Here is a 70,888-nt window from a genome sequence, read left to right on the forward strand (position 1 = left end):
CTATAACACAAATCTATAACTATTATTTTTTTTTCACAGTATCTTCTAAGTTCTAGTCCAACAGGACTAATTTATCACGAATTAAATTTTATTTAAGAATTTGTTGCTAACTAATAGATTGTTGCATGCATGAGGCGAAATTTAAATCCCATTTATTTAAGCGGACTAATAAACTAATCATTTGACCAACTCAACTTAATTATTTTAACTATCATTATCACATCAACTAGAAAACCAATTCAAGCAATTAATATTTTTCATGAAATACCATAAATAGAAACACATAATTAAGAATTTATAAATAAAAGCAAACTAAAGATCAATAATTTAATTTAACATCATGATACGTTTATAAAAATAAATGAGTTATTTGTATAAAATACACGCATAAAGATATAATAACTAATTTTTAGTGTATAAATTAATAATTTATTATACAATTTTGTAATTTTATCCTTTATTTGAATATTAGAAATAAAAAAACAGAAGATGATATAATAATTTATTAGGAATAAAAATATAATTTAAATCTCATAAAATTGGAGAAACTTAAAAATAAAAGAGTTTGAAGGTTAAAAAAAAAACTCAAAAACTCTTTCCTTTCCAATAATTAAACTTTTAAACAAGGTTTGATGATCCAAAACCTTTTCCTTCTTTCTAGTCAATATAAAAAAAACCTTTTCCTTCTCCCTACAAGCTTTCAAAACCAAACTTGCAAACACAGTTGAGTCCTTTAAAAATCATTCAATTCTCACTGCAATTATCTTAAAAATTTTCCAATTTTATAATTTATATATTAAAATAGGTAAAGTATATTTTTTTTTGAAATTTGCTAAAAATTTAAAACATATTTCTAAGGTTTATTTTATTTCAATTCTATTTCAAAAATTTTCGATTTGTATCAAATACACCCTGATGGGTAATTTTTAAAAAAATTTAGGATCAATTCAATAACAATTTTCCAAAACAACTATCAATACAAACAAATAAGAAATAGTTGTCATATATTATTGTTAGATTAATCCTAAATTTTTTAAAAATTTAACTGAAAATATATTGATATAAATAATTTTTTTTGAGACAAAATTAAAACAAAATAAACTAACTTCAAAAATAAAATATATATATTTGTTAGTATTAAAAAAAACCTGGGCATAAAATTGGGCTTTATGGGCTTCCATAATCCCTTCCAAAAAACCTAAATAATTTAATTAATAACATTAAATAATAAATGTACAAATTTTATTAAGAAAAAAAAAACAGAGAGACGGAGAGAGCAAACACAACTCAAATTCTCAAAAACAGAAACAAACAAACAGTATACACGAAGAAAGGGAAAAGCACTTCACCCCCCTTTGATTCTTGGCGACAACTGAAAAAAAAAATTTGTTCTTTTTATTTTTGTTTCTTCAAAAAAAAAAATAATAATAATAATAAACTGAAGAAGAACAGAGTGTGAGTGAGTGAGACTGAAGCGGTTTTCAATTTTTGTAACCAGCTATTATTCGGATTATTGATCATCTTGTTGCTGCGATGAGCAACGCAGGACAACAGCAACAGCAACAAGGGATTGATGAAGCAATTCTTGACGACATAATCCGCCGCCTTACGGAGGTCCGATTGGCCAGACCTGGAAAGCAGGTTCAGCTCTCTGAAGCCGAGATCAAGCAGCTTTGTGTTGCTTCCAGAGACATCTTCCTTCAACAGCCTAATTTGTTAGAACTCGAAGCCCCCATCAAGATTTGTGGTATTTTGTTCCCCCATTCCCTTTTAATTTTCATTATTTGTTGTTATTATTAGTTTTTTTTTTTCTTGTCTAGGGTTTAAAGCTGCTACCTTTTTACGGTATCCTTGGTTGGTTTGAAAGGGTGAATAAAATGTGGGCAACCCTTTTTGTATTGGGAGATATAAAATTGTGGGGTGGTGTCAAAATATGATTTTTTTAATTTTTATTTTTATTTTTCTCTCTAGGTTTTCTTGTTATTTCAGTGTTTCAGCATTCTCATTCTCCAGTTCGAGATATTCATTTGCAGTTGTTTAGAACACTACTAATTTGTTGTTGAGAATTGAGAGAAGTTGTGTTGAACTTTGCATCTTTCAGGTGATATTCATGGGCAGTACAGTGATTTGTTGAGGCTCTTTGAGTATGGAGGTTTACCTCCCAGTGCTAATTATCTCTTTTTAGGAGACTATGTCGATCGCGGGAAGCAGAGCTTGGAAACTATATGCCTTTTGCTTGCATATAAAATCAAGTATCCGGAAAACTTTTTCTTGTTGAGGGGAAATCATGAGTGTGCTTCCATTAATAGGATATATGGATTCTACGACGAATGTAAGCGGAGGTTCAATGTGCGGCTCTGGAAAGCCTTTACGGATTCTTTTAACTGTCTGCCTGTGGCAGCCCTTATAGATGATAAAATACTGTGCATGCATGGTGGCCTTTCCCCTGAACTCACAAACTTGGATCAAATTAGGAATTTGCCGCGTCCTACTGCTATTCCAGACACTGGCTTGCTTTGTGATCTGCTTTGGTCTGATCCGGGTAGAGATGTGAAGGGTTGGGGTATGAATGACAGAGGAGTTTCTTACACATTTGGCCCGGATAAGGTTGCGGAGTTTTTGACAAAGCATGACTTGGACCTTATTTGTCGTGCTCATCAGGTCATGATGTATACCTTTTTCCCCGTGTCGCCCTCTGTGTCCTTCTTTTTAGTTAATCCCATTTATCTTCTCTATAAAAATGCTAAAACATTTGGTGGTTTATTGGAAGTTGACATTATATGACTTTTTCTATAGGTTGTAGAGGATGGATATGAATTTTTTGCTGAAAGGCAACTTGTTACAATATTTTCGGCTCCAAACTACTGTGGCGAGTTTGACAATGCTGGTGCCATGATGAGTGTAGATGAAAATTTGATGTGTTCCTTTCAAATTCTCAAGCCTGCAGAGAAAAAGATAAAGTTCGGAATGGCAAACAAGATTTGATGGTTGGCACAAAAGTATTGCTTAATTAAGGTACAACTATTGCTTATTTGAGATTTTTTAGAAAACATGGGTGATCTAGTTGGTTTATCTCAATATAGTTTTCTCGAATAACAGAACACCATAAGGAGAAACTCTTGCTACAAACTGTTACTCTCTCTCTCACATTGTCAATATCAAATCTTTTATCTTATGGTTTTTATTGCAAATCTTTATGTAGCAAATCCAGTTAAATGACACAATTCTTATAGCTCCATAGCTCATTAGGGTTGGCTAGTTAGAGAGTTAATTGTTAACTTTTAGAACCTAAACATAGAGTGAGAATAATGACTATACATTCAACTTGCCAAACCACTCTTAATCAAGGTCCTTCGAGCAAGAAAGGGGTTTATATAGAACAAAAAAGCGGCTTAATAGTGACATGCATTAAAGTCAGACTATTTTACCCTAGAAAGATAATAATCTGAGATAATGTCATCAATTAAGTCTAAATCTTCTAAATGCATAGTATTGGTTTGATTTCTTTTGCCTGATGGTTTGAAGGCACAAGTAAGATTTTGTTATTTTGATTAAAGGGATCACCTATTATTTTACTTTTTAAGATGTTCCCACATGAGGTCTTTTTGTCAATTAGGGATTTCATCATTTTTTTTATGTTCTTCAAAACAAACAAATAAACTTGTTTGAAGATTTTACAAGAGCATTTGTATTCTAAAATGATAGACATTAATTTTGGATCTCTCGTTAATTTGTTATTAAAATGTTTAGATGGTGATCCTTGGTCACCAACACTTTTTGCTAAGCATTGTGACTTGGAGGTAAGTGTTCAAATTCTACACAACAGATACAACCCCTCTGTTTTCATGGTAAAGACATACTTCTCCTCGTGTCAGATCCTACCAAGTAGGAATATAGGAGTCTCGTACAACGTAATGAGGCCCTCTTTTTTGGTTGGTTTGGTGAGCATTGCATGGGAATTAACAGTCTTGATTAGCCTTGACATTTGCTTAGATCATCACAGTTAGGAACATTGTTATGTGTTTTACAGGACACGTCTCATTGGTATTCCTTTATCTTTGCTTTTTTTGTTTCTATTCTTTTAGCTTTGTTCTTGAATGTCATGTGGCACTAGTTTTCTTGGTCATTCTATTATGAGTTTTTGATGGATCACTATGACACAACTTGTAGTTCAATATTTGTTATTAACAAGCAAAAACTTTGTTCTGTTCTGAATTTTTGCTTCTTTAATATATTTATTTATTATTATGATTATCCATCAACTTTTACATTATGAATTCTCCTAATGGTTAGGTTAAGTTAAAATCAGAAGATGGTGTAGATTGCCTGGTCTTCAGTTCTATCCGATTTTAAGACGATGATGGAGTTTAATGCTACATTCAATCCATGGAGGCGGGGACCATAAAGAGCAAATTGTAGGATTTTAATCACAGTTGGATTTGGATGGTCACAAGCAAAAGCTTTGTTTTATTTTTTTATTTTTTATTTTTCTCTTTCATTTTCTGCCTAATTATTCTGCAACCCATTATGTACATGTATGTGTTGTAGATGGGTCAGGGAAATAGCCTCCTTTGTTCCGAAGATAGAGCTGAATGTGGTAACTTTTTTACCCAATTTTATTGACACACTAAAGATGCCATTGTCGGATTTAGTTTAATGATTTTAATGTTTTTATATTGTTTTGTAATTTCGTGTGGTGTTCATTGAAGATCTTATGCTAGTTAAGGAAATTTAGAACTTTTTCCTTGTTAGAAACATGTGTGTTCCCTTCTTTGCATGGACTCAAAGCTTCTCTATTTTTTGAGCCTCAACTTTGAGACTTAAAAGTTAGATGTTACATTTTCACTCTGCCAAAGAAATACCAGATTAACCAACAATAATATTCACTCAGATATCATGTATCTGTGTATTATTTGTATATAAATATAGGTGAATTTTAATTTATTTTAAATATATATTTTATATGAGTGACTAATTTGATAATTGATGGTTGGAATACAAAATTGTTATGTGCATATTGTTTAAATTTCATGATGGATATGACATTTTTAAAATTTGGTAAAAGACGGATATTATAAATTAGAGCATATAAATTTGTTAAAGGAATGAAAAATAGTTTCCAACCGTAATGAATATATATATCATGATGTTTTCATGTGTAATCTCATGCGTTTACTCTATTCGTTTCTTACCTATTTGATGAAAATATTCATGCACGAATGAATTTCACTTGTAAATATTAAATAAAACAAAAATCAATATGTTTGAAAACTTATAAAAATTTAAAAAATACTATACCTTATTCAATAGCTACAAGGAGAGGTGTGTTGTTAATTCTTTTAGTTGTTCACGATAATAACAAAAATAGATAAATAAATTTGTTTATATTTTTTTAGTTTTATTGTTTCTAGACTTCATTTATATATTTTTGAGTGAAAAAAGTATTTTTTAAAATAAAATATTTTTATTCAATTTAAAATCTATTTAGATACGTTTTGTTTTTTAAAAAATATTTTTATTAAAAAATAAATTATTTGTTTTTTCTAAAAGCTAATAATACCTTCTTTAAAAAAAATAAAAACAAAAGACGTTTTTAATATTTAAAAATACCACAAGGCTGGATCTCGAGTACTTCAGGAGATCAATGTTACAACACCTTTTGCTTATCCCTATCAATCACCTTATCAAGTGAGATTTTAAGGGTCCGAGTAGAATTTGGTATTATAAGATCGAGTCTTTTTTCTATTATGAGAAATTTTCGTGAATCCTATCCGTGCCATATTCTGATGAGCAGGATCCTCTAGAAACAGAGGCAAGTCCAGAGCATACTTAATGACACTGAATAAGGAAGAAGGAAATAACACTAGCTAAGCTTTCAGAGAGAGAAGGGAGATTTAGAATATTTTGTAAGAAAAAAATGGATATATTACAATGTTCGGTGAGATCTGAATACAACTGAAGTAAGCTCTTCTTTTTATAGAGGTCTTTGAAGGACAACAATATCTTACAGAATTTAAGAAAACCTATTAAACAATGTCAGCTGGAAGATAAGGAAATGCCTTATCTCTTTCTGATTTTACCTAGACAAATGATAGAGATCACTTTATTTTAGTGCACTTAATAATTATACATAGTGGGGCATTTGTTTTAAAAAATGGACGGCTTAAAATAGTCTTCTAGAAGGGTGCCATCACCATCTGAGAAGGATGATGTGTCATCACAAGCCAAGTTGACTGCTCTAAAGTCTATATCCGAGTCTTGTAAATAGGTAAATGGATCCTCAGTGTTTGCTTCATTAGGATTTTAGGCATCTTGTAAATATAGGTCATATATGTCTGAATTTGGGCCTTTAGCATCATTTGGTATCCTTGGATCAATTCTGGTTGGGTTTGGTGGCAAGACATATACTCTAGCATTTAGATTTTCAGAATTTAGATCTTCATTATTTGGGAGATGTCTAGATGTGCTAGGTTGATCAGGAAAGTTTTGCCTTGATCTTGGAGTGTAAAAAGAGTACTGTCCAAATTGATTAATTATCCCTGAGGTTATGAATCTGGACTAAAATTCTTGGAGTGTAATTGGCAGAACATCAGATCTAAATGAGAGTCCTTCGATTACATCTTATCTCCATATATTCCAGGTTGTCAGAGTTGACAAAGGTATTTGGCCAAGGCATTCAAGATTGACTTTTCATCTGTAGGCCATATGGTAGAGTATCCAACAATATCAATCCTGTTCATGGTGTGTAGGTTACCACCAGTGAAGTAACTTCTCTGTAAGGTGACAAAACAACAAAATTTTCGTTTTGCCTGGGAAGGTTTGTCCCACAGTTGATGGCGGTCAAGCATGTTGTATAACATTCCTCTCCATGCGTCAAGTGGAGCATACATGGAGAATAATCGAACCAAATGGGAATGTGCTTGAGTGCTATTACACAAGATATGGTATATGGGGAAGATTGGCACTATGATGGCACATGTATATATGAAAGACAGAGCCCAGATATACCACATCATTTCTTATGGTATAGGTCCTTGGATTATTGGGATAGTACAGAAAGGAGTGTCCATGTTGAAGTACCTGGGGTTCGGATGGATTTGGGTTATGACAAGAAGCTGGTGTAGCCAGTAGAACAGTATTTGTCTGGCTAAGCAGTCTATTTAAAACTCCGTCTGGGGTCTTGCTTTGAGGGAAAAAGGGCCAATCTTTCTTATGTATGGGCTTCTGTGAAGCGAACAATCAGAAATTTGAATGGTGTATGGAGAATTGTGTATACTCATGGTGCAAATGTAAAGGACTGATTTTGGGATTGGTTCTTTGGTAGGCCTAGATAGGAAATCATCAAGTGTGTTTTGGTTTCCCTTTATGTGTTTTACCTCAAATTTATAACGAAAAAACCAGTCTTTCCATCGCAAAAGTTGAGTGTTTGGCAGGATCTTTTTCTTGATTTTCAGCATTGATGGGAAAGAGGTGTTATCCATCTCCACAGTGAAATGATAAGAATTGAGGTGGAAATTGAATTTTTCTATCTTGCATTTAACAGCAAGGATTTCTTTGTAAGTGGCATAGTAGTGTTTTTCTGATTCTTTGAACTGTTCGCTAGCATGCACAGAGTAGTGTCTTGTCCCATCAATTTCTTCAAGCAACACAGCTCCCCAAAATTTATCACTAACATCTGTTTGTAATATCTTTTTTCCTGTGCTAGGAATCTTTAGAGGAGGGGGATCTTGTGTTATCTTCTTCAGAGTTTTGACAGCTGTGGTTTGTTCAAGTCCTCATGGCAGGATTTTCTTTTTTAAGAGTTTTGATAGCTGGCAGGTGTGTCTGGTCACATCTAGAATAAAGTCTCTGATGTAGTTTGTAATTCCCAATAATTGTTGGACTTGTTTGACTGTCATATTTTCATCAGGAAAATGAATTAATTCTTTGGTAATATGATTTTCTGGTTGAAAAAATTCGTTTTTGAAGACCATCCCAAGGAACTCAATTTTTGTTTAAGCAAGGGAGCTCTTTTTTTATGATAGCATGATTCTCCGATCTTAATGATTTGAGTGAATTGGGTCAGGAGTGCCTTATGGGCTTCATTGTTTTTTGAGAACAGTAGGATGTCATCAATGTAAATGAGTGTGGAATGTAAAATAGGCTCAAAGATTTTGATCATTATTTTTTGGAAGAGAGATGGGGCCACTTTGAGTCCGAATGGCATTACTGTCCATTGATATTGGGCTTCAGGAAGACTAAAACCCCAAAGTGGTCCCTGAAATTGGGCGAGTTACTCATAGTCGTCATTGACTTTCAAAATTATCTAAAAATGTCCCTCACATTAAGCTCCGAGACCCATAGTTGCCCTGCAACCCTTTCCGGCGCACAGTCAGCAAACGGAGGGATGATCTGACACCTCCCTTGCCATGCTGGACCCAACTGAAACGACGCAGTATGAATTTGGTGCCCAATGAAGAAGTAAACGACGTCGTTCATACAGAAGGAGCCCTTGAAAACGGTTTGCCTTCACCATATTTGTTTGAACACTCTCACACTTTGTCTCCTCTCCTCCACGCTCAGTCTTCATCTTCCCATTCCTTCATTAATGGCAGCGAGTTAGCCTCGTCCTCACCGTCTCCTCCACTATCACACTTCGTTTGAAGAGTTTGGTGTTCCTTTAGAGGCAAGTGGTTTCTCTGTCTTCTTGGTCGTTGAAGGTATGTGTTGGTTGAAATAATTTTTGAATTTATTTCATGAATCAATATATGATGAAGGTGTATGATTGCGTTGTTACTGTGTTGGGTTGTCCTAGAATTTCATGGCTGCATTACCTTAAAGGATTGTATTTAAGGATTTTTGTTAGGGCAAAGGGTTTGGTGTGTATATGCTCTGTTTTTTGGCAATGAAACAGAGATTTTTTCAATATTGGGTTTATGCATGGTGGTGACTGTGATATTAATTTATAGGATTTTAATATGTTGTTGAAGTCCTCTGTTACGATTGTGTGTGATTCAATGGTTTTGATTTGTTGGTGCAGATGGATGTGTTATTGGATATCATGTTTCATCATGGAGGAAACTTTGAGAAAGATGATGAAGGAAATTTGAGGTATACCCCTGATAACTTAACTTGCCTAGGTGATCTGGATGAGGATACCTTGGACGTTTTCTTCATAAGGAATTATTACAAGGAGTTAAGGTATGACAAGATCCTTCATTGTTGGTGGCTAGTCCCCGGGAGGACATTAGAAACTGGATTAAGGAATCTAAACAGTGATGACGAGCTTAGGGAGATGTGTTTCCTTGCTCACAAGAATAATGGATTGGTGGATGTGTATTTCGAACATGGGGTTTCATCTCTAGATTATTTAGAAGATCAGTAGGAAAAGGCAAGCATGAACAATACAGGAGTGGTTCTTGCAGAAGAAGAAGGTGCTGTGGCTAATGACAAAATGAGGAACCCCAGCAGTGAATCCCCCCAAAAGAAGCCAACACCTGCCAACACAATTGACATTCCGAACCCTCCGATTAATCCAACTCCTCCTATTAATCCAACAACTCCAACTATGCCAGAATCTCTCACGAATCCAAAATCTCCAAGTCAGGAGATACCTCTTGCCAACCCGAATGATCAATCTCAGACAAAGCCTCCTACTAATGAAAAGTCAAAACCTCCCACTAATCCACAGCCGAAGCCTCACATTAATGAAAAGCCAAAACCCCCCACTAATCCACAGCGGAAGCCTCCCACTAATCAAAAGCCAAAACCTCCCACTAATCCACAGCCGAAGGATCCTACTAATCAAAAGTCAAAACTCCCTAGTAATTCAAAGTCGAAGCCTCCTACCAAGCCTATTATCCTTAAAAGTGTGTCAACAGCAACATCCAAGTCCACACTCAAATCCACCTTCAAGAAGAAAACGACAACAACCACCCATAATTTTAGGCCTTGTACGAGGAGTGTTGCAAGCACGACAAGAGGGAGGTGATGCACTATCCTCTGATTCACATGATAGTGATGAAGATAGTTTGTATAAGCCAAGGGCCGAAGATAGTTCTTCTGATGATGATGATGATTATGATAATGATGTTTGTAAGGCTAATCCTGTTAAAAAAGACATCAGATTTAAACATGCTCCTGCTGCTGCATTTGCTAAGCATAAAGACCAAGTTATTATTGAGGATGATGCATTTGTTGAGGAGGTCTCAGATGGGGATGTGGACCTATGCTTTGTGGGAGGAACAGGGGATGATGCATATAATGCGTATGAACCAAGGGCTGACTCAGACGGGGCAAATTCATGGCATTCTGAAGAAATGAAGTTATATGCTATTTATTCATCAAGGAATTGTATGCATTGTTATTCACCATCAGGGACTGTTATGTGTAAATTGTCAGAAGTCAGGGACTATTATGTGTAAATTATCAGAAGTCAGGGACTATTATGTGTAAATTTTCAGAACTCAGGGGCAATTATGTCTAAATTATTAGAGTCAGTTACTATTATGCTGATATGGTATATGGTTTTGTACTCAGGGTTTGTTGCCGGCAATGGAAGAGGTTATGCCACGTGTTCATCATCGCTTTTGTGTTTGGCACTTATAGCAGAATTTTAACAAGCAATGGAAGGATTTACAACTAAGATCCTTGCTATGGGAGTGTGCATGAGCCACCACGTATCAAGAGTTCAGAGACAACATGGACAAGATCAAGCACATCAACGTGGATGCTTAGGCATATCTATCGAAGTGGGGAGGAGAACACTCGACCAGGAGTCAATTTAGTCACATGCCTAAATTGGATAGCATATGTAATAATGTGTGTGAGGTATTCAACTCAAAAATTAAAGAGGCCAGGGCCAAGCCTATTATTGCTTTACTTGAAGGCGTGAGAATGTTTGTCATGAGAACAATAGCGAAGAACAAGGTAAAATTAGCTAATCATGTGGGTAAGTTGCCGCCAGTAATTCACAGTCGTTTGGAGAAAGTGAGAAAAGAATCAAAACATTGGCACCCAATATGGACAGGTGATACAGGTTATGAGAAATTTGAGGTGCATGGTTACCCAGCCAACCATGTTGTTAATCTAGGAAAGTACCTTTGCACATGTCAATTTTGGATGCTGACAGGTAAATTTTATTATCTAGAAAGTAACATTTATTCATACATTACTACCATACACTAAGTACTAACTTGATTCTTTGATGTTTCGGATGTAGGAATACCCTGTGTGCATGCCTGTGCTGCACTAGCTAGGGTAAACAAAAATCCAGAGGATTTTTGCCACAAACTAGTTACTATGGAATCATTAGGGAGACATATCAGCATCATATCAATCCCATTCCTGGCCAGACCTTCTGCGAGTTTCAAAATCTCTTAAGTCCCAACCTCTAAAGATTAAAAGGGGGCCAGGTAAGTTACAACAAAAAGGCAGATGGACACAGATGAAGCTAAAGGTGGCCACAAGAAATTCAAACCCACTTCCACCAAGGACAGCACAAACCTAAAGAGGCAGCTTGCACCATTCACATGCAGCTACTGTGGGGAGAAAGGCCACACAAAAAGGGATTGTAAAAAGAAGAAACTAGCAGATGATGCTGCTGCTGCTAAGAATACAGGTGGAGCTGAAGTCAATGTTGTTGAAGATGGTCCGAATGTTGCTGAACCTGACCCCACTCCTCAACCTGATCGGGATGCTACTGATGTCGCCAATGTTGGTAAAGATGCTCCAGCTGACTCTATAAACACTAATGTCCAACCAGTTGAAGTTGAGCTTTCTCAACCAATTTACTCTGAACCAGAGGAGCCTCAGTAGGTAATCAATTTATCTTTCATAATGACAACTAGTAAACTGTTTAGTGTTATGTAATTATAAGGTATCCTCTCATATACTACAATTCTTGTAGGCTGCTGAAGTATGTACCATCACTAACTCAAGACCGGATAAGCTGCCACCAAAGAGAAAATCATCTATCTCACTAACTTCTGCCCATGCACCAATAAATCCCATGCAAGGTGCTAGCTCAGGAACAGCTGCAAGACTTGGCAGTATCCTCAACTTCATTCCCACTCTGGGATTCAAGGCACCTAGGAAGAAAAATTGAAGACTTTTCTATAACATGCTTGTTGTATTGGGAGTTATTTTGTATAAGACAATGTGAAAGTAATTTGGTATAACATGTTGTTCGGTTAGGTTCACTTTGTGTTTATGACTATTTTGTTACCAGACATATGGGATTGTTTATTTTGTTATCAGCACCTTGCGTTTGGCTTTGTAAGGCAGTCAAAACTTATGAGTCATGACTTTGTTGATTTAAAATGATTAATATATTTTGCTATTGCTAAATATATCTCCAACAAGTTGGCTAACATAGTTAGATGTTCAGCAACTTTTTTTCATTCATGCGAATATTACACATATGAACTCAATCGCATCGTCACTCAACATTGAGATCAAAGTTTCCAAAATACCACTACCAATAACAACAGCATTACAGAAACAACCAGAAATAATAATTTGATCATAAACTTTTGACTCCTAACATCCGATTCTAATTTTTCCAGCTTCCAACCTTCTGTCATCTTCTGCTCATCGTTATAGTTAACACTTTCTGATTTTACAGGCACATCCTCTTGCCCAACATCTACCCAAACAAACAAATCACACCATCTTTGACCATTTGTCTGCAATCAACGAATGTTTCAATAACCAAATTAGAAGTTGGAGAACGAATAAAAAATTAGGAAAAACCAACAATTACAACTAACGTTATAATTTGGGCACCCAAAAAATGGCTTATTTGGGTTGGAATTTGTCCCAGACCACCGGAGCACAGGTTGACAGCCGCAACCACACCATTCTGGTACACGCGTAGCCCTGCTACGATTTTGGGTCTTCGACCTGTATCCATTGCTTGTTGACCGTATCGAGCTCCTACTAGCTTGCCCTTCACCTCCAAACATTGCTTCAGAGCTTTAGTAGAATCTCTGTTAAATTACAATGGTGGACCAGAACTATGGGACGAAGGAGAGGGGGAGAAGAGACACTGGTTATAATAACGATTCTTAGCTTTTAGGGTTTTGATGGCATCAGGACCACATTGGGTAAAAAATTAAGATTTGCCACATCAGCTAGCCGTTGCTGGCTCCAGCATGGCAAGGGAGGTGCCAGATCATCCCTCCGTTTGCTGACTGTGCGCCAGAAAGGGTTGCAGGGCAACTATGGGTCCTGGAGCTTAATGTGAGGGACATTTTTAGATAATTTTGAAAGTCAAGGACGACTATGAGTAACTCGCCCAATTTCATGGACCACTTTGGGGTTTTAGTAAAGATTGTCTTTTATCTATCTTGAAGCCCTATTTGCCAAAAATCATCTTTTAGATCAAACTTGCTGAATATTTTTGCTCTACTTAGCCTTTATGTAATTATTGGGATTCTTGGTAGAGAGAATTTGTCGTCTTACAAAAAGACATTGAGTGGCTTGTAATCAATAACAAGCCTCTTTTTTTCCTCTATTTTGCTCAGCTCTTTTTTCAACATAAAAGGCTTGACATGCCCAGTTAGAATTGGTTGGTTCAATGAGTCCTTGAACAAGAAGAGCTGCACATTTAGCTCTTGCCAACCTGAGATCTTCATGATTCATCCCTGAGTGTATAGCCCTTGTTGTGTTGATGTCCTCATTCTTTTTAAAAGGAAGGCAAACATAAAAATCTGGATTTTTCCACAAAGGTGCAGGGTGGTTGAATTGATCATGACTGTCACTTGGGGTGTAATAGGCTCGGTTCGATTCGGTTTTGGATCGAAAACCAACCGAACCGATCTGATCGGTTCTACAATGAGACCAACCATTCGGTTGGCTGCTGTTTGAACAACCGAACCGAACCAATAGCGGTTTGGTTCGATCAGTTTTTTCGATTTTTTTATACCTAATTATCAAAATTTAAAATATCATAAAATGAAGTTTAAAACCTTCAATAAACTAGAATAACAAGAGTATATCACATCCAAATCCAATACAATTTCAACTTAAACATAAAACAAAGACAATTAAAAATGTCTAGCAAAACAACAAAAATAAACACACTTTAAACCGAAACATTCACTTTAAAACAAATAAAAACCAAACAACCACCATGCTTAATCTGAATCCACACCAGACTCATCCTCATCTTCTTCGGTTGGTGCAATTTCTACAAAAATAAAACAAGAAAATCAATATAGATTATAAACATAATATATATTATAAATTATAAACATAAATCATGAAAGGAACTACAAATTTCTTTTTTGCATACCTAATTCAAGTTTCTCAAACTCTTCAATAAGCTCCTCAAAATCAGTTGTCATTGGAGAAGTACGAAGCCAATTTTGTGTGCATATCAATGCCTCAACTGTCTTTGGAGTTAAAGAACTCCTATAGTTGTTAAGCACTCTTCCACCAGTGCTAAAAGCTGATTCTGAAGCAACAGTCGAGACCGGCATTGCTAAGACATCTCTAGCTATTTGGGATGAGATAGGATACTTGCTAGAATTTACCTTCCACCAATTCAATATGTCAAAAGTATTTTTATCACGAGACTTCTCTAAACCATCCATCAAATACAAATCCACCTCATTCTTGTTGATGATCTCATGAAAATGCACCTCCTTGAAAAAATTACCAGCCATGTCGTCATCAGGTACTCCCACATCTGATGCACCATCCATTGTTGCTGAAGTAAAAGATCTACCCCCATTATTTGCACTCACATAGCATTCAAACATCTTGGAGAATGTCTCTTTCACTTTTGCATACAAAGTTGTCCATACTAAAATCTTCCACTATTGAGCAACAATAATGAATTGATGACTTAAACGCATAAGAATGCACTCAACAGTAAGAAAGAATAGCAATGACATTCAATATCAATAGCACAAAATAATGCAGTACATGATTTAATGGATGAGCTTAATTAATTGAAGTTAAAACAACTTCTATCTTTTAATACTATTGTTTGTGCAGATGTGTATGCATTATTCAATTATTTGAATAAAAAAGGATCAAAAGCTCTAATAGTTATCTTCTTTCACTTTTTGCTCAATCCACCAAACAAGCATAATTGGATTTAAAAACAACATGATCTAACAATGGATTGTATTCTTCCAACAAGCATTGGATAACAACTTCAACACCTTGCACCAAAACCTTTGTTTCTCAACATACTATTAGAAACTCACATAACAGTACAACTAGTTAGTTTATTTGCATCATTTAATACTCACTAACTGCCATATATTATTTTGAGATAATTCAACACAAATCTACTAAGAAATAAGCAGCTGATACACAGCTCATAAACAAAACCAAAGCAGCTCATAAACAGAACCATAAGTAATTCATTTTTAAAGCCAATCAACAGAATTTAAATGACCACAAACAATCAGAGACAGCTACACATATATATAAAAAAGACACTAAAAACAATTATTCAGGTTAAATCAAGTACAAATATCACTAAAAATCCCACTAAATCAAGTACAAATATCACTAAAAATATTGCAGACTAGGGTTTTGTTGACAATATATACATTAATTATTGTAAAAAAATTATAACCAAGCACAAAATCTAACCTCCGAAGAAGGCATTGTTCTGTTGCTTTTTGGGTTTTTGCAGGAGAGGGACTGGTTACTCGGCCACTAGAGTCTTGCTCCGCGACTGGATTGCTGCTTGGTGACGGACTGCTGCTCGGTGAATAGTTTGCTGCTTGACGACGGACTGGTTGGAGTGCTGCTCGGCTTTGGCTTTGTTGCAATGGCGACCCTGCGACGGTGACCCTACGACGGCTACCCTGCGATAGCAATGAATGAACGAATTCGAGGCTTCGAGCGACGATTGGCGACTTTCTTGACGGTGGACAGCACTCTCTGGCTCCCTCAGCCTCTTCTTCTCTCAAGCATGGAGGTCGGAGGTGGAACCGTGGAAGAATGGGAGAGAGAAGTGTTTTGTGGGTGACTGGGTTTAGGGTTCGCGTAAAAGGAGAAGAAGAAAGCTAGGGTTGTGGCTGAGTGGCCCTTTTATACCTAGGTTAAAGGGCAACTTAGTAAAAACACACTCTACTGAACCCTCACTCTTCGGTTCGGTCCGGTTCGGTTCGATTTCAGCAAAGGCAACCAAAAACTGAACCGAACTAATCGGTTTAGTTAAAAAAAAAAAACAAAAAAAAACTAATTTTTTCGATTTTTCAATCGGTTGTTGTAAAATTCTGTTCGATTCTGTGATAATTTTCGGTCCGGTTCGGTAACTTACACTCCTAGCTGTCACAACAAGCATTAAGGAGTTGTTGCTGGACCTCCTTATATTCATCTGGAGCTTCCTGGATTTCAAGGATGCTTTATATTTTTGTGTAAGGCAAGAACCGTCTTTTGTAACTTAGGCCAGTGGGTTTAATATGTAGCTTATGGGTTCAAAAAAAAGCATCGAATCCAAACAGGACATCTTTTTCTGGGAGATAACTTTCCAATACCCTAAGCCAAGTGGTCTGACCTACAAATCTTTCCAATCTAATAGGTTTTTTGGAAATTAGATTGATGGTGAAGACTTCGTTGTTGGTCGCTGAAAACCTCTTATGGAAATGTGCCTACATTTCTTTAGGTAAGACATGTGGTTTTAGGACAGTGGCACAAGATCTAGTATCCATTAGTGCAACAGCTTTCAGTGATTTGTCATAGATGGAAGTTTTGACCTTTAAGTAGAAATGAGGTCGGGGAGTACCATCAATTTGCTTTATTCCTAAAGACCCAAGATATTCAAGTTCTTCTTTTGAGATTTTTGATCCTTTAGGAATTCTTGTGGTGACGAAAGTTATTGTAAAGATTGATCTCTCTGGTGAGAAATCATCCTCTAAACTGCTTTCTTCCGAGCCAGAGTCTTGGAAAACATATTGGGTATTACCATCTTTGTCTTCTTGCTCTTCAAGTACTGATTCAAGATCTTCTTCATCTTTTATGGAGGTTGCATCCGTCAAAGACTGAAGCATTTTTATTTCTTTCTTTGTCTTGTTGGGACATGATTTAGCAAAGTGACCCTGTTTTTTGCAAATGAAGCATTTGTTTGATTTTTTGCTATGGAGGTTTTTTCTTTTGAAATAGCGGAAAGATCTTTCCTTTCTTCTACCCCTTCTGAATGTCTCCTGTCGGATTGTTCTGGATTGTTGCTGTCAATGTGTCTTCTTTTTTGGCTTACATTCACAGAGGCCAGGTTCTTTGAATTTGATCTTCAAGTAGGATTTACTACATGCCCTTTGAGTTTGCCTGAATTTTGATTGAGCCGTTTGAATATCTGTTGTTGTTCACATAGTTTATTCAAGACAGCTAGAGCCAGTTGGTATATTTCTCCAATGGTAGTGGTAGCTACTTCTTTACGAAAGTCATCATCATCCGTTGTAGTTCTGGCTGGAGTTCATTTGGCAAGGATGCCATGAACACTTGTTTGAGTGGTGGATTATATTTCTTCCAAAGGGATAATATTTAGCAGCCATCATCTTGTAATGTTTTTCTAAGTCCTTCCTATTGAGTGAGCAACACTTCATTTCAAAATACTCTTTAAAATTTCTTTTATGGATAATTGTAATATCTCCCAAGAATTTCTGGTGTAGTACTCCCAAAAACTGAGGAGAAGTACTATTGATGAGTTGAAGTCTTTCATACTCAGAAAGATTATTAACCCATTCTCGGAGGTTGCCAGTCATCTGATTTATGAAATCTGCAAGGACTTGTCTACTTGAAAGATTTGGATTAGCCATGTTGGTTTCAATCCAAGCATCAAATTTATTTAACCTTTCTTTGTATCTTGAAGCTGAAATATCATTAAAGGTAAACCATTTGCTGGAAGTTTTTAATTCAGAAGATCTTGTCTGTGGAGGATTAACTGAAGTTGTTAGTTCATTCTTTTTAGAGACTGTTTCTCCCTCTTCTTCTTCTACTGGATTGACCATGGCTATTACTCAAAGGTCTGTTACATAGTCTTCTTCTAACTATTCAGCAGTTTCTTCTGCAGATTCATCAGTGGTTTCTTCAATGTCTGATTGATTATTCAGAGGAAGGGTATTAATTGTTCGGCCTAGGGCAAGTGATCCTTCTTTGATGCCCTTGTCTTTTGTAGGCGATCAAAGGGTGTATCTTTTCTAAGAAATTTCCTGGACTTCAGGGAGGATGAGGTCTGGGTTGGAGAGGTGGTTGTGGCTGAGACGAATAACGTTGTCTTTGAGGAGAGACAGATTTTTTGGTGTTGGCTTGTCTGGCTAAATGATAAATGGATTTAAAGATGGATTCATAATTTGGAGTTTCAGGTGGTGAATATGCTGAGGGAAATAGGACAGGTGAATATGATGTATATGGTTTAGGGTATATGGATAATGGATCTATAGCCAATGCCTGAGGTACACCCAATTTGTCTCTGTCCATCTCAATCTGGTGGAGCTGGGCTTTAACTTGGTCTAGTTCTCTACTTTTCTTATGGAGCTCTGGGCCAAAATACCTATTGTCAATATAGGTTTTGAGTTCTTGGTCAAATTGAAAAGCTTGTGTAGAGAGCCGGTTTTTGAGTTCAGCCACTTGTTCTACCACATAATCTCTTTGTGTAGAGAGCCACTTATTCTTTCAACATAATCTTTGATGGATGTGCGCATGCTAGCAGACAGTTCAAAGAATTAGAAAAACACTACCATGCCACTTACAAAGAAATCTTTGTTGTTAAACGCATGATAGAAACATTCAATTTCCACCTCAGTTCTTATTATTTTATTGTGGAGATGGATAATACCTCTCTCCCATCAATGCTGAAAATCAAGAAAAAGATCCTGCCAGACTCTCAACTTTTGCGATGAAAATACTGGTTTTTCCGTTATAAATTTGAGGTAAAACACATAAAGGGACACCAAAACACACTTGATTATTTCCTATCTAGGCCTACCAAAGAACCAATCCCAAAACCAATCTTTTACATTTGCACCACGAGTACACACAATTCTCCATACACCATTTCATTTCCTGATTGTCCACTTCACAGAAACTCATACAGAAGAAAGATTGGCCTTTTTTCCCACAAAGCAAGACCCCAAATAGAGTTTCAAATAGATTGCCTAGCCAGACAAATCCTGTTCTACTGCCTACACCAGCTTCTTGTTATAACCCAAATCCATCCGAACTCCAGGTACTTCAACATGGACACTCTTTTCTGCACTATCCCAATAATTCAAGGACCTATACCAGAAGAAATGATGTGGTATATCTGGACTCTGTCTTCCATATTTACATGTGCCATCATATTGCCAATCTTTTCCATATACCATATCTTGTGTAATAGCACTCAAGCGCAATCCCATTTGGTTCGATTATTCTCCATATATGCTCTACTTGACACATGGAGAGGAATGTTATACAACATGCTTGACCGCCATCAACTGTGGGACAAACCTTTCCAGGCAAAACAAAAATTTTGTTGTTTTGTCACCTTACAGAGAAGTTACTTCACTGGTAGTAACCCACACACCATGAACAGGATTGATATTGTTGGATACTCTACCATATGGCCTATAGATGAAAAGTCAATCTTGAATGCCTTGGCCAAATACCTTTGTCAACTCTGACAACCTGGAATATATGGAGATAAGATGTAATCGAAGGACTCTCATTCAGATATGATGTTTTGCCAATTACACTCCAAGAATTTCAGTCCAGATTCATAACCTCAGGGATAATTAATCAATTTGGACAGTACTCTTTTTACACTCCAAGATCAAGGCAGAACTTTCCTAATCAACTTAGCACATACAGACATCTCCCAAATAATAAAGATCTAAATTCTGAAGACCTAAGTTCTAGAGTATAAGCTTGCCACCAAACCCAACCAGAATTGATGCAGGGATACCAAATGATGCTGAAGGCCCAAATTCAGACATATATGACCCATATTTACAAGATGGCCAAGATCCTAATGAAGCGAATACTGAGGATCCACTTACCTATTTACAAGACCCGGATATAGACTTTAGAGCAGTTAACTTGGCTTGTGATGACACATCATCCTTCTCAGATGGTGATGGGACCCTTCTAGAAGACTATTTTAAGCCGTCCATTTATTAAAACAAATGCCCCACTATGTACAATTATTAAGTGCACTAAAATAAAGTGATCTCTGTCACTTGTCTAGGTAAAGTTAGAAAGAGATAAGGCTTATCCTTATCTATCGGCTGGCATTATTTAATAGGCTTGATTAAATTTTGTAAGATGTTGTTGTCGTTTAGATACCTCTATAAAAAGAGGAGCTCACTTCAGTTGTATTCAGATCTCAACGAACATTGTAATATATCTACTTTTTCTTACAAAATGTTCTAAATCTCCCTTCTCTATCTGAAAGCTTAGCTTGTGTTATTTCCTTCTTTCTTATCCAGTGTAATTAAGTATGCTATGAGCTTGTCTCTGTTTCTAGAGAATCCTGCTCATAGAATATGGCACGGATAGGATCTACAGAAATTTCTCATAGTGAAAAAAGGACTCAATATTATAAAACCAAATTCTGTTCGGACCCTTTAAATTTCACTTGTTAAAGTGATTTATAGGGATAAACAAAATGTGTTGTAAGTTGTAACATCAATCTCCTAAAATAATGGAGATCCACCTTGTTACTCAACTCTTTCTGACATTGTGTTTCAATAAAAAATGATCATAATTCTAAAGTTTAATATTACTGTAAATTGAACATAAAATTTTTATAAGTCAAAATTTCCATCGTCACATATTGTAGGTTAAATGATTAGAAAAATCCGTTTTACACTTAATATATATATATATATCCATCAACTTTGGTTGTGTCACTAGCTTAAGTTTTTATTCATTTTAATTAGTTAGTCCATTTTAAATTTACACATATCAATTATTTTTTGAAGTTTGAAGCAAAGGCAACACTTGAGAGTCGCAAATAGTGGAAACCATAATATAAAAGGCGCTCACTTTCTATTTATTTGTCGTTCAAATTTTTCCTTCCTTTTTCTCTCTTCAACTTCTCTCTCCTCGCTCTCTGTAGGGTTCACCATTTCCAAATCCAAATCGCAAAACAAACATAAATCCCACCCATTTCCCCCCCAAAACGGAAAAACCCTTCCAAGAAATCAGAAAAACCTCTTAACAAAATACAGTGACCAGAAAAGCAACGGTTTTTTATTTTCATTTTTTTTGGGGGTCGGATCCGTGAAATGGCGTCGTTGCTGGCGGCGAGCGGCGGCGACACCGTGAAGCTGTTCGACTGCTCCGTGAAGCCCGGCGACCCTTGCACCCTCAGCTACATCCCTTCTCCCGGTTCACAAGTCAATTCTGTGAAGTGGAACCACACCAGTGAGTCCCTAAAATTCTCTCATAAAAAAATTTAGAACCTTTTCTGATTCTGCTTGCGCAGGTTTGCATATAAATTTCAAGATTCAATAGAATTGAGGGGATTTTTGTTTCTGAGTGAATTTTGGTCTTTTGTTTGCAGATTTGGTTGTGGCAAGTGCTGGGGATGATAAGAAGATCTCGTTGTGGAGGAAGAATGGGCAAAGCATGGGGACCATTCCCATTTCTGGCACTGATAGTGGAGATAACATTGAGGTAATCTTCTTCTGTTAAGGGCTTAGAGAATGTAATTCCCATATCTGCATAACACTGAGAACCAACTTTGCCCCTGTGTTTAAATCCTCATTATAGTTCCTGAGGTTGAGAGAGCAGACTCCTAAGTCCTAAATTTGTCCATGCATTTATCAATGCGGGAAACTATAATGTAGTCCCTTAGAATTAAATATATCAGTCATGTTATGCTTGTGCATCGGACACATTGATAACTAAGAGTAAAACGACCCGTTAGGTGGAATGTTAAAATCAACGGAAACTTTGATGAAAAAGATTCATGAATCAGGGGAAAGACTACCTTGTCTGAACTTGCCCTTTGTTGCATTTTTAGAAAATAAAAAGAATGAAAAGAATGACAAAGGCAGTGAGGCATCTTCATAAGATACTTGTGTTCCTTAGTTGGTGTATCTATTCTAAATTTCTTTAAGATCCAGGTGAGCAAGACTGTAGATTGTCTGTGTTGTATTGTATTGCATCTAGGCTTACTTAGATGCATACACTATTTGGTTTATATTAATTTATTTGCTACTATTATATGGTTGCTCCCTTTTGTCTGTTTTGGTCCTGATAGTAACTTGATTTGAATCAAGCATGTTCATTTGGTTCTGTTGGGGTTTTATCATGCTGATATTTCCCCTTTTATTTTTAAACCAGGAGTCTATATCGGCTATCTGCTTCAGTAATAAGGCATCCAGATATATTTGTTCTGGAGGAAGTGGCCAAGTTGTAAGGATATGGGATCTGCAAAAGAAACGCTGTATCAAATGGCTGCGGGGTCATACTAATGCTATCACAGGTGTAATGTACAACTGTAAAGATGAACATTTGGCTTCTATCAGCCTTAGTGGGGACCTTATACTTCATAACCTTGCCTCTGGGGCAAGGGCTGCTGAACTCAAAGATCCCGATCAACAGGTTTCTCTGCTTTGTTGAAGCTTCTATGTCCTTAGTGTTTGGAATTGCATCAATGTTTGCAGACTAATCTCTCTTCTTTAAAATGTTAAGACCAGATGTTGAGAGTTCTTGATTATTCACGAGTTAGTCGTCACCTTCTAGTCACGGCTGGTGATGATGGGACAGTCCATTTGTGGGATACTACTGGTCGTAGCCCTAAGGTATGACATGTGTTGTAATTGTATAGCATGCTGTAACGTTTTATATATATATATATATTAGCCATTTTTCTTGGTTTACAATTGAAGGTGCAGTCTATTTAGACAGTCTTAGAGAATAACATACTCATGCACTCTTATATGATCTTCTAAATCATGTCTTAGTCAACAGCTTAATATTGTTGTCATTCACAGAGTTACCGTCTTCTGTAGCAAGTTCTTTCTTTCTTATTTCTTATTATTATTTCAAATGGATCTATTTGAATTGATCATATTTATTTTATGCTTCTTTTACCCTTTGTTTTGGGGGAAAAAAGGTTTCGTGGATGAAGCAGCATTCTGCTCCAACTGCTGGTATTAGCTTCTCTCCATCCAACGACAAGGTTTCATTTTTCATGGCTTGTTTTAATTTTGTATAATATATACAGTGAAACTGTTGCCTTTCTTTTATGTCTTGAACTTGGGATGATCTTGCTTTTTGACATATTTCTCTCTTTGACAGATCTTTGCTAGTGTGGGTCTTGACAAAAAGTTATATACTTATGACTCCAGTTCTAGAAAACCCTCATCTTGCATTTCCCATGAAGCACCTTTCTCCTCATTGGCCTATCGAGATGATGGTTGGATGCTGGCTGCTGGAACTAGCAATGGCCGAGTGGCATTCTATGACGTTCGTGGAAAACCACAACCTTTTGTTGTTCTTCATGCTTATGGTAGTTCAGAGGTAATCTTTTGCCTCATCTACATCTGCTGGTTTTAATCCATTTAAGCTATTTGTTAGATCTCACCTGACAATAAGATTGACTTAAGGAAGTGCAAGCACTTGGGTGCTGCTGATGCATTTTTCATCTTATGCTGACATGGACTAATGGGACTATTTAAGCTAGTATAAGCTTTCCAATTTACATATAGAGTTTTGTCTCAATCCTGAATGAGGCAAGTTAGGCAATATGAATAATGTTCTATACTAGATGGATTTATCTGTGCTTTTTCTTTTAATTCCCTAATGCGATGATCTGGGTTAACAAGTGACCTTATCTATGCTAAATATACTCATGATCTGTCAAATAACGTGTCTGTATGTTTACGGAAAAATGCAAATTGAAAAATCTTTTAAATAATGGGAGTCTTTTAATGATGTCCTAAGGTGCTCCCATGTTCCTTGGTCATTCAAGAATATAGAAATAATCAAAATATAGAAATCTTTTAAAAGCATTGATCTCCTGATTTTTGCGCTCTGGTTTATTTTCAGAAACTTAGTGTCATCTTTTTCTTCTAAATTATTATGGCATGCAACAGGCTGTGACAAGCTTGTGCTGGCAAAGGTCAAAACCAGTTATTGTTAATGAAAATTGCTCTGCTGAGACTGCTCTTGTGGGAGATGCAGTTGAAGATTCAATCCTTATGCCTGATCCTTTACCTTCTGCAACTGCGTCGAGTGTTTCTCTGTCAACATCAGTGTCCACTACAAGGAATCCAAGTCGTTTGAGTGCTTCCATTGACACATCATCATTTACAGCATCCAGCGGTGGATTCACATCAAGCATACTGAATTCATCTACGGCAGAAGAAACACCACTACGAAACCCTTTATGGCCAGGTGGACACCTGTCAAGGTTGCAAGCTACACGCTCTAGTTATAACTTCAAGGATGACATGGAGGTATTCTCCCCACTTGTGGATGTTCAGCCAATAGCATCTTCACTATGGGATGACAATGGATCAAAGAAGGATGGCCCATTTGGAGATAAGAAACCTTCATCGTCACTGTTTCCATCGTCCAGTCGAAAATTTCCAAATTCAGAGGAAGGAATTAGTGATCATCCAATATTAGATTGGAAATCTGCCTCAACCGCCAAGCAGGTTCGTTTCTCTCATTGCCCTTATTTTGAATTTAACTGCTCCACTAATCTATATACTTTCAATTCACGGTCCAACATATCTTTATTTAAAATCTGCCTTCCATCTTCCATGCCATCAGTGAACTTGTTAATGTGTAGCACACTAGCACTTAAATTTGCTAACATGTAACGGAAGAACTTGGTTTGTTGAGGGGGAAAAAAGGCAAGATTGTAATTATTTTCTTTGAAATAAAGAAGACAATAAGATATCAATTATCATATAATATAACATATCCTAGAATATCAAAATGTATCTGTGATGATAGCATAGAATCAATTCTAATATCTATTTTAATTTTATGATTTTTCGTATTTAGCTAGGATTAAGAGTATAGTACTATGATAAATATGACTTAGGATTTTGTCTATTTAACACATTATCTTTCTCAGTCACATCAGATCATACTAATATTCAGTCTTTATTCGCACCTCTCTCTATCTCTCTCTCCCCCCGGAATTCATAAGAAAATAATGAAATTCTACTATGTAAGAATATCAATTAGTTGTGTTATAAAGTGGTTCATAAATTGTTGTCTGACTTTAATTCGTTGTTGCACTTACTCAGTCCACACGGAAGTTCGATTTAATATTAGCTTTTGCCTGGTAGATTATCCTAGTTTGACTGATCATATTGCAAACTAATTTTGTGTAGGATATAACTCAACCTTCCTTTCCACCTGTCGGGTCAACTACTCCTCCATCTTCAAAGAATGAAGATTCATCTTCTATCACGCCTCCGGAAGCTTGGGGTGGTGAGAAGTTATCTGATAAATACGCTTTCATACGTCAGCCTGTCAATGCTCCATCTCGTTTGGGGATGTTGGCTTCTGGTAGTCAAAGTGCAGGGTCAACATTATCTTCATTACATGATCCATCCTCATCATCAGCTCTCAGTTCCTATACAAGTTCAAGCCTAAGTTTTGCCAATTTACGTGCAAAGGATGTCTCTACAGGCCAAGAGACTTCACTGGGATTTTCTGATAACATGTTCCCTACTTCTTTGCCTCTGTCCATCAATACAAAATCTAGCCTTGGTCAGGCAAATAGTGATTCTCCGAGAATCCTTGATTCCCCCAAAATGTCATCCTTTACTCGGAGGTTTTCTACGTATGCAGAAAGAATAAGCACTACCTCTGCATTCAGTGATGGAGTATCTGGTTCACCCAAGATTAAGAAATCGGGTGCAGAAACTAGAGAAGAACTTCTAAATACCTTGCTGATGAAGACTGATATATCTGCTCCAACAGAATCTGGCTCTCTTCCCCTTGTAAATGTAAGTTATGCATACAAGATAATTAGATATGATGATTTCATCTACTGCATGTATTGATGTGTGCTTTTAGAACATTTTTCTCATTGTAGAATCTTCTGCTACTGTGCTTCTGACTGTAAATTATTCATTGAACCCAGTATGATAGTATCTTAATACATATTTATATTAGTTGTTTTAGTTTTCTTATCTTTATTGAGTTATGAAATTTGATGATAGGGAATAAGCTCACAACCGAAAGCATCTCAGTCAGATGGACATGGATCATCATTCACGCTTCAACTCTTTCAAAGAACTCTTGAAGAAACTCTAGATTCCTTTCAAAAATCTATACACGAGGATATGAGAAACCTTCATATCGAAATTTTAAGACAGTTCCATCTGCAAGAGGTTTGCCTCTAGAGTTAATCAGTCATTTTGATTTTCTTTTATTTCTTCCAACCCTTTTTTATTAATTGTCAAATTCGACAGATGGAAATGTCAACCAAGATGAATGACATTCTGGAAATCCAAGCTGAGTTGATGAAAGAAGTAAAGTCTCTTCGTAAAGAAAACCAGCAGCTCAGACAAATGCTATGATTGATGTGAATACAGTTGAATCATTTTTTGTTGTGTTTTTGCTGATTGCCTTTGTGATATTTCTTTTACAAATTGGCAATTATTGTATGTCTTATTATAGGCTTCTTGATTGTGTATTAGCTTTTAGAGGGTGGTGTTTGAATTGCTTGTTACTGGAAGAGAGAGAGGGCTTTCAATATATGTACAGAGATGATAATTTTTCAAAAATGGAATGGAATCTTTGTTGGGCTATCTATGGCTTGCAGGCTTGATATTTTGAAATTGTTATTTGTACATATAATGTGAGATATTTTGTTAAGGTGCGTGAGATATAGACCATCACCTCATATAATGGCAAATAATGTATGAATCAATTGAAATATTTTAAAGCTACACAATTTAACTGCTCAACAGATGTACCAGGTTTTTATCAAGAATAATGCTCATCTCAAGTTTTTTTATGAATTAAGTCTAACCAAGTTAAATAATAAGGCTTGTAATAATGTTAGCCATAAGTAATTTTTGTTATGTTAGACTAACTTGGTTAACAAAAGACGAATAATTGCGAATTTCCAAATTTGATTATAATGGTAGCTGATTGAATTCTGTTGGAGGTTAAATGAGTTGTTTGATATAGTTGCATTTAATAATTGGTTGACATAGTTTACTGCCATAACTAATGTGTTAACCAACCGAAATTATGGAATCCAATTTATTGAATTTAGTGGGATTTGAAAACCATTAGAACAAAAAGGCAACAGCATAACGTGAAGAAATGGAATGGATCAAGTACAGAAAAGTTGCCACTTTCATTGCACTCCTGACCTAACGAGACAGAAAGTGTTTGATGATGAAACATTAAATGTTAGATAGCAGCATCACAGGAATTCGGGAACAACGGCTTTTCAAATCCCATATGATATTATGCTGTTAGATCTCATAAAAATATTCCATTAATAAAGATGAAAATTCACACTTGATGTACTACCAAACAAAATTTTCAATTGATACATTTATTAGTTAACAGGAATAAAACATGTGACTATATGTGAGTGTGCAAAAATTAATGCATTTCATATCCTTCCCTTTAACAATCACCATTCACCCAGATAATTAAAAATAAATTTAAATAGAATTTGCATTTTTTAAGTTTCAATTACAGTGAAGTTAAATTCTAAAGTAATCTTAAGATTGAAATAGTATTTGAGATATTAATTGTACTAAAAAAGTCTGAAATTAACAAAAGTATATAATGTTTAATTTCTAACAACATGATGAATTCATTAATAAAAAAGGACTTAGAAATATAATTAAAATTTAAAAGACTATTTTAATGTACGCTACTAATATGAGAGAGACCAATTTAAGATTTATCTCATTACATTGTCCACAAAGAGTTTGTAACTAGTAAACATTAATTTGGTCTAAAAGAAAAAAGTTTGTAAAATCAATTTCAAAAGATTAGTCCAAAAGAAATTGATTTTGCTCAGAGTCTATGAGTTTAGAACTGATTCGAGACTTCACTCATTGTTTTCTCTCTTCTTCTGTCCAACAGCCGCAATTTACCAAAAATCCAAATAAATGGAATCAAATTAAAAGATACCACAAAAAGATAACTTCTTTTTATCCTTCAATCTCAAACCCATCTTCCATTTTTTCCCACTCCACTTTAACTCATTTGTCCCTTCCTCTGCTTTCTTCGCGGAACCAATCGTCTATCTACTTCGCAAATTCTCACTCTCTTTCTGCTTTTTCTGTTTCATTCAGAATTCAAGCCTTAATTGTCATGGCTGAACAAGGCATATACTCAAACACCTCTCCTTCATTTTTCCAGCTTCTGGGATGCTTCAGCTTAAGTAAAAATCTGATTTTTAATTTTGGGTTTTGCAGAAGGTGGAAATGGGTCCCCAAAAGTTTCATCTTTGACCCCTTATGAAGAAGCATTGGATGCTCTGTCATCTTTAATCACTAGGCGCACTCGTGCTGATAGTAGCAATATGGGGGATCAGTTTAGTCATCTTTTTGAGTACCTAAAGGTAACAAAGTTTCTGAGTTTGGTTAGAAAATTTTGGGTTAGCTTTGTTGAGATTGCTCATGTTAACAACGGTGTGCAATTCCTATAGATGCTTGATTTGGAGGAAGCTATTTCAAATATGAAGATTATCCATGTTGCTGGCACCAAAGGGAAGGTACTGTCTCTTAACTCAGGTGGTTGCTTGGAAATGAAGCTATCATAAGAGGTTCAGTTCAAAACTTTAAGTGAATTCAAATGTGATTTGGTAGTTTGTGAAGTTAGATTAGAATTAAGACAGAAAGTGTAGCTATGGATCTCCGCTTAAAACTTTGATTATGTTGTAGTTAGTAATTCTATGCTTATTTTAGTGATGGAAATTGTTTTTGAACTTTGGTTGCTTAGGGATCTACATGCACTTTTGCTGAATCTATATTACGTAACTGTGGCTTTCGCACTGGCCTTTTCACTTCTCCTCACCTCATTGATATCCGAGAAAGATTTCGTTTAGATGGGTCAGTCTTTCATTCATTTGTTGATTTTATTTCCTTTTACTACTTTTCATCCATCAAGTTGCATCATCTTTTAGTTCATTATCTTTTGGAGTAGGTAATTTGAAATTTTGTTTCCAGCTGCTTAGTCAAGGGTGCACACTCATTTAGCTTGAGTTCTGAACTGCACTTGTTTTGTGACAAAAATTTATTCTTTTAGTAAAGTAGCTACTGAAATCGCCTCGTAGTTTTACCTCTGTTCTTTAGCTAAATTTAGGCCTAATGAAATATATTATATTATATGGTGCCATTAATTAAAATATATCTGCAGTTCTTTGATTCGTTAACATTATTCTTGTTGCTCCCGCAGTATGGAAATTTGTAAAGAGAAGTTTTTAGCATATTTCTGGTGGTGTTATGATAGATTAAAGGTACGTTTATAACACTTTATTAAGCCATAATAATTGCAATTCTGGTGTATTATAACAGTAATGTATGGTGTGCAAGCCTGGTTACTTTAGTGAACACTTCCAATTATTGTATTTGTAGATGTTTGCTCATAATATTAACAAAACTGTTTTCTTATTCTGGTGGTACTCAGGAGAAAACTGATGATAATATTCCAATGCCTCCTTATTTTCGCTTCCTTGCTTTACTTGCCTTCAAGATATTTGCAGCAGAACAGGTTTGATATTTATGCTTTGAATTCCCATGCAAGTTTGTAGGTAGAGATACAACCCCATTTTTTGGGAAAAAGAAAAGAAAGGGGGGGGGGGGGGGGCGATGTTGGTGGTGTTAGATGTTGTGTTATTAATGAATAGAGGTTTCTTCTTTTCAAAATTCTTTGCAGGTAGATGTTGCAATAATGGAGGTTGGATTAGGTGGAAAGTATGATGCAACAAATGTGGTACGCACTATTTTCATTGCGACTGAAATTTGTTGTCCCCCTATTATTACAAGATTAAAAGACTGTTTGATTGTTGACTCTCGATATTTCCATCGATGTTCTCAACATATTTCATATCTTGAAACAAGCTCATGTAGTATCGTTGACTCTTCAGGTTCGAGAACCTGTTGTTTGTGGTATAACTTCCCTAGGGTATGACCACATGGAGATTCTTGGTTAGTTTTCAATCTTTGTATTCTTGATAATACCTTATAAAATTCATGAATTGTCAGAATATATCTAACATGATGTTGTGACACCAATGATACTGTTCATTCAGTTTATTTCTATTGGATTCTGTTAACAGGGAATACTCTTGGAGAAATTGCTGGTGAGAAGGCTGGTATATTTAAGGTATGTTTAGATTAAAATATTTTCTTAGTTTTGAATATGAATGCCTTTTGAATTCTCTGTCTGTCCTTTCTTTCTAAATCCATCAATTGTAATCTATATTTTCTATTTTTCGCACTGCAGGATCAAATCCCAGCTTTTACAGTGCCTCAGCCTGATGAAGCAATGCGTGTGCTTGAGGAGAAGGCTTCTCAATTGAATGTAATTGTGTTCTTTCATGAGGCTATTTTGTTCTTAGCTTCCTGAAAAGAATCTAAATAACTCATCAGTAGGCATAATCGTATAACAACATTGGCACATAAAAAATCAAGTAACATGATACAACGTTCCATGTGTTCGTTCTGTTTTAAGAGTGAAATATCTTGTGTCAATGTGATGAGTTCAGCAGCAATTGAACATGTACAAGTTCATTAATTTACTTTGTTGAGGCTATATCCAGATCATCATTATGAATATTTGCATTGTTTTGGAAAGGAGTTATGCATATCTTATCATATACATTCTTCATTTGATCAGGTTGTGCTTTCATCTTCATGCGATTTTCCATTTGTCAATGACTATCTGAAAGACAGGGTATATGTAACTGCAGGTACCCCTTCAAGTTGTAACCCCATTAGAACCGAGTTTGCTAAATGGTTTAAGACTTGGTCTTGAAGGTGAGCACCAATATCTGAATGCCAGTCTTGCTGTCGCACTGTGCTCTACATGGCTGAAAAGGACTGGCCATCTTGGAGACACTAATTTGGAGCAATCTGTAAGTTCTAAAGTAGTGCTTTTGTTTCCTTCTTTCTTTCTCTTTCTTTTTCTTTTCCTTCAGTGCCTCACATGTACATATATACCTGCAAGAAGAACACTTTGCCGGAGCAATTCGTAAAAGGGTTAACAAGTGCGAGTTTGCAAGGAAGGGCTCAGATTGTTCCTGATCAACTCATCAATAATGATAGATCAAATGATCTTGTCTTCTTTTTAGACGGGGCTCATAGTCCTGAAAGCATGGAAGTATGTGCACGTTGGTTTTCTCTTGCCATTAAAGAATACAACCCGGACCAAACCTTGTTTAATCGGCAACCAGATAGTTCTAAGTTCTCACTTGAAGTAGTGAAGATGCATCATGGCGACAGAAAATCCACTCAGGTAGAATTCCAACTTTTATATCTTGGTATAAAAGCTATTCCTGGAATATCATTTCATAGAAGTTCAGAAATTAGCAGTTAAAGTTGGACATGAAAGCCGGTTTTTGTTCGAATATTTAAAAGCTCATGAAATAAGACTGCAAAAGCTGTCATGGAAATTTTTGGGTTAAGTCATTGAATTACTTGCAGATATTGCTATTCAATTGCTTGACCGTACGAGATCCGGATTTGCTTCTTCCTCGCTTGATGAAAACATGTGCTGATCATGGTTAGTAGTCCATACTCTAGATTTTCTTACATCACAGTTTCACAATAATGTCAGAATCCTAATTCAATATTGGTAGAAATAATTCCGGAGACTAACAATGTTTAGCAAATAAGTGGCAGCATTCCGAGACATTTATGTCTTATCAGGGATAAATAAAACAATGCAAATTTATTTACCTATTCATAATTTTTTCCCATTAAAATTTTAGGTGTCTACTTCAAGAAGGCCCTCTTTGTTCCAAGTGTATCTGTGTATAACAAAGTTGGATCCCAGGCTATGGCACCAATGGATTCGAATGTTGATCTGTCATGGCAGTTAACTCTCCAGAGAGTGTGGGAAAATCTTATGCAAGTCAACAAAGGTGTTAATCTTTTTTCTTCTCCTGTGTGGGAAAATCTTATGCAAAGCTTATGAAATTATCGGAAATTTAATCTATGCATGATGACTACATCTTGGCAGGCAAAATTACGGATGTAGCCTCTGAAGAACTAAAAGAAGATATGGAAATGAGTGCTAGTAATTGTGAACATAGCGCAGTGTTTCCGTCATTGCCGGTGGCTCTCAAATGGCTTAGAGACAGAGTGCAACAAAATCAGTCGGTTCGTTTTCAGGTAACACAAATTAGTAAGGAGAATTATCATAAGATAAGAGAATTTAATGACTGAACTTGAATGTAATGTAATGTTTCCCTTGATAGTTGATATACTTTATTCTATGTTATTCTCATCATTTAGCTCACATTTTTAAATCACTTTTTGTTATACTTGAAGGTGAAAACTCACGTGAAGTTGTCTTCATGTGAAGTTGATAATTAAAAATCATTAAATGGTAATTTAGTCCAACATATCAAATCATCTAACAGTTCTCAACTATCAACTTCAAATGAAGATAACATCTGAGTCTTCACCATACTTGAAATCTTGAAGCTCACAATATTAGGGTAAGGGAGTGTCATGTCTTTCAAATATTAAAGCGAGTCACTGCATATTTTTGGAAAGCGAAGAGTGCCATTTTTAATATCGCCGAATCTTAGGGAGCGGTCAATGTAATTTACGCTTGTTACAAATGATTGCAATTTTCCAACTGATCAAAATTGTGTGGTTGATGATACAACAGGTCCTTGTGACTGGTTCTTTACATCTTGTTGGTGATGTGCTGAAATTAGTCAAGAAGTGATTCATTGGATGAATTTGAAGGCTTCCTTCAAAGTTATTTCTAAATGCATGTGGTGCTAATATTCAAGATGAGTTCTCTCTGGAGTTCACACTGATTGAAGTGATATTGATATTTTGTTGCCAAGAACAAAAATGATACATCCAAGTCCATTGGTTCATCCTCAGGATGGTGACTTTCTTGCTGCTCCATTTTCATACTAAAAGAAAAAAGAAAAAGAGAAACACATTACCCATAAATGAGTCACTTGGGTCTTTCTTATTTTTAGTCTTGATTCTTTCTGTGAGATTTACTTAAATTTGCTTATTTTGACTTTAGTATAAACACGCAATATAAGTACTATAAATAACACTATGTAATATTTTCTTCTGAGATCTTCAATTCATTAAGAGCAAAACATATTTTTAAACTCACTAAATAATTAAAAAGTACTTATAAATTATCTTTTTTGTAAAAAAAAAAAAAGACAAAACTCATACTGTGTCAAAAAGAATTCAATCCACCTTTCTGATCTTTAGCAGATGTGCCAAATTTGGCTCTATCAGACTATTAGTAGGAAACAAGAAAGTAGAAAACATCATTTTCTTTATAAAAAAATATGTAACTTAGAGTAGTTAATGAGAAAAGAGGCATGTACTTGTAATTTAAGATTTATTGGGATTAATACTTTGTATAACATTGCATTTTTTGTATATTTGGATAACCATAACTTGTCATATGATCATTTGGGGAGATGGAGATACCTAAACATAAAATCCTCTATGATATCTTAAATAACTATGAAAAATTATTAGATATTTTTAGTGTAAATTATAAATCTTAAATTGATATATTAATTGAATAATAAATTATTAATGAGTGTTTATAATAAAGTTATTTTAACACATGGTATAACTTAACTGGAGTGTACATATTTTTATTTTATTTTCAATAACTAGGAGTGTGCATGGGTCGGGTGAAACCGGGTTTGATGTGACCTAGACCCGGTCCGAAATATGTATCGGGTCCATTTATGAGACCCGAATCCGACCCTAGACCCGATGAAATCTATACCCTTTCGGACCACAACTATATCGGGTGAAAACCGGGTGAAAATCGGGCCGTTAACATTATATTACCTTGATACCTTCTTGTAAGTTAGCATGTAAAAGTATCCAAATTTCTAAGACTCCAACCATTATTTGACATGGTAAAATTCACTTAGAAAAATATAACAAGAACCAACTCTTCTCTAAAATTAAAGCATAACCATAATCAATACTAATATTGCCTAATAACACCAAATATTTAAATCAATACAAATAACACAATATTATGCATTAGTCTAAAGTCTTATGCATTTTAAATATAAAACATTAACTTATAGTCTTATATATAATGACTAATAATACAAAATATTAAGGTTTACAATACTTAAATTCCACATAATAAAAGCCATCATCCATCACTAATAATACAAAATATTTATTGTGTATGATGACCGGGCCACCGGGCCGATTTCGGGTGACCCGAGCTATGGCCCGGACCCGACCCCAAATAATGACCGGGTCTATTTTTGAGACCCTTACCCGGCCCTAAACCCGATAAAATCACACCAAATTAGCCCCTAAAGTGTTCGAAACCGGGCCGGGCTATGCACACCCCTATGACAATAACTAATAACAACTCTGTTATGATATAATGACGTCTGAAACACTCGTTCACCTTGTCTGGGTGGTGTAGTTGGTTATCACGCTAGTCTCACACACTAGAGGTCCCCGGTTCGAAACCGGGCTCAGACATATTCATTTATTTAAATTTTTTCCACCAAATAAACGGGCCAGTTAATTGTCCCCACCTTGATACTTTATGATAATATAACCCACTTCAGCACATGACCTCTTGTTCCGGGCCCATTGGAAGAGCCCATTCCCCCTTTCTATCACATGAGCCTCGTTGTAAATCAAGGCCTGCGTACGGAACGAGGAATAAAAAATTTGACTAATAATTTTATTTTGAATTACCAAAAAAAAAAAAATTTTTCTTTTGATACTTTAAATTAAAAGTCGAATAATATCCTAAACTTGTCTCAGGTAATTTTAGTAGACAATTTGATTATCTAAAAATTTTAATTAATAAAGTAATCTTTAACTTTTTATTTTGTTAAACAAATTTATTTTTCGTCAAATTTTGATAAAAAAATTATTATTTATTTAATAAAAGGTCTAATAATTTTTATGAATTTTTTAAATTTTTAGAATGGTCATAAAGTCTAAAGACAAACAATATGATGGAAAATTAATTTATTTAATAAAATAAAATTTTAAAAATTAATTTAATAATTAAAATTTATTAAAAATTAAAATATCAAATATAAATTTTTTAAGAGTTAATTTGAGATATAATTTTTAAAATTCTTGAGCATATTGTGAAACATGAACAAAGAAGAAGTGTTATTCACATGCTAATAATAAAAAAATTAGATAATGTTTAAAAAAATAAAAATATTAAGTAAATTGTATATATTATTTTTATAATCAACTTTAATTAATTTTTTATATTTTTATTTAACTTAAATTTTTAATTATCAATTTTTAAATTATTAATTAATTATATTAAATTAAATTATCAAATTGACTTAGTTATGTAATATCAAATTTATGTCACTCATTTTATTAATTATTAGTGTTTATTTTAATAATAAAACTATATGAAATTTATTTAAAAATTTTTAAAATTAAAATAAAACGTCTAAAATATTAAAAAAATTAAAATAATAATTTATTCTTGAATTAAATAACAAAAAAGTAATAAAAGACCAGGTACGCAACGCGTGTGGTCCGGGGAGTGAAATTGAAGGGTGCCGGGTCCAAATCCTGTGCAGCAGAGACCACGCTGTCCTCGTTGCAGCCTCGCACCTGCACCTGCAGCTGCACCCACGTTCCTTTCGAACTACGAAAAGCAACAACCTTGGTTTGTTTCTTTTCTCTCTTCTTTTTCTTCTTTCTAGTTTCCATTTTCCAATCTAGGGCTCAAGATTCTCTCTCCGAAGCTTCCAATGCTTCTTCTCCCACTGTGACTTGAGTCAACTTCTCTTTAGCTTCTCTTCGGTGCATTCTGCGTTCCATGGAGGACTCTTACACCGGTCTCCCAACTAGTCACTTGCTCGGTTCAGTTCCTGTACGCATCTCTTTCTCTTACTTTCTTTGAATCTTTTAATTCATGCTTTTGATTTTACGTTGCTGCTTTTAGTTTATACTTGTTAGCTAGATGCATAATGTGCGCCACAAAACTGATTTCTTGAATTTAATAATTTATGTTGGCTCGTTGTGGAAATTGGGGGAATTATGTTTGACTTTCTAGAAAAAAAAAAAAAAAGAGACAAATATAAAAATTGGTTGTAACAGTGGTTCCAGTTTTAGGGAAAATATTGAAGAATTCAGGAGATTAATATTCATTGCTAAAATGAGTGGGACACTGCCAACACTTCCATTGTTCAAAATAGGTTACTCACTCTCAATATCTGAAACTAGTGTTGAAGAGAATTTTGTTCCTGTAGTGAGCTTATCTGACTCAAATCAAAGATTAGACTAGGTCTAATGGATTTCATAATTTTGACCTGTTTATGACTTTAGCATTTAATTGGTCTCACTAGCTTGTAAATTGTATAGTGTGATTAGTGTCATAGGAATAATTATTTGGATTACAAACTTGCTGATCAAAATTATTCTGTTTCCCTTTCATATTTTAGTTGGTTTAAATTTATTTTATTAACTTTGCGTGTGTTTGTGTTTGGTGTTCAGGCTGCCACAAATGATGAAAATAATACTGCAAAACAAGAGGGTATGGAGTTATAAAATTGATTTTTATTTTGTTGCTGCTTGTGAGATATTTATTCTTTCCTACTTTTGGTCCTCCTAATTTTACTTATGAACCTACTTGTAGCTACTGATGCAAATATGCAAACATTCCCTCCCAACCATGCAGGAGACAGAGGACGAGGATATCATACTCTTGACAATCCACCTGGTATGTTTCCAGAATTGCGGGCGGAAAAGATATAGTTGTTCCATTGCCTGTTCTTTGAATAGCAGCTAACTTAATTATTTTCTGGATATTGAATGATCTTGATTGTTTTTTTTTTCCTATCTTTAACCAAGTCAACAACACTGATTGATTCCAGTTTTACACCATATTTTAGAATAACTTCCAGTTGTATTTTCATTGGCACTTGCTGGTATAATGAGTCATATATTAATATTTAGTTTATTCATCCTTGCAGAAACTTTTGAACAACAGTCAGCAAACAATTGGAGGGGAGTCTTTAGTGTCTCATCCTACACACAGTATTTCAATGTAGATACAGATGTTGTCATATTCAGATTGATAAGTTCCTTTAATCCATACGGTGGAGACTTTTTCAGCAAGATAGATGCTAACCCTGATTTGTACGTGCTTCTTTCCTTGTATTGCTATTTTTCTATCATCGATGCAGAGACTTACTTGGATTGTATATTGTAATATGATACTTGGATCAAAACTGCAATTGAATTGGATGTTAACATTTATGGTTAAACTCCTGCCAACATCCCTTGGCTTTTTTGGCTTATTATTTGTATACATTTCCTGAATTTATTCTCCATTTTCAGCATCCAATCCCAACAGCATAAATTATGCATATTACTCAGCATCTAATGCCTAACATTGCAATTATTTTTATGTTATTATAGATATGGCCTAATATGGGTCTCAACAACATTGGTTTTTGTACTTGCCGCACTTGGGAATCTTGCTACATACCTTATGCAAAAACATACAGGTACCAGTACATCATGGAGCTTTGATGTTGGCTATATGAATGTGGCTGCATGTGCAATCTATGGCTATGCAATAGTGGTCCCTCTCGCATACTACTTCTTCCTTCAGTATATGGGTTCGAATGCTAGCCTCATTAGGTTCTGGTGCATGTGGGGATATTCCCTCTCCATTTTCATAATATCCTCTGTAAGTTTCTGATTTCTTCATTGTGATGAATTGCGTAATTATTATATAAATACATTCATAAATCTATTTTTATTATCAAGTGCATATCTGCAATGTGGGCGATCTGCTAAAAACTATCTCAACAAAATGAGACATACAAAACTAACCATCATGAATAAGGCCATGGATCTCAAACTTGCGTCTCTTACCATGCAACTAACCATTAGAACCAAGGCCATGGTGATAATATGATAGCAAAGGATGGATCCATGTTCAACAAATTTTGTTTCAGATGACCGTTAAGCATAAATAACGGTTCTCTTATGTTTAAAAAGTTAAAACAATTTATTTTTCGAACTTGATACATAATTTCTACCAATTGATAGGAAAACTACATCATTATCTATATAATATATTTTTTATTTTGTATTGTTATAATATCATTATCTAACTCATCTTGTTCTTTGGGATAATTTCAGTTTCTGTTGTTGATTCCGGTTGAGGCTCTTCGGTGGCTTATAATAATCCTTACTGGTGTAGCCTCAGCTAGCTTTGTTGCCTTAAACTTGAAGTCTTGCATAGAAGGCAATGAACTTTCAGTGGCTATTGTTGCCGCATTTTTCTTGCAAATAGCTCTGGCAGTCTTCATCAAGGTTTGGTTCTTTGCATAGTTATTGCTGGTGCACACCATTGGCTTGGTTTATGCGAGCGGAAATGTCTCTAGAAGAACTGGTTTGCGTTTTTCGGATTTACTAGTCGAGAAGAATCAGAGGTTGTAGCAGTTGTGTAATGTTTGAGCAGCTTGTGTTTCTATGTAAATATACTATATCAGCTTAATCTTTTCTTCTCTCTTTTTTCTGGAGGGGATTTAGTCTTGTAGTTCTTTTGCTCAAAGCCAAGTTATCTCCGTTTTGAAGATGATATTGTAATGTCACAGTTCTCTCATGACACGGTTGATTTTCCCAGTTGAAACTGTAATGAGTATTTTAACATTTACGCCTAATTTATTACATTCTCCTTCTGTTACATCCAATTATAAAATCACCTATTAGGTTTCTTACTATATAGAATGGAAATGATGTTTGTAAGAGTATAAGAATATCCGGATTGAAATATGATTCTCAAAGCGGATGTTCCTCAAGGGAGTGGTGATGCCACAGGCAAAAAGAGATTCATAGAATGTTTTAAGAAAAAAAAGTTATTTGCTGTATTTTATTAATTCCTGAACAAGATATATATATATAAAATTGTAAACACAAGCCCATGTATCCATTTCGGTCTGAAATAGTTTCGCTTTTGCACAATTTTTAAACCTTAAACAGAGATGTAAACACAAACCCTTTGATTGAAATCAATAGGGAAGAATACAACTCCTAATTGATCCATTAGTCAAGCGATAATAATTCTACCGTTAAGCATATCTTTTACTTTTACTTTTAGGGTTTAGTTTCAAGACTGATGAATGCCATAAAGTGCTCTCATTCTCGACTCTCGACAAAATCTCTAACTCGAGTTTTGTGTGTTTGGTACGCGTAATATAAAGATGGAAGACCAAAGGCACGCATGAAACATTAACTAAGAAATGAACGATTAATACTTGGCTTTCTTTATAATTTTCCCAAAAAAAAAAAGTTGTCAATACAAGAAAATGCGCCATAGAGGATACAAACAAAATTAACCAAGCACTTTTGAGACATTACCTACTTCTAATAGGAACTATCACTAAACCACAGTGACAGGGTATCTAATTATATTTCCCTCTGAATGTATGGCATCAACGCATATAATCAGGTTATTAAGACAAATTTCCAGTGTTGCGTGTTCTTGCTTAAAATAACGTCTCATGCTTCAACGAATTGCTTGAGCTTCTGCAACCAGACCAAGTATTCCCTGCTATCCTTGTTGATCATGTACTCATGCAAGAAATTGGTTGTGCTAGGTTTGATTCCTCTAATTTCTAAGTACTTGTGGAAAGACTTTTGGAGGCCCTCGTCCAAATCCCTGTAAGACAGGAACACAAAAGAAGTTCAGACTGAGTCTAGAAATTACACTACCAGAATATTGAACTGTGAAATGAAAAGATTCTGAGTGCAAGGAGCGGAGACTTACTGGAAGTCTGGTCCTTCATATGCAATCTGATCCTCGCTGGGTTCGGGATTCTTAACAGACAAGCTGTCAATGACGATCTCATCGGGGTAAGCCACACAACTGAATTCCAGATAGGGCCCATCCTTCTTGTAAACACTGACCGAAAGCGGAATGCTTGACTGAGATGCTCTCTCACTCTCATCGTCGTCGTCACGACCATCATCATTTTCTTCCCCGGTGACCAGATCAGGCATGTGCACCTCAACCTTAATTTCCTCACCTTGATATGTCCTTTCAAGCATTATAGTCTGCTGTCCCGGCTGATCAAGTATCTTAAAAGGGAAATTACTTGGAGCCTCATCAACCTGTCTCCATAAAACCCAAAAAAGTGTGATCATACAACTACTTTTCCCGAATTTCAACAAGAAACTCCCAAAATAAATCATAGTTTAAATATAACTTTTGTACCTATAGTTGTATTCAAATTTGATCTGTCCAGATAACATAAATATTTTCGTACAAGTCCACATAGTTTCTTACAATTTATGCTTTAGTGACCAAATAAACAACTAAATAAAACTATAAGGACCAATACTTCATAAAATTATGAATAATTAATTATAAAAAAAATACAATTCAAGGTGCAAGTCGTGAAAAGAACACAATATTGGTATTTAATGGCAAGAACAAAATAAAAAAGAGTAAAGCACATCACATATAAGAAAGAAGAAAAAAAAGCACTAAATTTACGATACACACTTCAAAAGAAAAATGACACTACTAAAATTAAATAATGCATAGAAGTTTTTATGTGAAACAATGCTACAGCAACATTTTTGAGTCATCGAAACATCAAACCAGTAGAGGGAGCTAGAAATAATAATCAACCATCATAATAATCATTGAATTGAGCTGATTACCGAATCCCTTTCATTATCAAGATCATCATTTCACAGAATGATGAAGAAAGAAGAGCAAAGAAACTTACAGTGTGATTGTCGGTTTCCTGGGCGCAAGTGATCTCCGATTCGATGACGCGGAGAAGGTTCTCGTCGGAGGTGGGCTTGTTCTTATAAGCCAAAGAAGAAAAACCGAACGTCGGAACCGCGGAGTCCTTTTGCACGTTCTGGTTGATGGCGCTCAACAAAACGGTGCGGTAGCTACTCTGCCGCTGAGTGTTCTTCAACAATTGGCCTGCAATCACAAGAGGCCTTGCGAGAGATCCAGACCTGCGAAGAATCGAGCTGAACGCCATTTCCGAAACTGAGGGGGAAGAGAAAAACAGCCGAAGAGGGAATGGGGTTTTAATAGGGTTTAAGACTTAGGAGAATTGGGAAATTTTCAAACCCTAAAACTTGTAGTAATGTTACTCAAGTGAAGCTCTCTTGTATTCGGCCCATTCTCTTTTTCGGACTGGTCCATAACGGAAAGGAGTATCAACATAGCTAACAATAAACTTTTAGCCACGACGGATTAGTCCTTAACCTGTCGGGTTGAAGATACCGTTTGGATAAACCAAAAAAAAAAACTTTTAGCCAGCATATTCGAATTTCCATAATTGTTAAAAGGAAAAACAAATATTTTTATCTATAAATTTTGCAAATGCTGACAAAAATATCCATCAAATAAAAAAATTAATATTGCAACAATAAAAAATGAGTTCTATGTGACAAAAATACCAAAATTCTAATTTTTTGTTGATTTTTTAATAAAATTCTCAAATTACTCTCGCCTTTTATCTTCAATATCATCTCTTCCTCCCCCTCTCTCTGACCAACACCCTTTCGTACGTTACCCGGAGGTCTCGTCACCATCTCAGCCTACGCTCCATCGGTGACCTCCGCCTCCCTCCCCGAAGGCACCCCGACATGGACCTCTTCAACTGGCTCTCCCTCTTCTTCAACTTCCAAAACAATAACGTCTGTAACCAACGCAAGTACCAATTCCTCCACCTCGCCAATGTTCAGATGCGCTTTTCCCCTACTCCCAACACCATCTACTACCTCCACCCCTCCACTCTTTTCGCAAAAAACTCCTCAAAAAATTTAAATCTTGGTGCTGCTTTCACAGCAAAAAGCACCATCTCAAGCTCATAAACAACCACATAAAGAAAATCGACAATGACTTCTGCCTCGACCTCCTCTATGTCTCCTAAGACCACCGTGTGCAAGTTTTAATTCAGTGGTGGTCGCGTTACCTCTCCTCCTCTTCGCAACAACGCTGCTATTAGCTATGCGTCGCGTTCCACCATCTTTCTCCAATTATAGATCTAGAGTATCTGTGTCTTAGTTTATTGGAGTGCTAATGATTATGTGAAATTGAGAATGCTTTAGAGGTAATATATCTAGATCTGTTGTAGTTGTTGCATATGGTGCTAAATCCCTGATTTAATCAAAATCTACATTAAGTTCATTTTCAATGGAAGATTGCAAAAATTTGGGATGCATGAAAGACGAAGAGAGCGAGAAAGGGGAGGGAGTTGGAGTTGAAATTGAAGATAACGAAGGATAATTTGAAAATTTTAATTAAAAAATTAACAAAAAATTAGAATTTAGGTATTTTTGTCGCATAAAACTCATTTTTTGTGAGTACAATATTAGTTTTCTAGTTTGATAGATATTTTCGCGTTTATAAAGTTCATGAGTACAAATAGTTATTTTTTCTTATTTAAATGCTAGTTGGAATAATCAACTTCTCTTTTGGACTATGCTTAACATCCTCCAAAGGGACCTTTTGGAATGGAATAAAAATAATTTGGGAACATCTTCAAGACCAAAAGGAGATTGCTTAATAAAATTGCAGGTATCCAAAAGAGTAATAGTTATAGTAGAAATTTCTACTTAGATGAGCTAGAACAAAATTTGAACAAAGAATTAGATGACATTCTAGACAAAAAGAAAGTGTTCTGGCTGCAAAAGTTTAGGAATACTAAATTTTATTACACTAAAACTATTATTAAAAGAAGAAAAAATAGGATTTTGAAGCTAAAAACGCAAATGGATAGTGGATAAAGGAAGAAGAAGAATTAGATAGCCACATTGTTGACTACTTCAAAAGAATTTATCAAGAAGAGGTAACTACTACTCCTTTTATATTAAAATATTATGCACTATCTGACTTTAGCTCTTATATTTACAAAAAATTCTCAGCCTATCAAATAAAGAAGTTAGAAGAGCCATGTTCAGCATTGTTTCTTTGAAGGCTCGTGGAAGTTATGAATTTCCTATACTTGTCTTCAAGAACAAATGGGGCAACATAAAAGAAAAAGTTTAAGAATTCATTGAGATGTGCTAAAGGAATTTAGAGACTGTTAGATAAGAAAATACTACCCTCATAGTTTTGGTGCCGAAGACTAAAAATCTGGTACTCATCAGTTAGTTCGGACCTATAGCCCTTTGCAATATATGCTATAAGATTACAATAAAAGTTCTTATCAAAAGGATCAAGACATACCTGAATGACAAAATTGCGGCACACCAATCCAACTTTATATCAAGTAGGAGGATTCAAGATAACATTATAATTGCAAAGGAGCACATGCATACAATGAAGAGAATGAAAGGAAGCAAGCAATTTATGACAATCAAGATAGACTTTAAAAGGTCCTATAATAGGATGAGTTAAAATTTTGTCAAGTTGAGATTACAAGAATTTGGACTACCAAATAAGAAGACTCATAGAGTGGGAATAGAACAAAAGATTTTATCCCAAAGAAAAGTATACTGCAAGAGGATCCCATTTTCCTTATCTCTTTGTGATCTGCATAGGCAAGCTTTCTCACCTCATAGAGGAAAAAGTGCTTGATGGGGAGTGAAGGCCGATGAGAGTAGGTAGTGAAGGTTCAAAGATATCCCATCTTTCAGAATGACCTTCTTCTTTTTGTGGAAGCTACTCAGAACCAGAAGCAAAGAATAAAGGAGACCCTATAGACTTTTCGCCAAGCTTCAGGGATAACAATAAATGAAGAAAAGTCTTCGATTGTGTTCCCTAAAGGTACAACCGAAAATACTAGAAAGGATATCTTAAGTTTGACTAACTTCAAAGAACAAAAAAAATTAGGAAAATACCTTAGAGATATTGTCACAAACAAGATAAAAGGAAATGAGAAGTATAAGAATGCCGTGGGCAAAGTTCAGAGTAAGCTGAAAGGTTAGAAGAGTAAGTATTTGTCCTTGGCGAGAAGAATGACGCTAGTGCAATCTACTATCAGCCCGGTTCTTAATTACCAAATATAACATGAAGGAGTTTCTAAGAGAATATGTGATGAACCCAATAAAAAAAGATGTATGTAGTCAATTGGAAGACTTTATGTTGACCAAAACATAAAGAAGGGTTGGGATTTAGAAAGTTATCCTCCATGAATGACATCTTTCTCATCAAAATTCTTTGGCAAATGAATGAAAATTTCGAGCACTTGTAGGTTAAAGTTTTGAAGCACAAATATTGTAATGAAAATTCTATAGATGATAGCACACAAAGTAACAGTTCTAACTCGGGCCTCTGGAAGAAAATTCTTAAGTTGTGGCCTATCTTTCAGAAAAACTTGATGAAGCTTGTTGAAAATGGACAATGAATTTGAACCTCCAAAATCAGCTAGGCCAAAATAGGATTGAAATGATATGTACCTTATTACTTGCTATAGAATTTGGATTTGGAGGATATCAGGATCATAATTGCAAATTTACAATAGACCAACTCAACCACATAAGAAAATCATAAAGCATATTCAAAAAATTTACCAAGCTTATGAAAAAGCTTACTTAATAGGGAAGACGAGCAAGAAGAACCGCTGACATAGGATGGAAGCGTCTGCCACATGGACGGGTGAAGTTTAACATTGATGCGGCATCATTGGAAAACTCTCAAAGGGTAGGTTGTGGTAGTCTCCTGCCTAACGAGGATGGGGTTGGGTTGCGAGGTTCATGCACAATCTTGGGTGCTGCACAGCGTTCATGGCTGAAATTTAAGAAGTTGTTCAGGGGATAAATTTGTTGGTGGGTCCCCAACCTCAAGTGAGGCCCACACAACTCTTAAAAAAATAAAGTGGCTAATAAACCATGGGAGAGAGAAGAGTTTCATTCAGTTTGAATGAAAGGAAACAAGCAGCGCTTCGACACATAGAAGAAGAAAATTTGGGACAAAAGGACAAGTCATTTTTTATCCGATTGAACCAGTAAACTTGCTTCATTTCTTATGAAATTTTAGCATGTTATTCCTGGTGTAGAGATGAACATTAGGATATAACTTGCTAGTTGTATTGCCTTCTCTTTTGTCTTATTTGAGATACCCACTTAGTGGAGGGTTTATGTTAATTCCATCAGTTTTGGTGATGTATCTTGTCGATTGTTGAGATGCACTAGTATAACTAGGAAGACTGCTTGTATACCCATTATTTTGATAGTGAAAGATTTTACTGGACTAGGTCCCGTGGGTTTTTTGTCCCTCTTTTTGGGGTTTTTTCATGTTAAAATTCTGGTGTCTGATTATTTAATTTCTACCATTATATTTGTTGCTTGGAGTATCTTTGGTATTGCCTATTTAATCGCACAAGTTGTGAAAAAATTATTTTTGGTGCTTCCGTTGTTAGACAGGTTCTTGTTTGAACCTTTGTTGAGTTTTTCCAACAAAGTGGTATCTAGAGCTTTGGTTGTTTATCTCTGTGCTGATTAAATGGAGGAAAATACTCATGAATCGAATATGATCAAATTGAATTCCCAAAATTATTCAATTTGGAAGACCCTCATGGAAGATATGTTGTATAGCAAGGACTTGTATGATCATGTGGAGGGGGATAAATCCAAAGGTACCAAATTCGATACTGAATGGAAGAAGCTAAATCGGAAGGCAGTTGCTTTAATTAGGTAATGGCTTGATATTAGCGTGTATCCACATATTGACACAGAAACGAATGCCGAAAAGATGTGGAACAAATTGAAGGAGTTATATAAGAGGAAGAATATGCAAAACAAAGCATTCTTGATTAGGAAGCCTGTCAATATGAAGTATATTGAAGGTAAATCAATATCGAAGCACTTGAGTATATTTTAGGAGACGGTGAACCAACTGACAAATAATGAAATCACTTTGAATGATGAGTTGCAAGCCTTGTTGTTATTGAGCTCTTTGCCTGATAGTTGGGAAGTTCTGGTTGTGACACTGACTAACTCAGCTCCAAAAAGAAAGTTGACGTTAGCAATGGTTAAAGAGAGCATGTTGAATGAAGAAGCCAAAAGAAGAGAGCGAGGTTTGACCAATGCCTCCTCCCAGTCAGAAGCACTTGTTTTAAAGTCACGTGGGAGAAGTCAAAGTAGAAAACCTCACAGTTTTGACAAGTCAAAGAGTCCAAGCAAGTCAACAGGAAAGTACAAGTTAAGAAAGGAGTTCATTTCTCACCATTATGGCAAGTCGGGGCATATCAAGGGGTATTGTAGGTTTTTTAAAAAAGAACAATCAAAGCGAAAAAATGAAGACAAAGGTAAAGATAGTGATAAAGAAACTGCTGCTTATTGTTTATGAAGATGTTCTTATCACATATGATGAAAATGATGTGAATTTTGTCTGTGATGATTCCACTTGGATTATGGACTCTGGTGCCTTATGTCATGTCACTCTGAGGCATGAATTTTTCACTTTCTATACTGCTGGAAATTTTGGCAAGATCAAATTGGGAGATAGAGGAGTGTGTGGTATCATTGGTATGGGTGATATGTGGCTTGAAACTAGCATGGGATGTAAGTTGCAGTTGAAGAATGTTAGGCATGCACTAGATATGTGGTTCAATCTTATTTCAGTGAAGACATTGGATCAAAAGGGTATTGCACTTTCTTTGGTAGTGGAAAATACAAGATTACCAAAGGAGCTCTCATTGTTGCTAAAGAAGACAATAGTCTTACTACTCTCTACCGATTGCAAGTAAAGTTATGCAAAAAAGAGGTGAATGTAGCTGATGATTCCTCTTTTGATTTGTGGGATATACGTCTTGGTCACTTGAGCGAGAAAGGACTAAGTGTCTTAGCCAAGAAGCACTCACTTTCCGTGAAAGGTACAACTTTAAATACTTGTACTCATTGTTTTATTGGAAAGCATGCTGGAGTATCATTTCATAGTTCTGGACCTCATAGGAAATCACATGTTCTAGATTTAGTTCACATTGATGTTTGCACTATGGATGCTAAGACACTAGGTGATGCATCATATTTTGTTACTTTTATTAATGATTATTCTCGAAAAGTGTGGGCTTTTGTTTTTGAAATCTAAAGACCAGGTGCTCGAAATCTTCAAACACTTTCATGCAAGTGTTGAAAGAGAAACAGGAAGGAAATTGAAATGTGTTCGAGCAGATAATGATGGTGAATACATGGGTCTGTTTGAAGAGTATTGTAAAGGATATGGGATTAAGCTTGAGAAGACGGTTCCAAAGACTCCTCAACATAATGGAGTTGCAGAGAGAATGAATCGCACTATCAATGATAGAGTCAGGTATATGCTCTCTCATGCAAAGTTGCATAAATCTTTTTGGGGTGAAACAATGAGGACTGCAGTAGATTTGATTAACCTTTCTCCTTCAGTTCCACTAAATGGTGATGTTCCAGAGAAATTTTGGAGAGGGAAAGATGTCTCCTATAGTCATTTGCGAGTGTTCGGCTACAGAGCTCTTGTTCACATTCCAAGAGATGAAAGATCTAAATTGGATGGAAAGTCAAAGCAGTATATCTTCATGGGTTATGGTCACGAAGACTTTGGTTACAGATTATGGGATCTGGTGAGTAAGAAGATAATTACAAGCCGAGATGTAATTTTTCTTGAAGACCAAACTATTGAAGATCTTGAGAAGACAGATAAGTCAACAATAACCGTTAGACGTTCTGCTAATGATGAACCTGGTATTTCCACTAGACCTCCTATTGATGGAGGAGATGTACAAGTTGATAATGATGGTGATGATTTACATGATGAACCTACACCTCAACCTGAGGTGCCAGATGCAGAAGTTTCACCAGATGTTAAAATTCTACCTGAACCACCAGTTGAGCCTGAATTGAGAAAATCTACTAGAGAGTGTCATATTTCTCAGAAATACTCTCCTCATGAGTATGTGATGAACACTGAGGCTGGGGAGTCAGAGAGCTACCGGGAAGCTATGTTTGATGAGCATAAAGAAGATTGGTTGAAGACCATGTAAGAAGAAATAAAATTCTTGCATGAGAATCATACATTTGAATTGGTGATGCTACCGAAGGGTAAGGGAGCATTCAAGAATAAATAGGTGTTCAAATTGAAAGCAGATGAAAATGTCTCACAGCCAATGTACAAAGTGATGCGTGAGCATCTTGTCTATCTTTTCCTAGTGAATTTGCATCTAAATTGTTGAGTTTAATTTAGAATTAATTATATTTTAGCCACTATGGATGCTATTTTGAGTTTTGTGCAATTTTATTTATTTTAGGTAGCATTCGGAGGGATTTGATGAAGTTTCTGCAAAGAAAAAGAAGAAACCAAAGAGATGACCAGTGAAGACCGACGCGGACGCATGGCTCACGCGACCGCGTGGAATGGAGAAATCGCAATGACGCGATCGCGTGGACTGGAATCTGCACAAATGATGCAAGAGCGTGGACGACACGGACGCGTCACATGCGCGAACTGCAATAATTCAGAAAACGCTGGTTACGATTTCTGGGCTGTTTTTGACCCAGTTTCCAGCCCAGAAAACACATATTAGAAGCTGCAGAATGAACAAATCAAGTGGTCCCCAACCATCAACTAAAGATCTGTTAATTAATTCGAATTTAAATTCAAATCTTATCTTTTAGGAAAAGATATTATTTTTAATTTTTGTTTTTTAAACCTATTAGGATTAGTAATAAATAGAAACTCTGTACTTTTAGACAGGAACCAGATTGTTACGAGAACCCTTATTTTTCTTCTCTGAACCATGAGCAACTAATCCTTCATTGTTAAGGTTATGAGCTCTGTCTATTTGTAATGGATTAATTCGTTTCATCTTTCTAATTTATTCATGTTTTGATTTATATTTCAATAATTGTTTTTGCTCTTAATTTTATGAATATTGGGTGGAACGGAAGTATGACCCATGTTCTAATTGAGTTCTTGTAAAACTTGGAAAAGCTCTTTACTTGAACAATAGCTTGAAAACAAATTATACTGAATTTCTAATTGTTTGTATTTAATGGGATACGTGACATATAATCCCTTTATTTGTGGATAATTAGGATTCTTTTGGAATATAAACTAGAAATTGATCATCACCCCCTAATTAGAATTAATTGACAAAGGAATTGGCAGTTAATGAATTTTAGAGGAGACTAGGAAGGTCTAAGGAATTAGGGTCTAGTCACATATAGTTTGCCATGAAATTATATTTTGCATGATTAAATTAGTTAGTAATAAAAGTTAATCTGGAAAATAGATAACTCTGAAACCTTAACTGTTTTTTCAAATATTTTATTCCCAACTTATTTATCTACCTGTCTTTGATATTCTAAATTTACACTTAAATTTTTTGAACATCTCAAAACTATTTTCTGCTTGCCTAACTAAGCTTATCACTCAATAATTGTTGCTTAATCTATCAATCCTCGTGGGATCGACCCTTACTCACGTAAGGTATTACTTGGTACGACCCGGTGCACTTGCCGGTTAGTAAGTGTGGGTTATAAATACCGCACCAAATTTTTGGCGCCGTTGCCGGGGATTGATAGTGATTAACAACTATTAGTTGTTTGATTGTTTAGATTAGGCGTTTTAATTTTAATTTTACAAAAAATAAAATATATATATATTTTAGTTTTAATGTTTTCCTTAATTCCTGAAATTAAGTTTGGTGTCCCCGTAGTAATTTTTTTTTCTCTAAAAAAAAATTTTGAAAAAAATTTTTAATAAATAAATAGCACCAATATTTTTCTTAATTTCTGAAATTAAGTTTGGTGTTGACTATTTATTATTTTTCTTATATTTATTTTATTCAATATTTTTATCTCTTTACACAGGTTACCTCACTGGAAATTTTCTGCACTCTGATGTAGAGATTCCCATTCGTTTTTGTTTTCTGGTTGTTTATGCGCAGGAACAGGGATGAAGAACATCTCTTAGACTTTGATTCTGAACCTGAAAGGACTTTCAGGCGGCGTTTACAACAAGCAAGACTTTATAAGGCTGCAGAATCCACCATGGATCCGATTAATAATGATAATACCAATGCGGTAAACCGGAATGGGAATGAACAAAGGAGAGTACTTGGCTCTTTCTTTGTTCCTACTGCAGATCTGTATGGAAAGAGCATTGTGGTGCCTCCTATCATTGCGAACAACTTTGAGTTGAAGCCTCAACTGGTCACCCTGGTGCAACAGAACTGCTAGTATCATGGTCTTCCCCACGAAGACACAAATCAATTCATTTCAAGTTTTCTGCAGATTTGTGATACTGTGAAGACAAACGGAGTGAACCCAGATGTATACAAACCAATGCTCTTCCCGTTTGCTCTGAGGGATGGAGCAAAACTATGGCTAGATTCTCAACCTAAGGACAGTTTGGATACTTGGAACAAGGTGGTTACTGAGTTTCTCACAAAATTTTTCCCACTAAAGAAGCTGACTAAGCTTAGGATGGAGGTTCAGACCTTCAGATAGAAGGATGGTGAGACTCTGTATGAAGCTTGTGAGAGATACAAGCTACTGACTAGGCAATGCCCTCTAGACATGTTCTCCAAATAGACACAAATAGACATATTTTATGAAGGCTTGGGTGAAATGTCCAAAATGTGCTTAGATAATTCTGCATGAGGTTCATTGTACAAGAAGAAGACACCAGAGGAGACTATTGAGCTTATTGAATTGGTTGCTAGCAACCAATATTTATACTCCTCTAACAGGAATCCTGTGAACTCTGAGGCTCCTCAGAAGAAGGGTGTCATGGAAGTGGAAACTTTTAATGCTATTCTTGCTCAGAACAAGCTTATGTCTCAGCAAATAAATCTTCTTACTCAACAGATGGGTGGCATGCAAGTCTCAGCTATCAACACCCAAAATCTCCCTCAAGAAGCCTCTTATGACATGACAGGTAATTTTGTGCAGAATGATAACTATGATTATGCTCAAGCTTCTTCTGAACAGGTCAATTACATGGGGAGTGCTACTAGAAATCCCAACAATGATCCCTATTCTAAGACCTACAATCAAGGATGGAGGAATCACCCAAATTTTGGGTGGAGAGACCAATCTCAGATACCTCAAAATTTTAACAATAATTCTCAGGGCGACTTCCAACAGAATAATTACAATAACCGCCAATTTCAGGCTCAACAACAACAACCACCTCATCAGGCAAACTCTAAATCCAAGGAAGATTCTAATTGGGAGATGATGATGAGTTTCGTGCAGGAAACTAGAGCCTCCATTAGAAACTTAGAAATGCAAATGGGCCAAATAAGCAAGCAATTACCTGAGAGGTCTACAAGCACATTTCCAGGTGATACAGTGGTGAACCCAAGAGAAGACTGCAAGGTTATTCAGTTGAGAAGTGGTAAAGTAACTGGTTCTAAGACCAAGGTCAATGAAGAATTAGTTGAAAAAGAAGCCCCAGAGGAGAAGAAGGACGAAGTCGAGCACACACCTCCTAAACGTGCAGACAATCCTTTCCCTGATTCTCTTGACACTTATCTTACTTTGCCAAAGGCTCCTGAATATAAGCCGAAAATGCCATACCCTCAGAGGCTTCAGAAGGCTTCCAAAGAAAAGCAATTCTCTAAATTTTTAGATGTCTTCAAGAAGCTACAGATCAACATTCCCTTTGCAGAAGCTCTGGAGCAAATGCCTTTCTATGCTAAATTTATGAAAGAATTGTTGACCAACAAGAGGAACTGGAAGGAACAAGAAATAGTGGTATTAACCAAGGAATGCAGTGCCATTATTCAACACAACCTTCCTGAGAAGATGCCAGATCCAGGGAGCTTTGTCATTCCTTGCACCATTGGAGATGTCACCATTCAGAGAGCTTTATGTGACCTTGGAGCCAGCATCAATCTCATGCCACTTTCAGTGATGAAAAAGCTTCAAATTGAGGAGGTAAAACTCACTCGTATTTCTCTTCAACTTGCTGACCTTTCTATTAAATTACCTGTGGGTGTTATTGAGGATTTACTTGTTAAAGTAGGACCATTCATCTTTCCTGTTGATTTTGTTGTATTAGACATGGAAGAGGAAGTAAAATCCTCTATCATACTTGGTAGACCCTTTTTAGCTATAGGTAGAGCTCTGATTGATGTACAAGACGGTGAATTAACCTTGAGGGTCAATGAAGAACAGGTGGTCCTTCATATTTTTGAAGCTCTCAAGCACCCTAATGATTCTGAAGGGTGTATAAAAATAGATGTTATTGAACCATTTGTTCAAGAGGTACTGAAAGCTGAGGTACTTGATGACATTCTGGATCCTATCTCTGAGTATGAATTAGTTGAAATTGATAATTCACCACCCCAGAAGGCTATGGTCCACATGCCTAAAACAGAGGAGGAAGTCCCCAAGCTCGAGCTCAAATCCCTACCCCCTTCCCTAAAATATGTATTCTTGGGTGAGAATGACTCATATCCAGTGATTATTAGCTCTTTCCTGAAGCCTGCCGAGGAAGAGGCGCTTATTTTAGTGCTCAGGAGCCATAAAACAGCTCTTGGGTGGACCATTAGTGACTTAAAAGGGATTAGTCCAACCAAGTGTATGCACAAAATCCTCTTTGAAGATGATGATAAACCAGTTGTGCAACCAGCAAGGAGACTCAATCCAACCATGAAAGAGGTGGTCCAAAAAGAGGTAATGAAACTATGGGAACCAGGAATTATTTATCCTATTTCTGACAGTCCTTGGGTAAGTCCTGTGCAGGTAGTTCCCAAGAAAGGAGGGATGACAGTGATCAAGAACGAAAAGAATGAGCTTATCCCCACAAGAACAGTCACAGGATGGAGAATGTGTATAGACTACAAGAGGCTCAACACTGCTACAAGAAAAGATCATTTTCCCCTGCCTTTCATTGATCAGATGCTTGAGAGGTTAGCTGGTCATGCATTTTATTGTTTTCTAGATGGATATTCTGGATATAATCAAATTGCAGTGGACCCTCAAGATCAGGAGAAGACAGCATTCACATGCCCCTGTGGAGTATTTGCCTACAGAAGAATGCCTTTTGGACTTTGCAATACACCAGCAACTTTTCAGAGGTGTATGCTTTCAATTTTTTCTGATATGGTTGAAAATTTTATTGAGGTATTTATGGATGACTTTTCTATTTTGGTAATTCTTTTGAATCCTGCCTTAAACATTTATCTCTTGTCTTGAAACGGTGTCAAGAATCAAACCTTGTTTTAAATTGGGAAAAATGTCATTTTATGGTTACAGAAGGTATTGTTCTTGGACACCGGATTTCAAGTAAAGAAATTGAGGTTGATAGAGCAAAGGTAGAGGTAATTGAAAAATTACCACCACCAACTAATGTTAAGGCAATTAGGAGTTTTTTGGGTCATGCAGGATTTTATAGAAGATTTATAAAGGATTTTTCTAAAATTGTAAAACCTCTAAGCAACCTTTTGGTTGCTGATGTCCCTTTTGTCTTTGATTCTGATTGTCTGTATGCTTTTGAAACTCTGAAAGCTAACCTTACCTCTGCCCCCATTATAGCTCCCCCTGACTGGGATCTACCATTTAAATTAATGTGTGATGCTAGTGATTTTGCTATAGGAGCTGTTTTAGGACAGAGGCATGGTAAGCTTGTACATGTCATTTACTATGCCAATCGTGTGTTAAATGATGCCCAAAAGAATTACACAACTACAGAAAAGGAATTATTAGCTGTTGTGTATGCTGTCGATAAGTTTAGGTCCTATTTACTTGGTTCTAAGGCTATTATTTATACTGATCATGCTGCTTTGAAGTACCTTCTAACCAAACAGGATTCTAAACCAAGATTAATCAGATGGGTGTTGCTCCTTCAGGAGTTTGATATTGAGATAAAAGACAGGAAATGGTTAGAGAATCAAGTAGTTGACCATCTCTCCAGAATTGAGCCGGAAGCAGGAGTACAACCACCCACAGCTGTGACTGAGACGTTCCCAGATGAGCAATTGTTCCTCATTCAGCAGGCACCATGGTTTGCAAACATTGCAAATTATAAGGCCATGAATTTTATCCCAAGGGAGTTGATGAGCGGATAATTTATACGCTTTTTGGCATTGTTTTTAGTATGTTTTTAGTATGATTTAGTTAGTTTTTAGTATATTTTTATTAGTTTTTAATTAAAATTCACTTTTCTGGACTTTACTATGAGTTTGTGTGTTTTTCTGTGATTTCAGGTATTTTCTGGCTGAAATTGAGGGTCCTGAGCAAAAATCTGATCCAGAGACAAAAAAGGACTGCAGATGCTGTTGGATTCTGACCTCCCTGCACTCGAAGTGGATTTTCTGGAGCTACAGAAGCCCAATTGGCGCGCTCTTAACGGCATTGGAAAGTAGACATCCTGGGCTTTCCAGCAATATATGATAGTCCATACTTTGCCCAAGATTTGATGGCCCAAACCGGCGTAGCAATTCGGCCTCAGAAATTCCAGCGTTAAACGCCGGAACTGGCATAAAACTTGGAGTTAAACGCCCAAACTGGCATGAAAGCTGGCGTTTAACTCCAGAAAAGGTCTCTACACGAAAATGCTTCATTGCTCAGCCCAAGCACACACCAAGTGGGCCCGGATGTGGATTTTTCTGTCATTTACTCAATTCTGTAAACCTTAGGATACTAGTTTACTATTAATAGGACCTTTTGACATTGTTCCTGTACCTCATGACACTTTACACGTTTCTTTGTGTACCTTCCACAGCATGAGTCTCTAAACCCCATGGTTGGGGGTGAGGAGCTCTGCTGTGTCTTGATGGATTAATGCAATTACTACTGTTTCTTATTCAATCATGCTTGCTTCCATTCTAAGATAATACTTGCTCTTAATCCGGATGAATGTGATGATCCGTGACAGTCATCATCATTCTCAACTACGAACGTGTGCTTGACAACCACCTCCGTTCTACCTTAGATTGAGTAGTTATCTCTTGGATTCTTTAATCGGAATCTTCGTGGTATAAGCTAGAACTGATGGCGGCATTCAAGAGAATCCGAAAGGTCTAAACCTTGTCTGTGGTATTCTGAGTAGGATTCAATGACTGAATGACTATGACGTGCTTCAAACTCCTAGCAGGCGGGGCGTTAGTGACAGACGCAAAAGTATCGATGGATATTATTCCGGCCTGACCGAGAACCGACAGCTGAATTCCGCTATGCTGTGACAGAGCATATGCAATCGCTTTCACTGAGAGGATGGGAGGTAGCCATTGACAACGGTGAAACCCTACATACAGCTTGCCATGGAAGGAGCCTTGCGTGCTTGAAGAAGGAGACAGTAGGAAAGCAGAGATTCAGAAGATGGAGCATCTCCAAACCCCAACCTATTCTCCATTACTGCAATACAAGTAACCATTTCATGTTCTTTTGCTTTTTACAATCAATCCTGATAATTTCTGATATCCTGACTAAGATTTACAAGATAACCATAGCTTGCTTCAAGCCGACAATCTCCGTGGGATCGACCCTTGCTCACGCAAGGTATTACTTGGACGACCCAGTGCACTTGCTGGTTAGTTGTGCGGGATTGCAAAAGTGTGATTGCAATTTCGTGCACCAAGTTTTTGGCGCCGTTGCCGGGGATTGTTCGAGTTTGGACAACTGACGGCTTATCTTGTTGCTTAGATTACGACTGTTTTGTTGGTTTAGAGTCTTTTAGTTGAGTCTAGTTGCATATTTTAAGTTTGGTGTCTTTTGCATGCTTTTATTTTTCTCTTAATTTTCGTTTTTGCATGTTCTTAAGTCCCTTTTTGATTCATAAACAATTCTAAGTTTGGTGTCCTCTTTGTGTTTTTCCTTTAAAATTTTCGAAAATTAGTGTTTGATTTTCTAAAAATTTTAAGTTTGGTGTCTTTTTGTGTTTTTCTCTTTCCTCTTTTCAAAAATCAAATCTTTTTCATAAAAATTTTTCAATCATATCTTTTTAATTGCTGTTTTCAAAATCTTTTTAATTAACTAATTGATTTAGTTCTCAATTTGCTTTGATCTTATTTTATTTTTAATTTTCGAATTTTTATTTTAATTTTATTTTATTTTATTTTATTTTCGGTTAATTCAAAAAAAAAAACAAAAACAAAATTTATCCATTTGCAATTATTATCATTTCCCTCTTGTCCATTATGGACTTAAGTGGGGTTAATCAGTCCAAAAGGACTCTGGGGTCATATGCTAACCCCATTACAGCTGCATATGGGAGTAGCATCTGTACACCTCCCATCAAAGCAAGCAGCTTTGAGCTAAATCCTCAACTCATTATCATAGTGCAGCAAAATTGCCAGTATTCCGGTCTTCCACAGGAAGAACCTACTGAGTTTCTGGCACAGTTCTTACAAATTGCTGACACAGTACATGATAAAGAGGTAGATCAGGATGTCTACAGACTATTACTGTTTCCATTTGCTGTAAAGGATCAAGCTAAAAGGTGGTTGAATAACCAACCTACAGCAAGCATAAAGACATGGAAACAGTTGTCAGACAAATTCCTGAATCATTTTTACCCTCCAAAGAGGATGACACAGCTAAGGCTGGACATCCAAGGCTTTAAACAAGAGGATAATGAATCCCTTTATAATGCCTGGGAGAGGTATAGAGGTATGCTTAGAAAATGCCCCTCTGAAATGTTTTCAGAGTGGGTACAGTTAGACATCTTCTACTATGGGCTTACAGAAAAAGCTCAGATGTCTTTAGACCACTCAGCTGGTGGATCCATACACATGAGGAAGACAATTGAAGAAGCTCAAGAGCTTATAGACACGGTTGCAAGAAATCAATACTTATATTCTAGCAATGAATTCGTCCCAAAGGAGGAAGTCATGGCATTAGTCACTGATCCTAATCCTCAAGAACAGCTGAATGAGCTTAATCAACAATTGCTCCTGATGACTGAACAGTTAGCAGAATTTAAAGAAATGCTCCATGATACTAAGGTTGCTAACAAGAGCATAGAACTGTAGTTGAATCAAGCAAAACAGCAAATATCTAAACAGATAACAGATGAATGTCAAGCAGTTCAACTGAGGAGTGGGAAGACACTGAATAATACTGTTCAAAAGAGCAAAAAGTCAAACAAGGAACAATTGACAGAGGATAACCAAACCACTGTTCAAAATCCCTCTGAGGACAGTAAGAGCCCAGAGAGGAATATTATTGGCGTTCAAACGCCAGAAAGGGAAGGAAAGTTGGCGTTAAACGCCCATTCCTTGCCCAGTTCTGGCGTTCAAACGCCAGAAAAGGAAGAGAAGTTGGCGTTTAACGCCCAAACTTCACCCTTTCCTGGCATTCAAACGCCAAGGGAGGATCAGACACCTGAGAGTGCTGACAGTAATCCCTCTAAAAAGGCTTCTTCAACCACTTCTGTAAGGAATAAACCTGCAGCATCTAAGGTTGAAGAATATCAAGCCAAGATGCCTTATCCTCAGAAACTCCGCAAAGCGGAACAGGATAAGCAATTTGCCCGCTTTGCAGACTATCTAAGGACTCTTGAAATAAAGATTCCGTTTGCAGAGGCACTTGAGCAAATACCTTCTTATGCTAAGTTCATGAAGGAAATCTTAAGTCATAAGAAGGATTGGAGAGAAACTGAAAAAGTGTTTCTCACTGAAGAATGCAGTGCAGTCATTCTGAAAAGCTTACCAGAAAAGCTTCAAGATCCTGGAAGCTTTATGATACCATGCACATTAGAGGGCGCTTGCACCAAGACAGCCCTATGTGATCTTGGAGCAAGCATCAATCTAATACCTGCATCCACTATCAGGAAGCTTGGGTTGACTGGAGAAGTCAAACCAACCAGGATATGCCTCCAACTTGCTGATGGCTCCATTAAGCACCCATCAGGCATAATAGAGGACATGATTGTCAAGGTTGGGCCATTTGCCTTTCCAACTGACTTTGTAGTGCTGGAAATGGAGGAGCACAAGAGTGCAACTCTCATTCTAGGAAGACCTTTCCTAGCAACTGGACGAACTCTCATTGATGTACACAGAGGGGAAGTAACTTTGAGAGTCAATGAGGATGAGTTCAAGTTGAATGCTATAAAAGCTATGCAGCATCCAGACACACCAAATGACTGCATGGGCACTGACATTATTGACTCTCTGGTAGAAGAGATCAATATGGCTGAAAGCCTAGAATCAGAGCTTGAAGACATCTTCAAAGATGCTCAACCTGATCAAGAAGAATCAGAGGAGGCAAGGGAATTTTCGAAAATTCCTCAGGAAGAGGATAAGCCTCCTAAGCCTGAACTCAAACCACTACCATCATCCCTAAAATATGCATTTCTGGGAGAGGGTGACACTTTTCCAGTGATTATAAGCTCTGCTTTAAATTCACAGGAAGAGGAAGCACTGATTCAAGTGCTAAGGACACACAAGACAGCTCTTGGGTGGTCCATAAGTGATCTTAAGGGCATTAGCCCAGCTAGATGCATGCACAAGATCCTATTGGAGGATAATGCCAAACCAGTGGTCCAACCACAGAGGAGGCTAAATCCTGCCATGAAGGAGGTGGTGCAAAAAGAGGTCACTAAATTACTAAAGGCTGGGATTATTTATCCTATTTCTGATAGCCCCTGGGTGAGCCCTGTCCAAGTTGTTCCCAAAAAGGGAGGCATGACAGTAGTTCATAATGAAAAAAATGAACTGGTTCCTACAAGAACAGTCACAGGGTGGCGCATGTGTATTGACTACAGAAGGCTCAATACAGCCACCAGAAAGGATCATTTTCCTTTACCATTCATAGACCAAATGCTAGAAAGACTAGCTGGTCATGATTACTACTGCTTTTTGGATGGCTATTCAGGCTACAACCAAATTGCAGTAGATCCTCAGGACCAAGAGAAGACAGCATTCACTTGCCCTTCTGGCGTGTTTGCCTACAGAAGGATGCCTTTTGGTCTGTGCAATGCACCTGCAACCTTTCAGAGGTGCATGCTCTCTATCTTCTCAGATATGGTAGAGAAATTTCTGGAAGTCTTCATGGATGACTTTTCAGTATATGGAGACTCATATAGCTCCTGTCTTAACCACCTAGCACTTGTCCTGAAAAGGTGCCAAGAGACTAACCTGGTTTTAAACTGGGAGAAATGTCACTTTATGGTGACTGAAGGAATTGTCCTTGGGCACAAAATTTCAAGCAGGGGAATAGAGGTGGATAAGGCAAAGGTGGAGGTAATTGAAAAATTACCACCATCTGCCAATGTTAAGGCAATCAGAAGCTTTCTGGGACATGCAGGATTCTACAGAAGGTTTATAAAGGATTTTTCGAAAATTGCAAAACCTTTGAGTAACCTGTTAGCTGCTGACACACCATTTGTGTTTGACACACAGTGTCTGCAGGCATTTGAGACCCTGAAAGCTAAGTTGGTCACAGCACCAGTTATCTCTGCACCAGATTGGACATTGCCATTTGAACTAATGTGTGATGCCAGTGACCATGCCATTGGTGCAGTGTTGGGACAGAGGCATAACAAGCTTCTGCACGTCATTTACTATGCCAGCCGTGTTCTAAATGACGCACAGAAGAACTACACAACCACAGAAAAAGAGTTACTTGCAGTGGTCTATGCCATTGACAAGTTTAGATCCTATCTAGTGGGATCCAAAGTGGTTGTGTACACTGACCATGCTGCTCTTAAATACTTACTCACAAAGCAGGATTCAAAACCCAGGCTTATAAGATGGGTGTTGCTTCTGCAAGAGTTTGATATAGAAATAAGAGACAGAAAAGGGACAGAGAACCAAGTGGCTGATCATCTGTCCTGAATAGAACCAGTAGCAGGGGCGTCCCTCCCTTCTACTGAGATTTCTGAGACTTTCCCAGATGAGCAACTCTTTGCCATTCAGGAAGCTCCATGGTTTGCAGATATTGCAAATTTTAAAGCTGTGAGGTTCATTCCCAAAGAGTACAGCTACGTGCAGAGAAAGAAATTAATTTCAGATGCCAAGTACTACCTCTGGGATGAACCATATCTCTTTAAGAGATGTGCTGACGAAGTGATCCGCAGATGTGTACCCAGAGAAGAAGCACAAAGGATCCTATGGCACTGCCATGGATCACAGTATGGAGGGCATTTTGGAAGTGAGCGAACAGCCACTAAAGTCCTCCAATGTGGCTTCTACTGGCCTACTCTCTATAAAGATTTCCGAGAGTTTGTGCGTAACTGTGACAGTTGCCAAAGAGCTGGTAACCTGCCTCACGGATATGCCATGCCTCAACAAGGGATATTAGAGATTGAATTGTTTGATGTATGGGGAATTGACTTCATGGGGCCATTCCCACCATCATACTCAAACACTTACATTCTGGTGGCAGTGGACTACGTATCTAAGTGGGTAGAAGCAATTGCTACACCCACTAATGATACCAAGACTGTACTGAAATTCCTCCAGAAAAACATCTTTAGCAGGTTTGGTGTTCCCAGAGTACTAATCAGTGATGGGGGCACTCATTTCTGCAATAAACAGCTATACTCTGCTATGGTTAGATATGGAATCAGCCATAAAGTGGCAACTCCGTATCATCCACAGACAAATGGGCAAGCTGAAGTCTCTAACAGGGAGCTAAAAAGAATCCTAGAACGGACTGTGATAGCCCGGAGAAAGGATTGGGCAAAGAGCTTGGATGATGCTCTGTGGGCATACAGAACAGCATTCAAGACTCCTATAGGAACCTCTCCATACCAACTGGTGTATGGGAAGGCCTGTCATTTGCCTGTGGAACTGGAACATAAAGCCTACTGGGCAACCAGATTCCTAAACATGGATGCACAGTTAGCTGGTGAAAAAAGATTGCTCCAGTTAAATGAGCTAGAGGAGTTCAGACTCAATGCCTTGGAAAATGCAAAAATTTATAAGGAAAAGGCAAAGAAATGGCATGACAAGAAGTTGTCAACCAGAGTCTTTGAGCCAGGACAAAAGGTTCTGCTCTTTAACTCTAGGCTCAAATTGTTTCCAGGAAAACTCAAATCCCGGTGGAGGGGTCCGTATGTGATTACAGGAGTCTCACCATATGGGTATGTTGAGCTTCAGGATATTGATTCTGACAAAAAGTTCATTGTTAATGGACAGAGAATCAAGCATTATCTTGAAGGAAATTTTGAGCAGGAATGCTCAAAACTGAGACTTGAGTAATTCTCAGTGAAGGTCCAGCTAAAGACAGTAAATAAGCGCTTGCTGGGAGGCAACCCAGTCATTAGGAGGTTATATGATTAGTTCTTACAGAGGCAAGTATCAAAAATGAAGGAATTCACAGAGTTACAGAAGGATTCAGCTCAAAAAGCAGAGAAAATGAGCTTACTGGCGAAAAAATGCCAGTAAGGGGCATTTTGGGCGTTAAACGCCAGAATGGGCACCATTCTGGGCGTTTAACACCAGTAATGGTACCATTTTGGGCGTTAAACGCCAGAATGGGCACCATTCTGGGCGTTTAACGCCAGGTGTGCAGCATCTTGGGCGTTTTGGAAAAACGCCCAGTGATAAAGGATTTCTGGCGTTTAACGCCAGCCAGGGCACCTGGTTGGGCGTTAAACGCCCAAAAGGGGCACCAAGTGGGTGTTAAACGCCAGAATGGGTGCCATTCTGGGCGTTTAACGCCAGAAAGGTGGGGGGACCACAATTTTGTTTTCAAATAAGATTTTTTCAAACTTTCCTTTTCTCACCCATATTTTTCTACAAAAATACATTTCAATCTCCCATCATTCACTTTCAAAATTTCAAATATCCAAAATCACTCTTCAAATCTCTCAAATCAATTCCAAATTTTGTTAAAAAAAATCACCCTTTTCTCAATTTCTTTCCATATCTTCTCAAATCTCCTTTCAATTTTTCGAAAAACTCCCCTCCCCACCTTATAAATTCACGTTTGGTTCCCTCATTCCTTCACACCATTCGAATTTCCTCTTCCTCCCCCTCTCTTCTCTCTTCTCTTTTGCTTGAGAACAAGCAAAACTCTAAGTTTGGTGTGCTTTTCCGTGATCACTAAGCCAAGATTTATCAAGATCATGGCTCCTAAGGGAAAACAAACCAATTTAAGAGGAAAGAAAGAGACTAATCCAAAGAATCTTTGGAATCAAGAGAAGTTCTTAACCAAAGAACATGAAGACCATTATCACAAAATAATGGGTCTGAGGTCAGTGATCCCGGAAGTTAAATTTGCTCTGAAAGAAGATGAATATCCGGGGATCCAAAAGCAAATTCGAAACAGAGGATGGGAAGTTCTAACCAATCCTGAGACAAAGGTTGGAAGGAACATGGTTCAGGAATTCTACTCAAATCTGTGGCTGACAGATAAGCAGAGAATGACTGGAACCGCTTACCATACCTACAGAACTATGGTCAGAGGGAAAGTTATGTACTTTCATCTGGACAAAATAAGAGAAATCTTCAAGTTACCTCAACTGCAAGATGATCCTGACTCCTTTAATAGGAGGATGGTGAGAGTAGATAAAGGGTTGGATCAAGTTCTAGAGGACATATGCCTCCCTGGAACTAAGTGGATAACCAATTCAAAGGGTGTTCCAAACCAACTCAAGAGGGGAGACCTCAAACCAATTGCAAGAGGTTGGCTAGACTTTATTGGGCGCTCCATACTACCCACTAGCAACCGTTCTGAGGTCACCATCAAGAGAGCAGTGATGATTCATTGCATTATGCTTGGAAGAGAAGTGGAGGTTCATCATATGATTGCTTGTGAGATCTACACAATTGCAAATAGGAATTCCACTGTAACCAAATTGGCCTACCCAAGCTTGATCTCCTTGCTCTGTAAAGAGGCTGGAGTGAAGATGGAAGCAGATGAATTCACACCCATTGAACATCAAATCACCAAGAAGACAATGGAAGGAGCAAGAGAAGCAGGGGCGTGAACTCCAAGAGATGAAACGCCAAAAGCTCTCCTCCCAAGCTGAGGGAGCATCCACTTCTCAAAATCAAGGTTGTTGAGTCCTAACTCTGTGAACACCTCTATCATTAGGAGCCTATTTTTCGTTTTTGTTCTTGTTTTTCTATTTCTAGTCTCATCTTATATCTATATTTGAGTCTTGTTCTTAATTAATAAAATTTAAAGTTTATGCCTTAAAAGCTATGAATGTCCTATGAATCCATCACCTCTCTTAAATGAAAAATGCTTTAATCACAAAAGAACAAGAAGTACAGGATTTCGAAATTTATCTCTGAAACTAGTTGAATTAGTTTGATGTGGTGACAATACTTTTTGTTTTCTGAATGAATGCTTGAACAGTGCATATGTCTTTTGAATTTGTTGTTTTAAGAATGTTAAAATTGTTGGCTCTTGAAAGAATGATGGAAAAGGAGAACTGTTATTGAGGATCTGAAAAATCATCAGAGTGATTCTTGAAGAAAGAAAAAGCAGTGAAAAAAAAAAAGAAAAAAAAAAGAGAAGAAAGGAATAAAGTTGTGAACCAAGGCAAAAAGAGTGTGCTTAAGAACCCTGGACACCTCTAATTGGGGACTCTAGCAAAGCTGAGTCACAATCTAAAAAGGTTCACCCAATTATGTGTCTGTGGCATGTATGTATCCGGTGGTAATACTGGAAGACAGAGTGCTTTGGGCCACAGCCAAGACTCATACACTAGCTATGTTCAAGAATCATTATACTTAACTAGGAGAATCAATAACACTATCTGAGTTCTGAGTTCTCATAGATGCCAATCATTCTGAACTTCAAAGGATAGAGTGAGATGCCAAAACTGTTCGGAGGCAAAAAGCTACTAGTCCCGCTCATCTAATTGGAACTATGTTTCTTTGATATTTTGGAGTCTATAGTATATTCTCTTCTTTTATCCTATTTTGATTTTCAGTTGCTTGGGGACAAGCAACAATTTAAGTTTGGTGTTGTGATGAGCGGATAATTTATACGCTTTTTGGCATTGTTTTTAGTATGTTTTTAGTATGATTTAGTTAGTTTTTAGTATATTTTTATTAGTTTTTAATTAAAATTCACTTTTCTGGACTTTACTATGATTTTGTGTGTTTTTCTGTGATTTCAGGTATTTTCTGGCTGAAATTAAGGGTCCTGAGCAAAAATCTGATCCAGAGACCAAAAAGGACTGCAGATGCTGTTGGATTCTGACCTCCCTGCACTCGAAGTGGATTTTCTGGAGCTACAGAAGCCCAATTGGCGCGCTCTCAACGGCATTGGAAAGTAGACATCCTGGACTTTCCAGCAATATATGATAGTCCATACTTTGCCCAAGATTTGATGGCCCAAACCGGCGTAGCAATTCGGCCTCAGAAATTCCAGCGTTAAACGCCGGAACTGGCATAAAACTTGGAGTTAAACGCCCAAACTGGCATGAAAGCTGGCGTTTAACTCCAGAAAAGGTCTCTACACGAAAATGCTTCATTGCTCAGCCCAAGCATACACCAAGTGGGCCCGGATATGGATTTTTCTGTCATTTACTCAATTCTGTAAACCTTAGGATACTAGTTTACTATTAATAGGACCTTTTGACATTGTTCCTGTACCTCATGACACTTTACACGTTTCTTTGTGTACCTTCCACAGCATGAGTCTCTAAACCCCATGGTTGGGGGTGAGGAGCTCTGCTGTGTCTTGATGGATTAATGCAATTACTACTGTTTCTTATTCAATCATGCTTGCTTCCATTCTAAGATAATACTTGCTCTTAATCCGGATGAATGTATGATCCGTGACAGTCATCATCATTCTCAACTACGAACGTGTGCTTGACAACCACCTCCGTTCTACCTTAGATTGAGTAGTTATCTCTTGGATTCTTTAATCGGAATCTTCGTGGTATAAGCTAGAACTGATGGCGGCATTCAAGAGAATCCGGAAGGTCTAAACCTTGTCTGTGGTATTCTGAGTAGGATTCAATGACTGAATGACTGTGACGTGATTCAAACTCCTAGCAGGCGGGGCGTTAGTGACAGACGCAAAAGTATCGATGGATATTATTCCGGCCTGACCGAGAACCGACAGCTGAATTCCGCTATGCTGTGACAGAGCATATGCAATCGCTTTCACTGAGAGGATGGGAGGTAGCCATTGACAACGGTGAAACCCTACATACAGCTTGCCATGGAAGGAGCCTTGCGTGCTTGAAGAAGGAGACAGTAGGAAAGCAGAGATTCAGAAGATGGAGCATCTCCAAACCCCAACCTATTCTCCATTACTGCAATACAAGTAACTATTTCATGTTCTTTTGCTTTTTACAATCAATCCTGATAATTTCTGATATCCTGACTAAGATTTACAAGATAACCATAGCTTGCTTCAAGCCGACAATCTCCGTGGGATCGACCCTTGCTCACGCAAGGTATTACTTGGACGACCCAGTGCACTTGCTGGTTAGTTGTGCGGGATTGCAAAAGTGTGATTGCAATTTCGTGCACCAGGAGTCCAGTAGGCAACAGGTGAAGAAGCTAATAACTGATGCAAAGTACTACATTTGGGAAGAACCATACCTTTTTAAAAGATGCTCAGATGGAATAATCTGGAGATGTGTCCCGGATGAGGAAAAGCATCAGATTCTTTGGCACTGTCATGGGTCTGATTATGGAGGCCACTTTGGTGGTGAAAGGACAGCTACAAAAGTCCTTCAGAGCGGGTTTTACTGGCCGACTCTTTTCAGGGACTCAAGGGCATTTGTGAAGCACTGTGGCAAATGTGAAAAAGCTGCAAATCTCCCTGCCAACTATGAAATGCTACAGCAGGAAATTCTTGAGGTTGAGTTGTTTGATGTGTGGGGTATTGATTTCATGGGACCTTTTCCACCCTCACATTCAAACAACTGTATTCTAGTGGCAGTTGACTATGTGTCCAAATGAGTGGAAGCTGTGGCTTTGCCCACCAATGATGCCAAAGTAGTAATGAGCTTTCTTCAGAGATATATTTTTAGCCGGTTTGGTGTTCCAAGGACACTTATTAGTGATGGAGGAAGCCATTTCTGCAACAGACAGTTGGACTCTCTTCTGCAGAGATATGGAGTCCGTCATAAAGTGGCAACCCGCTATCACCCTCAGACAAGTGGACAGGTTGAAGTTTCCAACAGGGAACTTAAGAGGATTCTAGAGAAGACCGTCAGTATTTCCAGAAAGGACTGGTCTAGGAAGCTTGATGATGCTCTCTGGGCTTATCGGACAGCATACAAGACTCCCATTGGCATGTCCCCTTATCAGTTGGTCTATGGCAAAGCCTGTCACTTGCCAGTTGAGCTGGAGCATAAAGCTTACTGGGTAATCAGGTATCTGAATCTTGATTCGGAAGCTGCAGGAACCAAGCGAATGCTTCAGTTAAATGAGCTTGATGAATTTAGATATTCAGCCTATGAGAATGCCAAGCTCTATAAGGAAAGAACCAAGCTACTGCATGACAAAAAGATCGCCATCAGAGTCTTTGAGCCAGGACAAAGAGTGCTTCTATATAATTCAAGGCTCAAATTCTTTCCCGGGAAGTTGAAATCCCAATGGTCAGGGCCGTTTGTGGTTACCAGAGCTTTACCGTATGGTCATGTGGAAATACAAGGAGAGAACTCTGACAGAAAATTTACAGTGAATGGCCAGAAGTTGAAACACTATCTTGGAGGCGAAATTGATTGCCAGAGGTCCACTCATCTGCTGAACTAGCAAAGCTGAACGTCAAGCAAGTGACATTAAAGAAGCGCTTGTTGGGAGGCAACCCGATAAATTCGTATCCTTAGCTATTTTTAATTTTCGTAGTAGTAATTTTCTTATTTGATTTTTATTGAGTTCTTAGTAATTTTATGATCATACTACTATTTTATCACAGGAAACGAATACCTCAAGCTCTATATATATTTCAAAAAAAAAAAGGCGCATACGAAGCGCAAGCGTCACTGATGCGAACGCGTCGATCATGTGTGAGTGGTGCACGAAATTGCAATCACACCTTGCAATCCCGCACAACTAACCAGCAAGTGCACTGGGTCGTCCAAGTAATACCTTACGTGAGTAAGGGTCGATCCCACGGAGATTGTCGGCTTGAAGCAAGCTATGGTTACCTTGTAACTCTTAGTCAGGATATCAAAGATTATCAGGATTGATTGTAAAAAGCAAAAGAACATAAAACAGGTACTTGAATTGCAGTGATGGAGAATAGGTTGAGGTTTTGGAGATGCTCTGTCTTCTGAACCTCTGCTTTTCTACTGTCTTCTTCTTCAAACACGCAAGGCTCCTTCCATGGCAAGTTGTATGTAGGGTTTCACCGTTGTCAATGGCTACCTCCCATCCTCTCAGTGGAAATGTTCAACGCACCCTGTCACGGCACGGCTATCCAGCTGTCGGTTCTCGATCATGTCGGAATAGAATCCTGTGATTCTTTTGCGTCTGTCACTAACGCCCCACAATCGCGAGTTTGAAGCTCGTCACAGTCATTCAATCATTGAATCCTACTCAGAATACCACAGACAAGGTTTAAACCTTCCAGATTCTCTTGAATGCCGCCATCAATTCTAGCTTATACCACGAAGATTCTGATTAAGGAATCCAAGAGATATCTACTCAATCTAAGGTAGAACGGAGGTGGTTGTCAGGCACGCGTTCATAGTTGAGAATATGATGAGTGTCACAGATCATCACATTCATCCGGGTTAAGAACAAGTGATATCTTAGAACGGAAGCAAGCATGATTGAATAAGAAACAGTAGTAATTGCATTAATCCATCAAGACACAGCAGAGCTCCTCACCCCCAACCATGGGGTTTAGAGACTCATGCTGTAGAAGATACAATGAGAAACGTGTAAAGTGTCATGAGGTATAGATACAATGTCAAAAGATCCTATTAATAGTGAACTAGTAACCTAGGGTTTACAGAAATGGGTAAATGATAGAAAAATCCACTTCCAGGCCCACTTGGTGTGTGCTTGGGCTGAGCATTGAAGTATTTTCATGTAGAGACTCTTCCTGGAGTTAAACGCCAGCTTTTATGCCAGTTTGGGCGTTTAACTCCAATTTTTATGCCAGTTCCAGCGTTAAACGCTGGGAATTCTGAAGCTGATTTGCAACGCCGGTTTGGGCCATCAAATCTCGGGCAAAGTATGGACTATTATACATTGCTGGAAAGCCCAGGATGTCTACTTTCCAAAGCCGTTGAGAGCGCGCCAATTGGGCTTCTGTAGCTCTAAAAAATCCACTTCAAGTGCAGGGAGGTCAGAATCCAACAGCATCTGCAGTCCTTTTCCGTCTCTGAATCAGATTTTTGCTCAGGTCCCTCAATTTCAGCCAGAAAATACCTGAAATCACAGAAAAACACACAAACTCATAGTAAAGTCCAGAAAAGTGAATTTTAATTAAAAACTAACTAAATCATACTAAAAACATACTAAAAACAATGCCAAAAAGCGTATAAATTATCCGCTCATCACAACACCAAACTTAAATTGTTGCTTGTCACCAAGCAACTGAAAATCAAAATAGAATAAAAAGAAGAGAATATACTATAGACTCCAAAATATCAAAGAAACTTAGTTTCAATTAGATGAGCGGGACTAATAGCTTTTTGCTTCCGAACAGTTTTGGCATCTCGCTTTATCCTTTGAGGTTCAGAATGATTGGCATCTATAGGAACTCAGAATTCAGATAGTGTTATTGATTCTCCTAGTTAGGTATGATGATTCTTGAACACAGCTACTTTATGAGTCTTGGCCGTGGCCCAAAGCACTCTGTCTTCCAGTATTACCACCGGATACATACATGCCACAGACACATGATTGGGTGAACCTTTTCAGATTGTGACTCAGCTTTGCTAGAGTCCCCAATTAGAGGTATCCAGGGTTCTTAAGCACACTCTTTTGCCTTGGATCACAACTTTATTTCTACCCTTGCCTTTTGGTTTAAAGGGCTATTGGCTTTTTGCTTGCTTTTTCTTTTTCTCTTCTATTTTTTTGAATCACTGCTTTTCTTGCTTCAAGAATCAATTGATGATTTTCAGATCCTCAATAACAGTTCTCCTTTTCCATCATTCTTTCAAGAGCCAACAATTTTAACATTCTTAAAACAAAAAAATTCAAAAGACATATGCACTGTTCAAGCATTCATTCAGAAAACAAAAAGTATTGTCACCATCAAACTAATTCAACTAGTTTCAGAGATAAATTCGAAATCCTGTACTTCTTGTTCTTTGTGATTAAAGCATTTTCATTTAAGAGAGGTGATGGATTCATAGGACATTCATAGCTTTAAGACATGAATTTTAAATTTTATTAATCATGAATTAAGAACAAAACTCAGAAATAGATATAGGATAAGACTAATAGTAATATAAAACAAAAAATTTAAATAGGCTCCTAATGATAGAGGTTATCACAGAGTTAGGACTCAACAACCTTGATTTTGAGAAGTGGATGCTCCCTCAACTTGAGGGGAGAGCTTTTGGCGTTTCATCTCTGAAGTTCACGCCCCTGCTTCTCTTGTTCCTTCAGCAATTTGCAGAGCATGCAGTTCTGATTCTGCTGTTCTTCCTTAAGTTGCTCCATAGTTTCTTGCAACTTGGTGATAGATGCTTCTAGGCTGGTCCAGTAGTCAATTTCAGGAAATTCAGGGAGGAACTCCTGCGCCCTCTTTTTGATAGAGTTGTCTTGCATTTGTCCTTCCATTGACTTCTTGGTGATTGGATGTTCAATGGGTATGAATTCATCTACTCCCATCTGACCCCAGCCTCTTTACAGAGCAAAGAGATCAAGCTTGGGTACGCCAGTTTGGCTTCAGTGGAATTCTTGTTTGCAATTGTGTAGATCTCACAAGCAATCAGATGATGAACCTCCACTTCTTTTCCAAGCATAATGCAATGAATCATCACTGCTCTCTTGATGGTAACCTCAGAACGGTTGCTAGTGGGTAATATGGAACGCCCAATAAAGTCCAGCCAACCTCTTGCAATTGGTTTGAGGTCTCCCCTCTTGAGTTAGTTTGGGACACCTTTTGAATTGGTTATCCATTTAGTTCCAGGGAGGCATATGTCCTCTAGAACTTGATCCAACCCTTTATCTGCTCTCACCATCCTCCTATTAAAGGATTCAAGATCGTCATGCAGTTGAGGTAATTTGAAGACCTCTCTTATTTTGTCCAGATGGAAGTAAATAATTCTCCCTCTGACCATGGTTCTGTAGGTATGAAAAGCAGTTCCAGTCATTCTCTGCTTATCTGTCAGCCACATATTTGAGTAGAATTTCTGAACCATATTCCTTCCAACCTTTGTCTCAAGGTTGGTTAGAACTTTCCATCCTCTATTTCGAATTTGCTCTTGGATCTCCGGATATTCATCTTCTTTCAGATTGAATTTGACTTCCGGGATCACTGACCTCAGACCCATTATTTTGTGGTAATGGTCTGCATGTTCTTTGGTTAAGAACTTCTCTTGACTCCAAACATCCTTTGGATTATTCTCTTTCTTGCCTCTTGAATTGGTTTGTTTTCCTCTAGGAGCCATGATCTTGATAAATCTTGGCCTAGTGATCACGGAAAGCACACCAAACTTAGAGGTTTGCTTGTCCTCAAGCAAAAGAAGGCAAAGAGGGGAGAGAGAAGGGGAGCAAATTCGAATGGTGTGGGGAAGGAGGGTGGCCGAATGTGTTTAAATAGGAGAGGAGGAGAAATATTCAAAAATTTGAAGGAGATTTGAGAAGATATGGAACAAATTTGAGGAGATAATTGAGTTTTTTGAAAGAGTCTAGGAAAGAATTTGAAATAGATTTGAAGAAGATTCTAATTTTTGAGATTGGGGGGTGAATAATGAAAATTTGTAATGTGTTTGTGGAGAAAGATATGGATCAAAACAAGAAATTTTGAAAAAAATTAAAGTGGGAAACAAAATCTCCTCCCCCTGCCTTTCTGGCGTT

At 37.0% G+C, this 70,888-nt stretch overlaps 5 protein-coding genes and 1 non-coding gene across 9 annotated transcripts; 5 read left to right on the plus strand and 1 right to left on the minus strand.

Moving 5' to 3' along the window:
- The first annotated feature begins 1,275 nt into the window (after nt 1-1,275).
- Nucleotides 1,276-4,687, plus strand: LOC130941611 (serine/threonine-protein phosphatase PP1 isozyme 4). The gene is made up of 4 exons (XM_057870170.1): nt 1,276-1,747; nt 2,102-2,661; nt 2,797-3,015; nt 4,294-4,687. Exons 1-3 carry the CDS (start codon nt 1,534-1,536, stop codon nt 2,983-2,985), a joined length of 963 nt encoding a protein of 320 aa, XP_057726153.1. The 5' UTR covers nt 1,276-1,533; the 3' UTR covers nt 2,986-3,015; nt 4,294-4,687.
- Nucleotides 4,688-20,998: 16,311 nt separating this feature from the next.
- Nucleotides 20,999-26,758, plus strand: LOC130942095 (protein NEDD1). Its single transcript, XM_057870783.1, has 10 exons — nt 20,999-21,351; nt 21,491-21,603; nt 22,276-22,536; nt 22,632-22,736; nt 23,051-23,116; nt 23,236-23,457; nt 24,033-24,596; nt 25,287-25,907; nt 26,124-26,294; nt 26,376-26,758. Exons 1-10 carry the CDS (start codon nt 21,213-21,215, stop codon nt 26,481-26,483), a joined length of 2,370 nt encoding a protein of 789 aa, XP_057726766.1. The 5' UTR covers nt 20,999-21,212; the 3' UTR covers nt 26,484-26,758.
- Nucleotides 26,759-27,998: 1,240 nt separating this feature from the next.
- On the plus strand, nt 27,999-33,207 carry LOC130940357 (folylpolyglutamate synthase). Of its 2 annotated transcripts, none has more exons than XM_057868467.1 (16): nt 27,999-28,261; nt 28,353-28,498; nt 28,586-28,651; nt 28,879-28,988; nt 29,335-29,395; nt 29,566-29,649; nt 29,815-29,871; nt 30,026-30,086; nt 30,218-30,264; nt 30,385-30,462; nt 30,851-31,015; nt 31,108-31,395; nt 31,584-31,662; nt 31,871-32,023; nt 32,122-32,273; nt 32,779-33,207. In XM_057868467.1, the coding sequence occupies exons 1-16, from the start codon at nt 28,249-28,251 to the stop codon at nt 32,836-32,838; spliced, it is 1,620 nt and encodes a 539-aa protein (XP_057724450.1). In that variant the 5' UTR covers nt 27,999-28,248; the 3' UTR covers nt 32,839-33,207. The 2 variants fall into 2 exon arrangements, with proteins under 2 accessions (XP_057724450.1, XP_057724452.1); XM_057868469.1 differs by having other exon boundaries at nt 28,002-28,261; nt 31,111-31,395.
- Nucleotides 33,208-34,542: 1,335 nt separating this feature from the next.
- On the plus strand, nt 34,543-34,616 carry TRNAV-CAC (transfer RNA valine (anticodon CAC)). The gene has a single exon. It is a non-coding gene; the product is annotated as a tRNA-Val (tRNA).
- Nucleotides 34,617-35,661: 1,045 nt separating this feature from the next.
- LOC130940490 (uncharacterized) lies at nt 35,662-38,838 on the plus strand. 3 transcript variants are annotated; one of them, XM_057868624.1, is made up of 7 exons: nt 35,662-35,787; nt 35,915-35,994; nt 36,618-36,657; nt 36,760-36,843; nt 37,097-37,262; nt 37,545-37,818; nt 38,277-38,838. In XM_057868624.1, exons 2-7 carry the CDS (start codon nt 35,941-35,943, stop codon nt 38,466-38,468), a joined length of 810 nt encoding a protein of 269 aa, XP_057724607.1. In that variant the 5' UTR covers nt 35,662-35,787; nt 35,915-35,940; the 3' UTR covers nt 38,469-38,838. The 3 variants fall into 3 exon arrangements, with proteins under 3 accessions (XP_057724607.1, XP_057724609.1, XP_057724608.1); XM_057868626.1 differs by having other exon boundaries at nt 35,668-35,787; nt 36,802-36,843; XM_057868625.1 differs by having other exon boundaries at nt 35,669-35,994; nt 36,802-36,843.
- Nucleotides 38,839-39,376: 538 nt separating this feature from the next.
- On the minus strand, nt 39,377-42,648 carry LOC130942169 (uncharacterized protein At2g39795, mitochondrial-like). Its single transcript, XM_057870865.1, has 3 exons — nt 40,874-42,648; nt 39,907-40,250; nt 39,377-39,798 (listed from the first exon to the last, which is right to left on the minus strand). Exons 1-3 carry the CDS (start codon nt 41,138-41,140, stop codon nt 39,639-39,641), a joined length of 771 nt encoding a protein of 256 aa, XP_057726848.1. The 5' UTR covers nt 41,141-42,648; the 3' UTR covers nt 39,377-39,638.
- Nucleotides 42,649-70,888: the final 28,240 nt, after the last annotated feature.

Source organism: Arachis stenosperma, chromosome 7 (genome assembly GCF_014773155.1).
Source record: "Arachis stenosperma cultivar V10309 chromosome 7, arast.V10309.gnm1.PFL2, whole genome shotgun sequence".
In the NCBI taxonomy this organism is placed as follows: Eukaryota; Viridiplantae; Streptophyta; class Magnoliopsida; order Fabales; family Fabaceae; genus Arachis; species Arachis stenosperma.

Bases quoted from the DNA above. Each gene is read 5' to 3' on its own strand.
- LOC130941611 (XM_057870170.1), top strand. From the start codon at position 1,534: ATGAGCAACGCAGGACAACAGCAACAGCAACAAGGGATTGATGAAGCA. The intron at 1,748-2,101 runs GTATTTTGTTCC...TGCATCTTTCAG, and splicing joins AGCCCCCATCAAGATTTGTG to GTGATATTCATGGGCAGTAC. The intron at 2,662-2,796 runs GTCATGATGTAT...CTTTTTCTATAG, and splicing joins TTATTTGTCGTGCTCATCAG to GTTGTAGAGGATGGATATGA.
- LOC130942095 (XM_057870783.1), top strand. From the start codon at position 21,213: ATGGCGTCGTTGCTGGCGGCGAGCGGCGGCGACACCGTGAAGCTGTTC. The intron at 23,117-23,235 runs GTTTCATTTTTC...TCTCTTTGACAG, and splicing joins TCTCTCCATCCAACGACAAG to ATCTTTGCTAGTGTGGGTCT. The intron at 23,458-24,032 runs GTAATCTTTTGC...GGCATGCAACAG, and splicing joins ATGCTTATGGTAGTTCAGAG to GCTGTGACAAGCTTGTGCTG.
- LOC130940357 (XM_057868467.1), top strand. The intron at 28,499-28,585 runs GTAACAAAGTTT...CAATTCCTATAG, and splicing joins ATCTTTTTGAGTACCTAAAG to ATGCTTGATTTGGAGGAAGC. The intron at 31,663-31,870 runs GTTAGTAGTCCA...TTAAAATTTTAG, and splicing joins GAAAACATGTGCTGATCATG to GTGTCTACTTCAAGAAGGCC.
- LOC130940490 (XM_057868624.1), top strand. From the start codon at position 35,941: ATGGAGGACTCTTACACCGGTCTCCCAACTAGTCACTTGCTCGGTTCA. The intron at 36,658-36,759 runs GTATGGAGTTAT...ACCTACTTGTAG, and splicing joins TAATACTGCAAAACAAGAGG to CTACTGATGCAAATATGCAA. The intron at 36,844-37,096 runs GTATGTTTCCAG...TCATCCTTGCAG, and splicing joins TACTCTTGACAATCCACCTG to AAACTTTTGAACAACAGTCA.
- LOC130942169 (XM_057870865.1), bottom strand. From the start codon at position 41,140: ATGGCGTTCAGCTCGATTCTTCGCAGGTCTGGATCTCTCGCAAGGCCT. The intron at 40,251-40,873 runs GTAAGTTTCTTT...TTATGGAGACAG, and splicing joins AGGAAACCGACAATCACACT to GTTGATGAGGCTCCAAGTAA. The intron at 39,799-39,906 runs GTAAGTCTCCGC...CCTGTCTTACAG, and splicing joins TATGAAGGACCAGACTTCCA to GGATTTGGACGAGGGCCTCC.